Source organism: Cuculus canorus, chromosome Z (assembly GCF_017976375.1).
Source record: "Cuculus canorus isolate bCucCan1 chromosome Z, bCucCan1.pri, whole genome shotgun sequence".
Classification (NCBI taxonomy): domain Eukaryota; kingdom Metazoa; phylum Chordata; class Aves; order Cuculiformes; family Cuculidae; genus Cuculus; species Cuculus canorus.
In genome coordinates, this window is record NC_071441.1 from 36407772 (window position 1) to 36479860 (window position 72089).

Consider the following 72089-nt stretch of genomic DNA (forward strand, 5'->3'; position numbering starts at 1 on the left):
CAACCGATGGGTACATGCATTTGAAGGTTTAGTAGTACTGATACAAGATCACAATAATAATAGGCCATTAACTCATAAGCATTTCAACTCTCAAGTGGTAAGGACAAGATTTGAACATTATTTATCATCAGACACTCTGATCTCCCTCATGGTCTAGAACTTCCCCTTAAGGTACTTCATCCCTTGACAGAAACTTCAACAGAGGGTAATCCTGGAAGGAATGCTAACTTTTCTTCTCCTTTAGGCATGACTTACTGATGTTAGCCCAATAGCTCCTCGAAATTACTAATGTCTTGGTGTCTCTTGTTCTTAGCTGAGATGGAAAAGAGGCTGCTGTGCTATGTAAACCTGGCTGCACCGTGCAGCAAGATAAGATTAAGGAAAAGTCTCGAATCATAGATGTTTCAAATATTGCTAGCTACAGAAAGAAGTGCTAGCAGAGTACAGATAGAATGCTTATAATTGTAATTCACAATTTACAATGTATGGTAGACTACAATTACTAGTGCAGCTAGCACTGTTGAAGGGAAGAGTCCCTTCCTGAGGTGGTATTTTGTTGGTATTGCTTTCTGCTCTCTTTGCAATAATGGGAAATAAAGATGGCATTAATTTTAAAAATAAACCACTGAAACCCTAAAATGTAGTAAATGATCTGGTAATGGAATTCCTGGCACATGCTAACAGCAGCAAGACACCTTCCTACTCACCTACCTACCTATCCACCCACCCACATACCTATCATTTTCCAATCTCTCAGTTTGTTGGAGAATTTTTTTGGCACATATTCCTATCCATATGTTTACTTGTTTACTATGGCATTTGAAAACCCTGTAGCACACAGATGGTGCAAAATAAAGCAAGTAAGAATTAATAGATTCCTATTAGTTTATCTTCTTTAATTCTGCTTTTATTACAAAATCCATTGTTTCTGTCTAGAAATAGTTTAGACATCAGTAGGATGCTTAGCAACTATTAAATGTAGATTGCAGTCTGAGTGCTAAAGTAATTCTATATAATTTAATAGCCTTTCAATTTGATGAAAATTGGTTACCAGATTGTTTAATCAAAAATCTGTCATTGTTTGTGCAATTCGTGTTATTTTAAAATATCATAGTTTCTCCTGGTTTTATTTGTAGAAATCCTGAAGAAAAGCTTCAATAAAGAACAATCATTGCAATATCGGTACTGTATTGAAGAGAAGTGTCAGCCTATTCCATTTAATTTTGCAAGGGATGGTTTGTTACATTTCAGGTGACTCCAATGGTACATGTGGCAAAAGCATTCTGCAGGTATTAAGAATATCTGATGGAAAATACCATCGTAGTTTCTGAAAGCACAAATGTAGTTTCATGTTTATTGTGAGAATGTTAATGGCTGTGAGCTTTTTATAATGGATGATCTTTATGTTCCTCAATAATCTTAGTCATATCATTAAGATGTCCATCAAACTTCTTAAGTGGAAAGACAGTAAATATCTAAATTACAGGTATTTTGTAATCTACATTGACTTCCTATGCATCATGTGACCTGTAAAAAAAAAAAAAAACCCACAATTTGCAGCACCCACAAAACCTTTGATGACCAGGCTGGATAATGATCAGTTCTCAGAATGTCATTATTCAGCTGCACACAAAATATGATACACAAGACAACTGCGAGTGCACACTATTTAAAAAATAACGTAAATCATAAAAGCAATGCTGTGTTACGTGCTAGCCTGTTCACCTTGACAACATATATTCTGTGTGGTGGAAAAAAGACGTAAACACAAGAATGCAGCATGTCTATGAAGACTATACAGTGTAAAATGATGTTGAAAGAAATATCATATCCAGAGTTGAAATATGATGAGCAGAGAGGGAGATGCCAAAACCATCGTAATCTAAAGCAGCAGCTGTCAAAAACCTTGAGATATTTTCTTGTGCTCTTGTGTTTCACACAGACTGTGAAAGTTCTCACTGCTGGACAAGTGATGAAGTATGTACCCTTTTGCATATTAGTAACTATATAGTAACTATAGTTACTATTAGTAACTATAAACTATTAGTAACATAAACAGCATGGTCCAAAAGGAATATTATACTATGTCTTTAAGAGCTCTTAAACATTGTTGACTGAAAGCTCTTTTCTTGAACCCTCCAGAAACAGCTCTTGATAAAAAGGATCTGTTCTTCATCTAGAGCTGCTGGAGAATATGAACATGAATCATATATGGAAGATTTGTGAACAGTCATGTTTTTCAGAAATATAAAACATGCCATCATTAAAACCATTTCCAACATAGCTGCTACCAAATCTTAAATTTAGACTTAGCACATCTGTTACTGAATTTCTCAGGGTATGCATAGAGGGAAATGTAAATTGATCCAGTAAATATACCATAAACTTCATCCACAGAAGATTCCCAAGTCCCTGTCTGTACTGTATATCTTTTTAACTGGCACTGCCAGTGCGTTTTTTAGAGTGATAATCTGAAACAAGGATCAACATGAAAAGGCAAGCTACTGGCTGAAATTTAAGTCCCTATTACTCAGTTAAATAAAGGCAATTGCTTATTTGAAACTAGGATCAAAGATTAAAACCAGCTGGTTCCTGCCTTAGGTTTATCAAATTTGCAGAACATCATGCAGTGCAAAGTTATGATTTATTGGTTTTAATTTTACTGACAGTGTGAGTGTGCACACACAGGAACACATATACAAGTACACACCTATATACATACACATATAAACACATATCTCCCAAAAATCTTGCAATTAAAGCAGTAAGGTTTTTTTCGGCTTTCAACACATACTGAATAATAACTTTGAGATTAAGTTTGAAACACTGATATGAGCAGAGTTTTCATCTGTTTCTGTATGTGTTGGTGTTTACCCTCGGGATGTATCACACTTAGCATAGCACTTCAAAGCAAGGTTTTCGAGAGAGGGCAAAGACTCCCCTACTTGTAATTTCTGCTGTTAAGCTCAGTGCAATTCAGGTATGGTTCAGCCAACCAAACTTGCAGCAGTTATGTTGTTCGCTTGTGGGATGTGCCAGTTGAAGTCCAAACTTCAGGTTTTTTTGATATCTTTGCCTTTGTAATTTATTTTGGTTTGAATTAACTTCCCTGTGACAGTCTAAACTACAGATTTGTATGGGAATTGTTCAGCTGGAAAACCAAATTGATGATAACCTGTACTCCAGACCACCTATCATCTGTTGCAAGAAGTAGTCTCTCAGGAGCAGCTAGTATTTTATTTTGGGGTTTTTTTGGGTTTTGCTTTTGTTAGTGAGGTGCTCTGCTCAGGTGTTTCTGCCAAAGCTGTACAATATTCATGAAATAGTAGCTTATAAGCTGAACAAGAAACACAGAGGTCTGTGCTGTGATGTGTAGGAGGTCTGTGTTGTGTTTTATGACCTAGATAAAGGAAAAGCCTTGGACTGCCAAAGACACCAAAGCCAACAACAAATCCTTGCTAATATTTCCTTAAAATTTCACTTGCCTGATTTCTGACTGTTAAAAGTTAATGACTTGTCTTTTCAAGATTCAAGTACTGTTATGAACTGTATGAATCTGAAGTTTTTCCTTTTTCAAGGGAGGGAATGCAGAGTTCCCACTAAATTTAACATATTTGTATGATATAATGTTACATAATGCACATTTTCTCTTGGCATCATCCCCGGTTCTTCACAGTGCAACTTTTGTCCTGAGTATTTTATGTTAGAACTGAAAAATTTGGAATAGATTATAGGAAATAAAAGCTACCTTTCTCTTTTTGTAGGAGGTTAAGAATGCCTAGACGTGAAAGTCAAGCACAAACACGTGTATGTTTGTACATACATTTCTTTAACATAAAACTTTAATCACTAAATCGAGTATTATGCAAAATGTAGGGCAAAGTAGACAAAGAAATCGAACCTTCTATTCATCTCTTTAATGTTGTGTGAAGTATGAATTGGTCTTGCCAAAAAAATAATATATTTAATGATCTAATGACCTATTTAATCACTTGTATGATGATGACACATATCAAGAATTGATGAACAAGTAAATATAGAAGTATTTTTATTGGCTAACTTAGAGGTTGCAAGCAGTATGCAAAATCAAGCCTTTATTTAAAGAAGATATCTGTATTCTTAGGGTGACAATATTTCTTCCTGGTTATTTAAAATTTACGGTAGAGAAACTGTGTAAACCATCAACACATGCCCGCCCATCCCCCCCCAGTAGTCTTTACTATCCTTATCTTTAAATGCCCATGTAAAGATTAGAAGTTTTGGAAGAAGGATTTTGCTAAGCAGCACTGAAGGTAGCTTTCTGCAATTTTACAACTAAATGACCACATAGCTAAACAGAACTGAAGCTTTCTTTCGATAGTGGCAAGCCTAAGACTGCTTTGGAAGCTATTCAACTAGGATCAATCACTGTAATTACATGGATGTAAGCTGTGCTTGACATCAACGGGTCAGGAACTTCAGGCAAACTTTAAGTAGATCTAAGGCAACAAATTTCACAGTTTCACATAAAGATGAAGAGAATAAGTGCTTTTCAGGAAGATGAAATCAACTATCAGCTAAATCAACTAGAACATTTGAATAATTTATTGGTGGAATCCATTCTTGTTGAAACTTAAGGCAGCTATTATATATATGTGCAAGAGAGATTAACAAGATTAAGAATGGATAGACTGCTTGCAGTCCAGTTGGGGTGCTCGGCTTGATGTCTCATTTTCAGATGCCATAAGTAGTTTGCCTCTGCCAGGCCACTGTTTATGATTCAGCTGTCATTGATGTTGCTATGACTCTTCCCATTCACTCTGAGGAGCATTGGACTGAGTTGTTAAACCACAACATTTTTTTTGCATGAATATCAATGAAAGTGGCACGTAAATGCCAGATCTCATTTTATTCTTAATGCATCCTGCTGGATAGAGTGCATGTTTTGTTCATTCAGTGGATATGTAATACCAAGACCTGTCAGAGAGATATCAGATGCAATTATAGCACATTTAGAGTACTATGCTACGAGAAAATGGTTTCAGAATAACTAGTAATTTATTCTATGCAAATTGTTTCAACTACACACAGTGTAGAATGCATAATTGATGGCAATAGATACCATAACAACAGTAGCCAACGTTAAATCAAAGTTGAATCTGGATTTCCTTTATTAATTTGGAGTAAAATTTAATTTATATTATTTTTTTTAAATTAAAAAGACCCCCTTTACATAAAATAGGAGGACTTTGCATAAAGAGATAAATACTGTTTTGGTTAATTTTTTCATAATTTTGTTATTTTTGTCTTTGGCAGTTTTTCTGTGCAAGAGTTTGTGGTTTGTTCTTAAAGATCTAGTCTTACTGTTAATGGGAATTTTCCCAGGAAAAAGTGGTGATGGTCCAGTTTGGAGTGTACTTCCCTCCAGTAAAATATTGCAGACAAGACATTCTGTGAAATTCAGCAGACATAAACTCTTGAAATGCTGCAGTAAAGAAATAATGCATATTAAGGAGTTTCAAGAGATCACAGACATTGCATAACTGGTTTTAAACCTCTCTTTTTGTGTCCTCATAATCTGCTTGTATGAATAGAAGAGGAAGAAGTGACAAAAATATAAACAACGCCTTTTGTTGAGAACAAATTATCAAAATCAGAGTGCCATATACAGATCATATGCTCGCATTTTAAAATTCTACTTATTGAATTAGGCAAGGTGCAAAAAGAGTCACAGAATGATTCAAGGAGTAGCAGTAATGTTTATCAGGGAGATACATAAAGAGCTCACACTTTACATTTGAGGGAAAAGCCTGAGAAATGACTTGATTGCAATTTATTTGTACTTTTGCTAGAGAAAAAACACAGTTGCTTAAGTACTTTGTAATTTTCCACACAGAGAAAGACATAGCAAATCCCAGAGACAGAAACTAGAATCAAACTAACGAGTACATTTTGAACAGTGAAAGTGATTAAGTCCTGAAAACAAAAAGGATCCTTCATCCTCTAAAAGAATATTGTCTGGGTTCTGGAAGGCATTAGCTAAAAGTAAGCTACCAAATGTCATGCAGCTGTATTTGGGTGACATAAAACAAGCTGATCTAGAGGATGTTTGACTAGGCTATCTTATGGACACAGCAGAATTAGGAATGGAGAGGGAAAAGGAGGAGTTTTATGTTACAGTCCTATCAATCAGTAGGCAATAAATTTAGTCATCCCTGACAGCCTAGATAGCACTTTTTCTCTCCTCCTCTCTAACTGCCCTTACAGGTAATGGAAAAAGAGAAGGACACTCCAAATGTAGTTTAAATGAAGAGTCAGTGAGAGATGCTATGGATTAGCCTTTGCTAATTGATTCCCTTTCTGTTGACCAGAGGAGTATAGATGAATTGGTACGATACTTTCTAAATATATCCTTCCTAAATTACATTTTAGGATATAAAGCCCTGTTTCCTAGGGTGTAGACAACTCCTCTGCTTCTACGACAGTGTTTCTTTTCTACTTAAAAGGAGTGGTCTCTGATTTTTCACAGGTGAAATTGGGTCTTATATTTGAAAATACACAATATTAACTAATTAGTTTTAAGAGGAGTTTGTAGAGATCTGGTAAAAATCAGTATCCAGTGTAGAACAAATTGTTTCTGGGTTTACAGCTGCAGTTGTTAAACAAGAATTTTGGAGTGTCCTTCCTCCAAAACTGAATCTGCAAAGCTATTCAACCATGATAATGTCATATTCACTGAGGGCAAAGAATAGGTTTTAAACCAAAAGGTTTTTAAAAAAGTGATCTTGATATTACTGAGATATTATTAGATAATACTGGATGAAAAAAAGAGCATGAAAGTCTTTTGTGGGTGTTTGCTACTTATAAGCTTCAACATTGAGTTCAGGTTCATAATTCAAAAAGATTTACAGACTGAGAGTCTCTACCTATAGAAAAGTAAGGGCAGGATAATTATTATTGAGCGTTGACCCTAAATATTTTAACATCTCAATGCTGTCAATATAAATATGGCTGTTAAAATAAGAAGTGAGACATAGACCTCTGAATATGGAGTGAAACAAACATTTTGTGGAAATAACTGAACATTTGAGATTAATTTTCTAAGATTCAAAACTTTTGGTAACATTCCTTAATGAGTGTGTGCAGAGGGAATAAACATGCTTCTTACTGGCTGGCTTCAGTTTACAGAACCTCCTATTATTCTTGTGACTTTATGAAGTAGTCTGAATTCCAATTTGTGGGCCTTGAAAAGTATGAAAACTTATGAATGAACTATAAGACTGAATTTAACCAGACTCTCTTGCCTTGGGGCAGGCAGGAATTAGAACTCTTTGTGAACATGAAAATTCATCTCCCGTGTTGAGGGTCAAGGCGAGTTATAAATAAGCAATCAACAACATAAAACCCTCATGGCCAGTTAAAAACAGAATTACTTTGCTATTCAAAATACTGTAGCAGATTTTAGTTATTTACCTTATCTTGACTTTGCCACAGAAGTATGTCTCCAGTGCAAACTGGCAAAATAGTGACTCAGTGCTCAGGGTAACTATTGACTTCTGATGCTGAAATTTACTTCAAGATAATCTCCACACTAACGAAATCCTCTCAGTATAATTATTCCTCTTGAGGAATTTTTTAAGCGTTTCTACATTTATTGACTTGTTCAAATGGATAATTATTTTGCCTTTCTCTCTTCTCCAATAACAATATTGATTTTTCTAAAATAAAACAGTCAATCAGTGTCCACAGATTTTGTAAGTGAAAATACAGTTATCTCCTCAGAACAACTTCAGTTTCACTTCTAGTGATGCTGTTTTTACTGGAAATCGATCATAAATTCACAATCTGGCTCTATTCATTGCTGAACTGGAAAACAAAACTGATTACTCATTTGGACTGTATTTTCTATAAGGATTTAATAAAACAATCAACATTGTTTTTATTGAAGCATCTTGCATGGTACAGTGCAGTATTATTCCTGATTTGAAGAGCACTAAGTAACTGACTTCAAAAGTGAAAGAGCAAGCAGATTTTGAAGCAGAATGAAGAATTATGGCCAGAGATAGGGTACATTTTTCAACTCAGAAGGCACTATGTGGTGCTGTTTCATTAAATAATCACATTTTGTTAAATCATCAGATTACTTTACAATGTACAAAGAAACATTCAGTATGGAGGCCTGTATGTTTTATATTGTTTAATCACATAAAGATTTTATATACTTTATAGAAAAGCAGTTTTCTTTATTAGTAGTCACCTGAAAAGCACTTATGTGTGTAGCTTATGATGCTCACAGGAACATATGTCCATGTCCACGTGAGAAATGATGATTAGTTAAGCTCAAAATTGTCTGGTGGGGCAAATGTACCTATGTGTCCCTCAAAGAATAACTGTTAAGCAATAAGTGCAACCAACTGAATATGTAAATATATGGAGCTGTTTCCATCTGAGTAAAAGGTGGAGACATTTTCACTCAGCGTTGGTAGACAGTATGCATGGTGAGGTATTATTTTTATCTAGGCTTTTAAAAATATCTTTTTCATTGATTTTTCTTTTTATTAAAAACTCTGCAAGGATTTGCTAGATTTCCTACTTGAAATGCTTTACTCTAGTAAAACTTTTCTTACTCAATCCATTAGGAATATAGTGGAATGAAAAGAAAAAAAAACCCTGTGAAACATTTGAAAGATATGTGAATCAATATATGGTATCCGATTTTCATTGCATTTAACGTGGGAGAGAGTAGAGAATGTCAGAATAAAATGTCCATGACATTTATGTCAGTAATGAATCATGACTGAGGTTGTATATGTTATTAAATATTATAATCCATGCTTTCCTTCTTAATGGGATTACTTTCTCCTCATTTTCTAGTAAACATTTTCTTTATTTAAGCTATTGTCCCATAACTTTTCCAGGAGAACAGTCATGAAACATCTATTGCCCTTTAAACTGTTCATTTCTTAGCCCCAAAATTTATAAATATAACTGAGACTTACAAGTCTGTAAAGAAATTTCTGATGTTATGCATGAATGACACTGAGTCATTGAAGGTAAAAAGTTAAGTGTGTTTGCTGTAGATGTGTTCGCATGTGTGAAGATTTTAAACTGTTAAAATAGAAAATGCAACACATAGAGGCAGTTATTTAATGAATTTATTTGGTTTATAGTAATATAAAACTTCAAAAGATACTAAAGATATGTTAGCAAATTAAATAAAAGGTTTCTAGTCAATTACTTAAGCACATCCATGCTTACTAATAAATTTAATAATTTATCCATTTTTTGGGCTAGAGTTTAGTTCAAGTTGGTTTCAAATCATGCTGAAACTTTCAGGCTGCTTTACCTATAATGGAAACCTCAGGAAACAAAAGTCTTCAATGACAGGATTTTTAAAATGAGTTGTCATTAGGGAGAATGTTTGAACTTTGAGAAGATTAGCATTTCTATTGGAGCAACCCTCTGGCTGGATGGCAGGGCACATTCCTGTTTATTATAAGTGTATAAGCAAGCAATGAGATTAATTTTTTAACCGCTTAAGTGGTGAGCAGATTTGTATGCTCAGTTCAGTATTGAGGTTATCTGTCTGCAATTCATATTTACATTAAATTTTAGGACACCAAAGAGCAGTTTAATCTTTTCTTGCAAGGCTTGTGTTTGTTCTGTGTCATACTCATCATTATTTCTACAAAGTAATTTCTGCAGTAGAAATAGATTTGCATAGCTGCATTTTACTTAGTTTCTACCATTTCATTAGCTAGGTCAAAAGTAATTGAATTTGCATGAACATTGCTTTCTTCAAATGCCTTTTGACTGGGATTCTACTAAGTGCTGTCTTTGTCAGTTTTTCCAAAGTGAGTTTTTTTCCTTTTTTGGTCATCACACACACAAAGACACATACACACGCATACACCAGGGGTGACATTAGATTTCTGGGATACCTCTGTTGTGCACTGACAGTATGAGGCAGAGCATCTCCTGGGGCATCTAGCAGGCCACATACATGATAAGGTAACTCATACCCCCCCTTTGTAGCTCATACAGTTTATTGCGTTCAACTTCCTGAAGACAAAGAATAAAACCCCCTAGATCCACACCCCACCCCCAAATACACTATTTGAAAACTAGCAATAACTGAAATCCTTCAACTACTGTACAAAGAAAGGCAGGGACAGAGCATCCAGAGTTTTAACACAATTCATTCCTTGCCTATGCTGTTAATACAATAAAGATTTATTCCAAATAAGACAGTGTGTCCTAAAATGCCTACTTGCATAACTCCTTCTTCCTAGGCACAGGAATGTTGTGAATTTTCAGCTCAATGTTGTGAATTTTCATCTACATTTGGTAGTCAGAAAGTAGCCCATTCATGTTTGCCACTTGCAAGTCAAACTGTATTTGGAAGGCCATACATGAGGCACTTTTACTTTCCTTCTTTTATTACCCGTGCCCCAAATGTTATGCAGAGATTTTGTGGCCAGTTTAGCAAAAGGTAAATGGCATTGGTTTGGGCAACTCAAAATGTAAGCAGGTGCTTTATGCACAAGTCCCACACAGATCTGCCAATGGACTTCAATCCTGTTCTATAATATCAACTGTCTATTTATTCCTAAGCTGCTTTTGAGCCAAGATGCTTGCTAGACATGCTAAACTGTACAAAATTGAGGGCTTATGGTGCAGACAAATGAAGATTCTGCTGGGAATGCCAAACACGTCTTCATTTTTCTTAATTTGGTCTACTTTGTACAAACAGAACTTTGCTAGATACTCTACACTTATGTGTGAGAAACCGCTTTATTTCTTCATTTTTTTATTTATTATTTTACTTTATTTTTTATTTTTTCTTCTCACGTTGGGTGAAACTGTTGTGTGCTGCTGCAATACCTTTTTTTTTTTTTTCTCCTTTTCTCTTTAGCCATTCAAGGCAGCAGACATTGTTGGTGCTGGGCAGCATGCTTGTTAACAGTTTAAGATTATTCTAAACTTTATGAGAAAATCCTGAAAGAGAAATCTGTGTCAGCAGCTTTAATCTTCTTTAAATATTCCCTGTTGTTACAGTTCTTTTTCTAGAACAAGACTAATGATATATTTTAGTGATTTCCTGTAGCAGCTCTCAAGCAGGCACGATATTTAGCAGAGATATTCCTTATAAGCACTGTATATAATGATCAGAAATATCAGATGTCAAAGAAAAATGCTAATGTGGTGGAAAAGCTATTTCTACCTCCTGTAGTAGGAGGGGATTATAGAGATGTAGGGATTATATTCCATATTAAACATTAAGAATGATCAATAAGTGGAAGAGTATGGTGATCCTTAAATATTAACTTTGAGCAATGTTTTATGTCAGTCTCTCATACTGAGAAACAAGAGAAACTGAAAAAAAAAGCATAAGAGAATGCCTGAAATGTGGTACTTGCTTTCTATTTCTATCCAGCAAAAAAATTGGGACTAGCAACTTGGATAATTTGAACAACTTTTGTGACAAATCTTTCCACAGAATGGTGTTTAAAGTTAACGAAGAAAAAAAAAAAAAAGAAAAAAAATAGAATCATTTGGATGAAAAGGCCTTTGAGACCATCAAGTCCAATTGTTCCTTTCCACTATTAAACCATACCCCTGAGACATCATCTAAAATTGTTCCTTTCCACTATTAAACCATACCCTGAGATGTCATTTATCCCTCTTTTAAATACTTCTGGGGACGGTGACCCAGCTACTTCTCTGAGAAGATTTTTCCAGCTATTCACAACTCTTTCAGTGAAGAAATTTTTCTTAATGTACAGCCTAAACCTCCCCTGACGCAAATTGAGGCTGTTTCCTCTTGTACTATTGCTTGCTACTTGGGAGAAGACACCAACACCCACCTCGCTACAACCTCCTTTCAGGTAGTTGTAGCCAGTGATAAGGTCTCCCCTCAGCCTCCTTTCCTCCAGGCTAAACAACCCCACTCCCCTCAGCCAATTCTCATAAGGCTTGTTCCCCAAACCCTTCACCAGCTTTGTTGCCCTTCTCTAGAAAAAAACTCTTATAAACTGTCTTTCCAGTTAGTCTTCAATTACTGCATGTTGAATTTGAGAAAATTAAAAGTTCCTAAGAAGGAAGTGAAGAATGAAGAATTGTCACAATTATGCTATCTTTTAAGGAAAAGTTCTTCAGAACTTTCCTTATTGAAATAAAGCTGGTTTCTTCTGGAGAGAAAGAGAAATCTATAGAATTAAACCAAATAAAGGAATTTAAATGATACACACCATAATCATAATTCTAGTGGGAAGAATTTAAAAAATTAAGTGACTGAAGAGCTGTTTTATGTCTGTATCCTGGCAATATCTGAAGTCTCAGTCCACTAACCCTTTTCATCTCTTGCTTTGCAAGATGATATCTTCATGTCTCACAAAACATTCCTTGCTCCATGGAGTGTCAAGTCTGCTGCAGAGAAATAAAGAGAATTGCTACTTAAGTCTGCCAAGTTGTTTTGGTTAAATAAATGAATTGTAGTGTTGAAAACCAGTCTGCATGGCTGCAATCACAGAGCCTGAGAAACATTCTCAGAACTAGGGGCAAGGCAATGGTTAAAATCAGGATAAGGGTATAGCTTTCTTGTAACCTTCGCAAACAGGACACTGCAGAGCCAATGAATTAATGAAGCAATCTGAAAACTGTTCTTCAGACTAAATAGAATGCTAAGAATCAGAACACTAAATGTATAGGGAAATCTATTTTCTTCTATTGTCTCTAGGCAAGGGTAGAGACTTTCTTTTACTTTAGAATAACTAATTTATTTTGAAATTTGTCGTCCAGATCCTGGATACTGGAACTGCAGTACAGAGCTTCGTTTGAATCAGAAAGACAGTTGACAAAGGTGATGGTGAATTATAAATGTGATATAATAACTCTGGCAAAAATATTGGCACAGTTGTAATAACAATGTTCTCAAATGAAGCTCTGTACTGCAGTTCCAGTATCCAGTATCAGCCTGTCCTCATGTGAGAGGTGCTCCAGCCCTCTGATCATGTTTGTGGCTTTCCTCTGGACTCACTCTAACAAATCCACTTTCTTCCTGTGCTTAGGACTTCAGAACCAAACACAGTATTCCAGGTGAGTAACCAACCAAAACCAAAGGAACAGAGCAAAGGAAGAACTCTGCTTCCTTCCTGTGCTGAGACTCCAAAACTGAACACGGTACTCTAGGTAAGGAGATTTAGAAACCACTATCCAAAACCAAATGAAGAGGGCAATGGAAGCACTCATAGGTGCAGCAGCATAGCCTGTAGTTTCTAGCATTTTTTAGGCGCAATTTATGCCCAAGTCTTCATTGTGAAGCAAGAACCAAATTCCAATAATTTTTATTATTTTTCCAACTTTTAAATTTCAGACATCTCAGAGTTTATATAGAATGATCTCTAAGGACTGTGGATAAAAAGTTCCTAGAGCTTACTTTTTACACAGATTTTAGTCTTTACGTACTTGAACTCTGTTACACTTTTGGCTTGCATTTTTCTCTGGACCTATCAGATGTGAAATTTGAAAAGCTAGTATTATTTGGTTTTCTACTTTTATCCTTTTGACATCTGTTTTTATGACTATAACATATATCTTCTTATTCTATCCCACAGGACAAGAAGAAAGTAAAGATAAAAGAACTCAGGCTCGTAAAAGAGGTATTTGAGACAGTGCATAATTTTTGTGTTTTTAATGGAATCGCTGTGAAAAATCAAAGCTCTTTTTATTTTGTGGGGAAGAGTTGCAAAATAATGTGTATCAGTTTTAAAAAAGGAAATTTTTCTCCACTACGAGTTCATCTTAATCAGCTTACATTTATGTACCTGCTTCCTCTTTCTAACAACCACCCAGTTGTGACTGGTAAGGATTAAAGGAAAAGAAGAAATTGTCTCACAGTGAGCTGTCACAGAAGCCAGGATAGAACCCATTTTCCTGAGCAGTTCTTGAGTGATGCTGAGAGTGTTGCTTTATTTTTTCTTTTTTTTTTTTTTTAATTCTTTCTTATTTTTTTAAACAAAACAAAACAAAACAAGAAACCCAAACCATTAAACCCTGGGTTTCATTCATGTGTTCCTTGTTTCCTGGGTGCTAGCCTGATGACGCTCTCAGGACTAGTATGCAGTTGCAGATAAATGCAATAGAAATTCTGATTGGTGTTCTAATAAGTGGCATAGAAAGTCATGTAAGGGAATTAATAGTTTTGTCACCAGAACAGCATTTGAATGATATGTGATAGCTAAGGCCTAGGGCTATCCAATTAATGATAAAAAAAGAACAGCTTATCAAATAACTTCATTACATGAAGACAATCCATTTCGTATACTAAATGAGGAAAGGTTTTATGAAGAAGTGAAAATATGACTGTTAATTTAATAGCATACCATAACATACACTTACAATGTTTTGGAATCAAGTTTGTAAGTCCAACAGCTACTAACATGGCAGAGTCCTTATTAAGAATCCTTTGAAATTTCAAGTAGAGCACGTACATTTTTTGGTTTTAAATGTTTCTTGTAAGATTCATGGTGGCTAAAATTTTGTTGACAATATTTTGGGTGAGTGCTTTTGCGTGGTAAGCTCCAAGTTTCTCATTTACATGGCAAACACTGAGAGGGAAATGGTCAGGGAGAACATAGGAGCTCAGTATGTTTTTCATCTCACTTTCTCTTGCAGTATGTTAGCCATACTCTCTCACATTCTGTTAGAGCATATCACATTATGCCTGGCCTGATGTGACAAGACAGTAAGAAACAATGCAAGGAATACTAACCAGTATATTCAAACATTCCCACCATACCCCTTTCTGATCATTTAAAATCCCTTATAGGTATAGTCTTAGGAGACTCTTCGATCTCTTCAAGGGAGTAGTTCACACTGCTTCTTAGGAGTAGCAGTGACAGAAATCCATATTAGTGTACTGTATTATTGTGATATTTTTCTGGGAATCTAATTTCAGATTGCAGAAACACATGTATCTGGAACATGTGAATACTAGCTTATCACCAAAGCCTAGCAGAATACTAGTGATGTCATACCTGTCCAGATGTTATCTGATATCGGATGGTCAAGAATCAAGAAATGTTCTGCTAAATATTTAATCATAGAATCACTATGTTGGAAGGGACCCACTGGGTCATAGAGTCCAACCATTCCTAACACTCCCAAAAACATGCCTCTCAGCACCTCATCCACCCGTCCCTTAAGCACCCCCAGGGAAGGTGACTCAATCACCTCCCTGGGCAGCCTGTTCCAGTGCCCAATACCCTTTCCATGAAAAATTTTTTCCTGATGTCAAGCCTGAACCTCCCCCGGCAGAGCTTGAGGCCATTCCCCCTTGTCCTGTCCTCAGTCACTTGGGAGAAGAGCCCAGCTCCCTCCTCTCCACAACCTCCTTTCAGGTAGTTGTAGAGAGCAATAAGGTCTCCCCTCAGCCTCCTCTTCTCCAGGCTAAACAACCCCAGCTCTCTCAGCCGCTCCTAGTAAGACTTGTTCTCCAACCCCCTCACCAGCTTTGTTGCTCTTCTCTGGACACGCTCCAGAGCCTCAACATCCTTCTTGAGGTGAGGGGTCCAGAACTGAACACAGTACTCAAGGTGCGGTCTCACCAGTGCCAAGTACAGAGGGAGAATAACCTCCCTGGACCTGCTGGTGACCCCATTTCTGATACAAGCCAAGATGCCATTGGCCTTTTTGGCCACCTGGGCACACTGCTGGGTCATGTTCAGTTGGCTGTCAACCATTACCCGCAGGTCCTTCTCTTCCATGCAGCTTTCTAGACAGGCTTCTCCTAGTCTATAGCACTGCATAGGGTTGTTATGCCGCAATATATATCATTTTTCACATATCTGAATTAAACATAATAGCTGCTCCCATCTGGACAACAAACAAATCTTCAACGCTATAAAAGAGTGGGAGAAAAGAGATACTTACAATTCCTATTTGGGATAGGACATGTACTTGAAATGAGTTCAGTTTATCCATAACTGTATGCTCTGAATGATTTGGAATGTTTTGAATAAAGAGTACAAAGCACAGGTTTGTGTTTTGTTTTGTTTTGTTTTGTTTTGTTTTTTTATTAAAAACCTAATATTTACACTGATTTCAGAAGTTTATGAGTGTCTTTAAGGACTTCAGGGTCTAATGTTTTCTGTCTGTTGAAATCAGTGGGATTTGCAGAGGCTACTTTATGCTGTAAGAATTCATGTATCAAGCACTTTGTAAAACCCTACCAGCTCTCCTGTTCAAATAGTTTAAATAGTTAAGATGATCTAAAATCCTTAAAGGAACTGCATGTCATAGTCCAGCAACTTGAAACTACTTAGTTTAAGTCAGGCTACAGTCCTCAAATCTGGTTAATATTTTTCACCTGGTTTCATACTAGACAGTAAGATTAAATTTTATCATCTAGTTATGAATGCAATAATATGAAAAATAGTTGAAAGATCTGAATCATAGCTTGTATGTAGCTTTTAGGGAAGAATCGGCTTTTAATCCTGCATTTGCAAGTCTTCTCTTGCAAGCCTGAGTACTGTTTTTTTTAATGATCTTCCTTTTTACTGTTCTCCTTTTTCCTAAGAATTTTCTGGTTTTTATTCCTAACCTGTTGGTTTGAAAAAAAACATTTTGAGTGCAGACCCAGATCTGTAAGGGCACTAGACTTGTACTTCATTTAAAGAGTAGAGCTGGTCAACTGCTGAATTTTTGTGTAGCTCTAAAGGATAAGCTACTTACATTATTCTGTAGATATTTTTTTAAAATGTTATTTATATTTTTTGCCCCTCCTTTTTGATAGTTAGGTACCCTTTAAAACATTTTCAACAATTTGTTTCATTTCATAGTTGCTGCTGATGAGAAAAGGATTCCTTTCTCCGGATTAAAACATTTGTCTGGACGCTGTTGCCCTCTATGCCATCAAACATCTGTTGTATCTTTTTGAAACTGCCTTGTGGTGTGAAGTGTTAAATGTCACTGAAATGGCAGCCTGCAGAATGAGCACATAACAAAAAAATGCATGATCCGTTTCTTTAGGATTCTGGCAAGTACACTTGTCAAAGCACACAAATACAAGAGAAGTGTCTTTCTTCAGATATATCTCCCTTACTTAATCTTTAACCTTGTTTCCTTGATTAAGTAGTGAAAAATTAAATTACTAAAATTAAATAATCATTCTTCTACACCTTTATGTAACTGATTGCACTCCATAAATTAAAGGAAATATCTTTAGATTTTTTTTGTTGCTGTTCTGTGAGTTTTTTCCCTTTCTTACATTTCATTTACTGTATTTCGATGGTGTTTTGTGGTTATCTCTCTGGAAAACCAACACAGTTAAAATGAAGGTATGGTAAACATCTAGGCATGCCTTCAGTTTTGCTAATAAAAAAGAAAAATCATTGCTACCGGATTCAATTGTGAAATGTAAAGGCTATGCACGATCATGTAAGCTCAGTACCTTAAATTACGATATGCTATGAACCTATGTTTAATGATGATGTGTTTGACGGGCTATTCCTGAAGGTGTAACAGAAGTTTGTATTAAGTACTACATGTTAAAATGTTTTGTGTAGTATTACAAAGTACTATGACTGACATTATTGACAGAATTTGAATTCCTGGACTTTACAGAGGGGCAGCATCACTTTAGACTTTGTTAGGAATCAGCCATGCTTTTTCGATAACTATTTAAGCTTCCTGAGTTTCTCTTTATTCCTGTGAATATCCAAATTCAAATTTCTCCTCCCAAAAGATAGGAAATCAAGATAGGAACCTTTTTTTTTCTCATCAATTAGGAGTTAAAGTTGTATGGTCTAAATTATCAATAGTTATTTTAATTTTTTTTTTCAGTGGTTTCACTTCGGATTATTCATAATAGTATTTTAGCACCAGTAGTTTGTAGGTATATTCTTTTGTTCCACCTTTGTAATCTTGATGGTTAAGTTAATAAAACCTTTGAAATTAAAAAACAGATGGATTTCACTCTGCCTGATCACTAGTACAGTTTTTCTTCACTAGGAAGAAATCTAGATAGTTTGTTGAGAAGAGCTTTTACAGAAGAAAAAGCTTGAATTTCTCCGATTCTGCTCTTAAACATCATTCTTTGCAGGCCAGAAAACAGAATGCTGGTTTGAGGGTAGTAGCTGAGAGGCGGGAACATGTGCGAGTCTCTGGAACTCTCGACTAACAATCAACCAAACAAGGACTGCATGATTTGACTTCAGATGCAGAATAATGAAGTTGAGAAATATAGCTTGCACTATTGTTTTCCTTACTGAGGCATGCTGAAATTTTAACTACGGGATGATAGTTGAGGCAGAAAACTGATATTTTTTTATTTTAATGCTTTTTCAGGCATCAGTTTATTCTGTTCTTAGCAGATCACTTTTATTTAGAATTATGAGAACAACTTTGGGTACAATGCAAAAGATATGTAACGCATGTTTGTCTTGCATTGTCAATTTTGTTTTGCCCATTGTCAGTTGTATTTGAAGTTAAATTACATGTTTGATCATATTATTCATTGAAGCATGTTTGGTTTTTAATGTTTGTGGGTTAGCAATCTGTTATGATGAAAAGTGTTATTTGAATTTTTACATTACACATTGAATTATGAGCTTTGTTCAGATGAAACATAATTGTCTAAATAAACGTAAAACATATATAAAGCAAAATTGTATATTTATGAAGTCTTCTGAAGATTAGTCCAGAACTAAAGACTTAATTTAAGTTATAATACATAGTGGCAAAGGAATATATATGGAAATAAGTAACCCTAAATAGGTAAACGTGACAGAAGAAAGTACAGGCACAGGTTGTGTTTTGGGACTATATGCCATTACCCCACCCTTATTTTACATGAGAAGAATTATTACTGGATGACAAATAATTATTTCTTGCTAGCACCTACTGAAATTCTTGTTTGGTCAGACTTGTGGCCCTCTGCTCTTATGCCTTGTTTCATATCCTAGGTAAAACAGTTTTCAAGAAATTCTAGTTCTGCAAAATCATGTGCCCCACATGAAGAGTATGTGGAAGGTAGTTTAAAACATGATGTAGGAATGCTTTGTTTAATATGTCTTCCATTTTCTTTTTTTTTTTTTTTTAATTTGTCTTCCCCTACCGTCTGTCTCCAATATTTGCTTCGAAGCACTTAGGGATTTGTCAATATATGAGACAGGAAACCAAAGGATTTGGACTCATACTCTGGGGTGATATAGACAGTCTTCTTAGACACCTCACTAGCAGGTCTTTTCAGGTGTTTATGCTCAAAATTATGTTGGAATATTATGTCAAAATACTACATTCAATCCGGCTGACCTGAGAGAAAGAGTTTTCTAAGTCATTTTGTAGAACCAAATGAATATAGGAAGGTGTCTAAGCATCTGTCACTTACCTAGTTTCTGAAAATAGAAATTGTGATAGTAAGTTATCTTCCGAGGAATGGTTTCATCTTCCTAAACTTCTTGAGTCTAACATGGATGGAATGGGGTGAAATGTAATGGCTTGTGGTATACAGAAGACTAAATAAGAAATTTTACAGCCCTTTCTGAACTTGATGTTTATGAAACACAAATTTTTAATAGGCATTTTTGAACATTCCATTACTGCCACCTATGGAGAAGGCTGTCAGTGAAGAATCTTTTTTGTGCATACTTTCAAGAAGTAAAAATAAAGCTTAAGCAAGCATCTTTGTTGAGTGAAGTTAAGCAGGTTGTTAACTCTTGAAGACTATTGAGACTCTAATCAAACTTCACTTTTAAAGTATTTGAGCATTAAAGTATCACTTCAGCACTCAAGTAAATACACACAAAAGTCATTTTAGGCAGATAGAACTGAAGTTTGTCCTCATTATACAGTAGTTCTCTAAATTATTTTTAGATTTTTTTTTGTTTCTGGAACAGCTCACATTCTTCTGGAGCTTCCAATGTGACTAAAATATATGGAGACAACAAGCTGATGGTTGGCAATTCACACCTAGAGGCACTCAGAGATCTTCAGCGACATCAATAAGGCCCTCGCAGGACTACATTGGCCTTTACTGAGTGACTGAGATGCATACTGAGATGCATATTATGATGCATATTTTGAATTTTTCTGTTTTGATGGCTACAGAGAGCTCTGGCAAATTTCTGAATCTGAAAAACAATTCTCTTAACTCATCTGCCAGGTTACTATAATAACATGAGTGTTGGTAAAAATAAGATTTTAATTTGCTCTGTTGTGTTTCAGTTACTAACAACTGAAATATCATATCCTATTTCATTATCAGAAATAATCTACTAGTCTTAAATTGCTATTCATTATCTGAAACTACTCATTTCTGCTTTTGATTTTTATGCAAACATGACTTTTTTTCATTTTAAGCTGTGTTTGCCAGTTATACAATGGGTTTCCCCGATATGAGCAAGCTAAAGGTATGGCACTATAGATATTGTTTCAAAATACATTCTTAGTAAGCGGTTTTCTAAACTAATGACTTGCATAGGAAGCTATCCAACATTTAATTAGTACATCCAGTCAATAATCAGAAACAACCAAAGAGTATGTTGCAGGTTTAATATGTCATTTATCTGCTGATAGCTTCTGTTGCACCTGTCAAATGTTTAAATCATGACCTCTGCCGAGTAGTTTCTGAAATAATAAAACTAACATTTTACTTGGATGCTTTTCAGTGCATCTGTAAGCCAGACTTACAGATTTTCAAGTTTGATTGAACATTTTCTACATTTTTTAATGACTCTTTGCAGTGCTGATTCATATGAAATGTCTTATAACTTAATGAGGGAAAAAAAAAGATTTGAAAGTGTTTATACTTATTACATAGAAGAATTTATTGAATTTATTGACTGAATTTCAAGGTTTTCCTACACAGAACAAGTATTGGGGTATGTTAAATAGAAACTTCTGGTATGATAAGAGATTATTTTATTTTTAGTTCAATATTTCAAATATAATGGCTTTTCTATAGCCCTCACCTTCCCAACTTTACAGTATTAGGCCTATGGAAATAAAAGGAACAGTCATGTTCTATAAAGCTCTTCCTGGTGTCACAGAATTGTATAAATTGCCTGCCTCCCAGAAGATTTTGTTCCTGGAATTAAATTTTCTCTATATTTCTACATGACGTGTACAGCTGTTGATTTAGCCTTATCATCCTAAGAGAAAATTTTACTCTCCTATTTTTCTCTGCATATTCTCTTCTTATTTTGCTTTGAACTCCCATTGCTGCCAATGGGATTTTCTTGCATAATAGAACAAATAAAGCATGTCCAACTAGAAAGCAACATAAGCCAACAGATCTCTCGTATTTTGTGAGCTGCACTGAATTTATTTACTGTTCTGAAATACATGTCTTAGCAATATCTTATGCAAAGCAGGTTTGATAATTTGTTGAACCTTAGTGACATTACAGGAGGCACAAACTTTATCTTTTAAAAAGGGAAGAAAGAACTATTTTAAGTTGTATACTGATTTACCTGGCATTACTCGGGAAATGTTAACAGTCTAACAAAACCACAATGCAAACCAAGGTTGTTCTTCAGATTTGGACTTTTTAATATTTCAAAATATAGACACCTTTTTAGCTGAATCTTTTTAAAAAATGTTGGGGAAAAATTAGTAGCAGTAGCTATTTTTTTTTTTTAAAGGAAGTTTCAACACTAATTATTTATTTATACAGGGATTTCCTCTGCCCTAACAGACTGATTATTCTAATTCAACTGAATGATAATTGTTTTCAGTTCTGTGCTCTAGGAAGACTTTCTTTTGAAGTCAGTGCATGTGAAACAGAAGTATATTAGGGAGGATTTCTGAAGGAAGGAAATTGCTTCAAAGAACACCAAGACGAGTGAACAGAGGGTGAAATTTCATGAAGTACAAAAAGCAAGTAGAATGAAGAACTGTAAGCAGATAATAGGAGAATGCAAGAATATGAAATTCTTTAATTGTGGAAGAAATCCTGAATTGTTTTAAGAAACATATGTTGCAAAGAAGGTGGCACTGAAGTTAAATCAGATTTTCAGTCATGAAACTCCTTAATTAATTAATATTTACCTCTAGTATTGAAATTATCTAATATTTTGATCAGAATTTTATGGAACAAATAAGATATACATCACATAAAAGAAAGTTCGCTGACCTATTTAAAAAAGAAGATGTTTCTAGTAAGGCTAGTGACAAGTGTCATTTCTACTGGAGTTCCTTAAATATTATTTTTTTTGTGCAATGATATTTAATACATACAGGTGCAATTTTGGCTTTTAAACTCACGGCACATATGTGCTACAGTAAAGAATATTGAGGAAGACTGGCTGCTATCCCATGGTTGGTTGTTGCATAGTAATAGTGAACCTTCTAATTTTTTTAAATACAAAACTCATCTAGGAAGAGTGAAAGAAGGATGCCCAGAAGAATGGTAAACTATATTGCTGAACATTGTTTCCAGTCTTGGTGCTTTGTGTTCTCAAAATGAAGAGAATTAAAAAATGTCTGCAGATGTGAAATAAGTCTTAAGACACAAGGTTTAATGAGCTCTGCAAATCTAGCATCTTGTGTCAAAAGCTACAATGCAACCAGTGCAGTGGTTGTGTTTTCCGGAACAGTGAGAGATGCAACAACATAAGTCTATCTCCCCTAACAGCTGCGCGGCACGAGAACCTGAATCCAAGGTCTTAGACATATGGTAGAGGTTGCTGCAGGACTGCTGTTGTTTTTTGAGTCTCTTGCCTCTCCTCGAAGCTGCGGACAATGAAGAAGCTGGGTTGCTGTGTGCTTAGATACATCTTGCAGCCAAGCAGGACCAAGAGGTACTACAGATAGCTCTAAGTTTGTGTTATCTTTATTCTTAAGATGTTATGCGCAAATACCTTGAAAAAGTCAGAAGGTGGGAGAGAGGAGAAGAATGACAGGAAAATGTTTCTGTATCTATTCAGGTTATTAAAGAATGAGTTCTAGGGGTTTCACAAATTGCATTTTATGTTGTAAACTACTGAAGAAGATGGACTGAATGGCGGCTTACCCAATTGGAGAAGTCTTCTTAAGGAAGGACTGCGGAGAAAAGAGTCAGTGGGCAGGCTGCAGTAGTTACACACTATATGCATGCAACAGACCAATGTGCCAAAAAATAAAAAAACATGTGAGAGAAATGGAGGTGTCTCAGCTATCTTGCCTCTGCATGTTCGGGCAAGTAAGATGTGCTCTCAAGCAAATTAATTTGGTAGCAGACCCTTCTTTACCTTTGGAAGACTTTGGCTCAAGCTCTTCGATCCTTTACTCGAGAAGTGAAAAACAGCTTTGATTTGAAAGTGCTGATGAGTGAGTAAAAAAATTATTAACACTACTTTAAGCAGTACAGCTATTTGGACAATATCACCAACTGCTAAGAAACTCTACCTGTCTTAGCTTTTGTTCCTTGATTTTGGAAATATTTTACTCACTACCTGCAGTGACACTGTTAATGATTGCCATTAAGCTCAGATCTGTGTTACTACAAATACACAAAAATGTGCTTTTTAAGCATTAACAGGGCTTTTGCTTTGTTCTCCAACTTTTAGAAAATTGATTTCTCACTGCTTAAAATTTATATTTTTATTTAAATGTGTTCCTGTAGTCATGTTATTACTGTTACAAGACAACCAAATCAAAAGCAAATGATCCAGTACTGCACCAAAAAGAAAATAGATTAAACTATTGTACCAATTATCTTTCTCACTATTGCCTAATGATGAACAAATCCACTCATCTGTGAGGGAGTCCTGTTAGGTATAGAATACAGATTGAAGTGAATCCCAGCCAAGTATACTGAGGTCATTTTAATAAAAAATGTACAATGTCATATTCGTGATTTTTTTTTTTTCTTTTTAGAATATGAATGAAGTAATCATGAAAATCTCATAGGCTGAAAAACAACAATTTTAGGCCTCAGAGGAAACCGTCAATATTTCTTTTAGATATCTACATTGGAAAAAATACTTTAGTACTTAGAAGCAACTACTGCTTCAAAGTCAAAAATTAGAGAAGAATGTCCTGGGCTTGTAAAATGAAGAAAAGAAAGTGAACATTTTTATTAAGGCTGAGACAGAGATGTCAAAGTCTAATAACTTTTACCTCTAAGAAATGAGGTCTTCTATAGACATTAAAATCTCAATAAGTTTCTCTCGCACCAACATGTCTCCTTGTCATGCAATTTCTTATCAGGAACTAATCTGGTGTGCAATGGTGAGCTCTAAAATGAAGCATAACTTCTGGAATGAAGCAAAGTTTTCAGACTATCAACACAACATATTTAGCATTACTCTTACTTTTCTGATCTGCCTTTGGGTAAAATATTTTTAATATAAAAAGAGGAACTTTAGTTTATTTGAGGAACTATGAATACTTTCTTGAATTTTTTTGTGTCATTTCAGTGTTTAGTGTTAGAACCCGATTCCACAGGAGCAGAAAGTCAGACAGTGTCCTGTTTAAATGACTGTAAAAAAGGTAAATACATGAAAGATAGACATCATTATTTTTTCTATGCTTGTTATATGGAGAAGGGTTATAGAGAAGGCAATGAGATAGTAAACTTAATCTTCTGGGGAGATGATAACTGTGGAAACTAGTAAAATATTCAAGATAATACAGTGGCTTGCAATATGAACTATACTGTCTTGAGACTGAAATATTTATTCACTTCAATTGCGAAATTTCCTTTTGGCAACATCATTGTTACTGGTATACAATCCTATTTCCACATTCCTAAGGGTGCTTCTGCTCTCAAAATAAGTCCATTCCTAAGAGTTTTATCCCAATATTAAACAATGTCTTGCAAGCATTTCCACAACCTGAAACTTGCACTTATTTCTTTAAAGCAATTTTGGAAAGCAATAGCATTCTGGAAACAAAGCAACTTAGATTAGAAGATGAGGAAGTGAAATTCTTTTACTCAGTTATGCCTAAAATTACTGTAAGGTTTGACCCACACAGAACAAAACATGGCATACAAAAAACTCTACTTATTTCTGATTACACTGGTGAAGGTTTATGATTTGATGTTATTGTATAAGTAGGAAATCCCTACGGTAATTAATGAAAATCAGACTGCTTTTGAATATTACACTGTAATACAATCCTAATGAAGAATGAACATGTAAAATATTAAAAGTATAAAAATTAAGGGGGTTAACTGAAGGAACTTAACACTCCCTTGGTAAATAAGCATCGAAGTGGGAACTTTCACTTTTGGCTGCACAAGCACATGTATGTAGTGTAAAAATCTCTCTGTGATGGGTCAAAACAACTCATTAGATTGAAGGAGCCACTTAAAATATGATTAAAAATTGTGAGAAATCCCATTTCATTTACTATGAAAATAATCTAGTAGCCAAAGTCTTTGAAATTTGTGTCTGCACAGGATATTGTGTCCCACTTTGCTGTTTCTGATTTTATACCTTTGCACTTAAAGGTGTAGGAATCTGTCTCCTGCTTGAGACAGTCTCAGAATAAGGTTACTTTTATTTAAAACCTTATAGTTATGGAAGAAAAGAGAAGAAACTTCAGAAAAAATGATAATCACTTTGAAAATATTGAGCCTGACAAATTAGAAGGATTACAAATTCGGGCCAAATCATGTGAATCTGACCTTTACAAATGCTTTCTAATTTGTTTATTCCTTATCAATTATATACGTTAATTTTAAAACACATGCTATTTTTAGTAGTAGCAATACGTGATAGGTCTCTGCAAAGCTGTGAACTGCTGTGAAATGTTGCTGGGAGCTGACTGTGCACTTAGTCTGAAAATAGGCTAAGATGACTTTTCTATTTATCTGGCTGATAATTTTGATATGCATTCTAAATAGCTTTTCGAAAAATATACAACATGTTCTCTATTATCTCCTTATTAAATATTTCAAATGAAGGTTAAAAAATTCTATTAATATCTGAGGAAATAACCTTATTAAAGAGTAGTCAAGACTAAGACCAATGCTCTGTGGAGTGAAGGAACCCCCCAACAGGGAACGAGGGGTGTACAGCTCCTGACTCTTGGTCTCAGCACTTGCCATTTGGCGGCTGATGTGGAATCTGGTCCCAGAAGTGGCATCTACATCTGCCAGAAGGGATGCGTCAGCCCAGACTGAGCTCCCAGGAAAACATGCAGCCATCCAGGTCTGTGGCTGCAGGGTATGTCGCCAGCTTGCACTGGAAACAGAGGGCAGCAGGGGCAACAGTTGTGTAAGATTTGAGCAGGTGGAAGATCTCCTCAGCCTGGTGGCAGAGCTGTGAGAGAAAGTAGATGCTAAGGAGCATCAGGGAGTCTGAGCTAGAGATAGACTGGTGGAACCACACCCTGAGATGCCTGATACAGGAACAGAGACAGTCAGTAGAAAAAGCCCCTGATCAAAGGGATTTGTATCCTTGCCGCACTGGGATGTACATAGGGACTTAAAGGGAAGTAGTGAGTGGAAGCAAGTCCATCGACAGGGCAGAGAATGACTGCCCTCCTTGCCCACAACTCCCTGGGTGCCTCTGGAGAAGAGACGTGAGGGTCCAGCCATGGAAGACCGACCAAAGGAAAATGTGGGGGATTACTTGTCTACATCAGAGGAAGGGCCAAGACCAGAACACCCCCACAAATTGCTACAACTCCCACAAGGACAAAAAATTGAAAAATTCCCCTTACAGCTCTTAAATCAATGCAGATTTTTATAGTAGAAACATCACTGCCTTATCTGTGGTACCGGCCATAAACCCAGAAATAATTTGTTCTTTTGAAGGTCAGACTGGATGAATGAAAGACTCACATCACTTTTTAAACCTACCTACTATCCTAAATATGGCACACATTACCTTTTAACAATGATACCATCTTCTACAAACAGTCAGAATGAAATTGCTGTCGTGAAAATATCTACTATTGAATGATATTTTAAATAATACTAATGTAAATAGTGTGTTTGGTTCAAAACAAGTGACGCTCAATAGATCCTTTTCCCTCAGCCATGCATTTCAGAATCACTTGCTTAATGTGGAACTATCTCCATGAACTCATGATAAAAACAAAACCCTAAATACGTATCCATTACACACCTGCATATGTACTTGATACACTTCACTGAGCACCCAGACTGTTGACAATAACTGAAAATAAGCCTTTGTGCAAATCTTCATTTGGTCATGGTCAGATTTTGTAGGACTGGAATTTTTTTTTATCAGTTCTATCCAGGTGAAAATGATTTTTATTAAAATCCTTTGAATGGGAACAAACTGCCTACTGCTCGATTTGAGAAGAGCAATAGCACCAATAACTATTCTATAAATGCCTATATAGCTGTATTCTATAGTAACATGTTGGAAACAATGCAGACATATTATTGAATATTTAGTAAATAAAAACAGAAGGAAAAAATTATATAATATTTGATATGTTGTAATTCAATTATCTCTTCATTTTCACCCACTGTGGGAAAGACATTACACTTTGATCTGAATCTCTAAGATAAACTAGAACAATACGTGTGTGACAGCTCCAATTACAGCTATTTAGTAGTATATTTAGTACATTTAGTACATTTTAGTAGTCACTAAACACATTGACAAGCCGTAAATATGTACTTAAACATCTTTTCAGACGTAAATAGTTCGCTTAACCTAAAGGTGTTGTCATGTAAGTCCTTAAGTAGGGAAATTGCATAGTACCAAGCCAATTAGTTGGCAACAAAAAATCCAGAGTGTTGAGTTCTTCTTCAAGTACTTTGGAATCACTTCCTTTAATTCTGCTGTAATAACCAGGTATTGTTCATAAGTGTAGAAGTATTAGGATTTTTTATGATAATTATGTTTTTTTTTTTTTATTCCATGGTCAAAAGTAGGCATTATACAATGTTCAGGTAGAATCTGTTTTGTATGAAGTCATGGCTGCGTATCAATTCATAGTGATCTGAAGCAGAACCTCGCCAACAACAGGGAAGTACAAGAACTGCTATGTTAATGAGAAGTCATATGATGACCCTGGTAAAACCAAACAGAAAAGTGTTTTGTAGGACTCCAGCACTGGAGCTGAACATGAACAAAGTGGTACAGACCATTAGGGAAAGACTGCAAAAACACTTTTAAATTGTCCACATTCTTCAAATGATAGCAAGTCTTTCCAGCAGCATTGTGAAGCCCACTGACTGCTATATTGTAAATTTAATTGAGTAACATTTGCTGAATATAGAAGTCTGTGAATATTACTAGTTTTTCATTTTTTAAATTTCAATTAATATGGAAGCTCTTTGTATTCAAGGATCTCTGTAGCTGACCATCTATTTGTCACATAAATTATTCAGTGGATACCAGCAAAATTTATCAAGTCATTTATTTATGGAAGTGCTTCTTTGGTATTCCGCCAACCCTCCATCTCTTGCTTGTTTGTAAAGTCTAAATTGGAAAGTGTTCAATACCTAGGAAACAAACTGCTGCCTTATTTTATACCATGTTTTATTCAGTTTTTCTCACGAGTACAGTCCTCATTGACTCAAATTTCAACAGAAGCATAAGAAGTTTTCTGTAACAGTATGGCAGAAGTCACCTCTTTTTTTGAAGTGCATAATTCTAAAACAATAGAACTCCTCCAGAATGTTCCTTTCATAAGTGTTATTAAACATTGTGCCAAAAAAGTTACATAAAAAACTTAATTATCTTCTGGAGATATAGTGTGCCAAATTTGAGTATCAAATTTAATCATTAAAAAGCAGAAAAAACAGAGCAATTTTAGCCCTGTATTCAGTGTTACTTCCCTGTGTTCCCATAGAATTTACAAACACATGTTAATTAAGTAGCTCCAATAAGAGCTCAGGGAAGAAAGCAATTTAATTTGTGATTTCCCCGGTGTGCAAGGGGTTAATTAAAGTGCTAAAAAATGTTTTTATGATGCCATTTATCTAAGTTCTGATCATTTGCTGATTTTTCAATTAGTTCTATTAACATGGGCTTTGATTGTATGAATGGAAGAAATATATTGCCACAGAAGGTAAAGGTTGCTACAACAGAGATTTTTATTGCAGTGCAGCTTTCGTGCTTAGCTGTATTTTCACAGTACTTGAATTCTTAAAAGCTCTGGACCTTGTAAAAAGTAGAATGTCAAACCAATGAGAGGCAAAATGATGACAATTTGTTCTGTACATTATTAAAAAAGATTATTGATTAACTAGTTCAGTGTTGGTGCAGTTTTTGAAAAAGCTTTGTAAGTACACTATAATAGCTGGAAGGAAACTGGTCCATTTTTTTTTTTGCTAAATTTTCTTTTCAGATCTTTGGTGAGTTCTGATTCTATCATAATTATACAGAAGTGCTTCTTTCCAGGATTGTTTTTCCTCCAGTTCAAGTTAGGCATACCAGTGCATGAACGAGCAGGGAGAAGTGAAAATATATCTTTCTTGAGACACAAAGAAACAAATTACAAATCTATAATCAAATATTTATTATTTAACAAGAGTGTTGTTTACTGGACATGAATAAAAATGAAGTGCATAGTTTGAACATTGTATTCCTGAGAACTATGTGTTTACTCTTCAAATTTTAAGCTACAGAGAAGTTTTGCTGGATAAAGCAAGCGCTACAGGGAGGAAAAACAAAACAAAATAAACAAAACCCCCCAAACCCTCAAATTACTACCATTAAAAAAAAAAAAAGGCAAAACAAAACAAAAAGTGTATGATACCAGGTCTGTCATTTTCCACTGCATTGTAAGACAAAATCACAAAAATCCATATGAAATAGGACACTTATTTAGCTGCAAAATATAATTAATTCCATTTCCTCCTTATCCTACCAGTCACACAGGAGCAAAAAGCCAGGAACATAAAAGCACTGAATGCCCTTGCTATTAGATCTCTGATATTGCACAAAACATATGCAGCAAAGCCTGCTACTGGTAAATAGAATATGTAGAAGGAGAAGAGGTTTACAGATCCCTTTCACTTACAACTAGATTGCCAAATTTTGCATAACTGTGCCATTTCATATCAACTATGAAACTAACCTAACAAAGTCTTTATTCTAGAGTCTCTATCCCACCAGGCATAATCCAAATTGAAACCAAAATTATGAAAGCTTTTCACATTTTCTTCCCCTGAAGCTCTGCCACAGGAGGTTCAGGCTGGATATCAGAAAAAAAAATCACAGAAATGGTCATCGGGCAGTGGCAGAGGCTGCTGAGGGAGGTGGTTGAGTTGCCACCCCTGGAGATATTTAAAAGAAGGATAGATGAGGTGCTCAGGGACATGGTTTAGTGGTTGATAGAAATGGTTGGACTCTACGACCCTCGTGGTCTTTTCCAACCTAGTGATTCTATGATTCTATGATTTAGAAAATATTGACTCCCATTCTTCCCAGCATAGTTGATTATGCCCAAGACCTACAGTTGTTTATGATGTGGATCTTCTATATTTTTGGGCAATTCTGTTGCCAACCCAGCAGAAATTAAGCCAGAAAATCCCTTATAAAATTGCTCTGGAGAACAAGAAGAGAAGGTAATGAGGAAAGCTTCTAAGTGGGGGAAGAAGGACAAGGACTACCTGTGTCTTAAATCTCTGCAGGAAATCAACGCTGTAGAAAGCTTTTGAAATAGTGCAGAATGTTCAAGTGGGTATAGAAAACCTGCAAGTGAAAACAAGGAAAAACTACTGAGAGAAGTTTCATAAAATTGTGATGGTAAATTCTCATGAAAAAAGAGGTGATTAAGACTATTCAGTGACAAGGTGACAGTTGTAGTACAATAGTTCAGACAGGTTTCATCATCCATATTTACTCCAGGCACATACTTTGATATTTTAAATACAAAGCTGTATTCTAATTATGCTGTAGAAAAGAACAAATGTAATTCTGTGAGAGTACTGTCCAGTTTCTGAGCTGAGGTGAGCAGCATAATCTTCATACAGTCACCAGGACATAGGCTAATTTACAGTGAATAAGTTCTGGAATGCAAATTCCGTGATATGCATTGAGCTATGAGAGAACAGCAAGACTTAAATGAAAGACAATTTTGTTTCTCAAAAGTCAATCATTGGGAAGGTGAGAAGTCAGTCAGTACTTGCTAATATGTGTTAAGTAGAAACTTCATCCTCAAATGAGTTATTAATGACTGCTCAAATCAACTTTTAAAACTTTCTGATACTAACTTTAAGACAACAGCTAATACAACTTAGAGGGCCTGTAGGGTGGGAAGGCAGCAACAATCTAATGATCTTAAGGAAAAAATTTAAAAAAAAATCTTAAAATCACAGATTCATAGAATGGTTTGAGTTGGAAGGGACCTTAAAGATCATCTAATTTCAAGTCCCTTGTCATAGGCAGGGACCCCCTCCCACTAGATCAGGCTGCTCCAGGCCCTATCCAACCTGGCCTCAAACATTTCTAGGGAGTAGACATCCACAGCTTCCCTGGGCAACATCTTCCAGTGCCTCACCACCCTCATTGTGAAGAATTTCCTCCTTATATCTACTCTGAATCTTCCCTTCTCCAATTTATAGCCATTCCCCCTACCCCTATCACTACATGCCTTTTTAAAAAGTCCCTCCCCAGGTTTCTTGTACCCTGCCTTCAGGTATTGGAAGGTCCCTGTCCTCAGAGCCTTCTCTTCTCCAGGCTGAACAGCAACAAATCCTACTCTTTCAGCTTGTCCTCGTATGAGAGGTGTTCCAGCCCTTTGATCATCTTTCCAACAGTTCTATAGCCTTATGTTGAAGACTCCAAAACTGGACACAATACTCCAGGTGGGCTCCCACATGAGAGGAGTAGAGGGGCAGAACCACCTCCATTTATCTGCTGGCCATTTATCTGCTTCTTTTGATGCAGCCCAGGATATGGTTAGCCTTCTGGGCCTCGAGTGCATGTTGCCAGCTCATGTCAAGCTTCTCGTCAATCAGAGCCCACAAGTCCTTGTCAGCAGGGCTGCTCTCAGTCACATCACCCCCATTGCATACTGAAACTAAGAACTGCCCCAACTCAAGTGTAGGACCTTGCACTTGGCCTTGTTGATCCTTATGATTTCCACACAGGGCCAATTCTGCAGCTTGCCCAGCTCCCTCTGGCTGACATCCTGTCCTTCTGGTGTGACAACTGTACCACTCAGCTTGGTGTCATCTGCAGACTTGCTGAAGGTGCATTCAATCTAACTGTCTATATCATTGATGAAGATATTAAACAGCACTTGTACCTGTATGGACCCCTGAGGGGCACCACTTGTCACCAATTCCCATGTAGACATTGAGCTGCTAGTGAAGCCGTGGTGGCTGCCTCAAACCACCTCCCTGCATTCCATGTGCTTTAGCATGGCTTCTAGGAGGATCCACTCCATTATCTTCCCAGGCACAGAGGTGAGGCTGACAGGTCGGCATTTCCCAGGGTCATTGTTTCTACCCTTTTTAAAAATGGGCAAAATGTTACCCTCCTTCCAGTCACCAGGGACTTCTTCTGACTGTCATGACTTTTCAAATATTGTAGAGAATATCTTGCTAACCACATTGGCCAATTCCATTAGAACTCTTTGGATGCATCTTATCAGGTCCCATAGACTTATATGTGTTCAAGTTCCTCAGGTGGTCATGAACCTGATCTTCCCCTACAGTGGGAGGAGCTATACCCCCGATCCTTGTTGTCCATAGACCTAGGAGGGGTAAGGAGAACAGTTGTCAGTGAAGACTGAGGCAAAAATGTTGTTGAGTACCTCAGCCTTCTTGTCAAGCCAGAGACGAAAACAACACAGAAAGGCTTGCTACAGGGACTCAGTAATTGCCTGATGAGTTTGTTTAAAGCTTGTCTTTAAGACATTCTGAAAAAGTGCAGCAAATGCAATCCACCATTTTGCAAATTTTCTGAAAGTGTTTTTCTTTTTAGCTTAGGTATATCTAAGAGATGTTTTTTTTCTTGCTGAAAACTATGAAGCTCAAGATGCTGCATGTAAATACCATACATTTTATCAGTCATATTGAATCTGCACTTCTGCAGATTTCAGGGTGCTTCTGGAATGCTATGCTTCCTCCATCAGTCCTGGACTACCTATAAAGTGTTCCACTCATAAGTGATTCTTTTCAGAGAAATATTATAATCAAACTTTTAATCTTAAAAAATGTATACCTCTGACAGTTGCACATTTGTCCAGCTTCAACTTTTCATCTGTTGGAGGATGTTAAAATTTTTTTGTTTATTCTGAGATCTTATATTGAATTAACATTATTCATTGGGATATTTTTTTGCTTGTGCTTGCACATCTTTTGTACTTGCTTGTTAAACTACACGAAGTGAGCTAGGTGGCTCTGTTGGCAAGCCTTTTTTCCCAGACCACTAATCATTCTTGTGATTCTTCTTGGGATTCTTTACCATTTTTCATCTGTCTGCTTCAACTGTATCTGCTTCAAGAACATTTTTCCAATTCTAGTGAGTGTGCAGGTCATTACTTTGGCAGGGTGTATTTGCCATATATATCATGTTGTACAATTAATGTTTTCATTTGTCTCATAATTATGCACCAAATATCATGTAAATCTTTTTGGATAAAGATTTCCATTGTTGACTTGATCATGTTCAATACCACGGTTCAGTGAGATCCTTGTCTTACACAGGGTAGCTTATTGTCTACTAGTCATGGTTGTGTTAAGGTGTTATTAATCTGTTTACTAAATCACGTAGATTTGCTAAATCATGTAGATCCTCGCTACCAACCGGTCTTTCTACCACCCTTCATTTTGCTTATAACTTTTCTTCCTGATCACCAGTCTCTGTAGCATCACCTTGTAACACACATTTTCTATGAGACTTCCTAGTTTTCAAGTCATTTTTAAGCTCTATCACTTATGTAAATTTCAGCCAAATTTATTGCTGTAACCTTGTGTCATTCTTATTCATCAACTTAAATATTATATGGTAAAGTCATAAATTCCTGGTTGAAATTTACATATATTGCATCTACTACATTCATATGTCAAGTGAAGTTAAATGTGAATGGTTGACTCAAGAATTAATAATTTCAGTTAAGAGGAAAGTTTTTCCTGAGCTTCCTGAAAATGTAGCTTCCTGAGGCCTATGAAAGGAATTATTAAGGAAATTAAGGAAAATCCTTGATTATTAAAATCTGCTGAGAGACCTCAACAAGTAAAAGCATATGAAGAATCATTATTTAAAGGACATGTTTCTAGTGAGATTCCAAAATGGCCTAGTGCTATTGAAATATCTCATTTTGCTTTGGTATTTTTACCTATTAGATGGATCGAAAATGACACCTGCTTTTAAGCAAAAGTGTAAATTATTCCAAACATGATAAAGTACTTAGAGATGAATACAAGTAAATTGTACACAATGTTTGGTGTTGAACAGCTGTGTCTATCTGGGACCAAAAATTGAATGTTGCACTAATAATACAGAAGATATTTTGAAAACAGATATTCAAGAGGGATCTGATGTAGAAAGGTCTGGTTTGAAAACTAATTCAGTATAACCTGAAAAAGCAAAGTGATGACTGAGGATACCATGAGCTAGAACAAAATGTTTAAATAGGTAAACCTCAAGTGCAAGAGAGGAAGAATAATTTCACAAATTGAAAGGTGGATACTGAACTGCATCCTGTACAATGTCATATCATATGTCATCCCTCTTATCCCACATCTCTTTACTGTTTCCCTGCTTTCTCTGATTTATCTGCAATTGACTGTTCATGGCCATAACAAAACTGAAACAATACACCCAGCATAAGATGATTCTAAGTCTAAGAATGATGAGTATGTAGAGAGAACTGAAAAAGGAAGACTGAGTAAACCCCTCTAACATGAAAAGGTCAGTCTCATCGTGAGCCACTCTAAGAATTTAATCTGAGGGAAGACTGCATGGCCTGATCATGATTTCAGAGTACCTAACCATGGAGAAGATTTCTGATAGTAGACTTCTTTTAATCTTGCAGTTAGAAGCATGATAAGATGCAATGACTAACAAAATTGGAAAAATTTATGTTGCAAATAAGAAACTTTTCGGTGCTGGTAACTAACCAACAGTAACATTCAGGGGTGTTTGGGAGTCTTTTAGACTCTCTATAATTTAAAGGCTTAAAAAAAGTTGCTACATCATGGAGCTATTAGTACTGCTAAATATACAAATTAAGTAACGGATCTAAAGCTTAATGAAATTACTGGACTCTAATGAGTTTTGAATATAAGCTTCATTTTTTCACTTCGTTTCAAAATATGCTTCTCAATGTCAGTCAAACAGTGATGTTGGGAAGATATTGATCTCTCAAACTCTTCCAAATATTTTTTAGCTTGTACACAACTCTAACAAATATTGATATTCAAACATTCCCTTAGGACTTAAAATTTAGGCCCCACTCTCTGACCTTCAATGTTTTTACCTCATACACTTTTCATCCTTCTCCTTAGCCAAACAACCCTATTAGGTTACAAATTTTCAACCAGCAGGACACTGGAAGAGACTGAAGGGAATTGCAGTAATGCTGATCCTCCACTAGTAAGCTGTCTGCTGTTTTGGCTGACCTCAGGAGAACTGTGCCTATACCCTCTGGCAAAGGAGGTTGCACTAAGGTAAAACCTAATTTTCTTATTTCTTAAGATCTACCTACTTAAAATTTGATACAGTTTTATTAGGCTGCATTCTGTGTAATTTCAAAGTTTCTCTTCATAATTTCTCAACAGTCTTTCTTTCTGAAAGGATATAATAGAATCAGAGAATAGTTTAGGTTGAAAGGGGGTTTCCAAGTTCATGTAGTCCAACCCTCCTGCAATAGGCAGGGACTTCTTCACCTAGATCAGGCTACTCAAAGCCTCATATATTCTGACCTGGAATATTTCAAGAGACGAGGCATGTACCACCTCTCTGGGCAACCTATTTTGGTGTTTCAGCACCTTCATTGCAAAAAATTTCTTCCTTATATCTAGTATATCTTTTCATTTAAAAACATTACCCTTCGTCCTATTTCAACAAGCACTGGCAAAAATCTTGTTCCCATCTTATATATATAAGACCCCTTTACATACCGAAAGGCCACAATAAAGTCTCTCCAGAGACTTCTCCAGGATGAACAACCCTGGCTTTCTCAGGCTTTCTTCAGAGGAGAAATTCTTCATCTCTCTGATGGTTTTTGTGGCCCTCATCTGAACACACTGCAACAGGTTCATGCCTTTCTTGTGCTGAGGGCTCCAAGTCTGGATGCAATATTCTAGGTGGGTTCTTGGCAGAGCAGAGGAACAGAACCACCACCCTTTACCTGCTGGCCATGCTGCTGGTGATACAGTCCAGGATACAGTTGACCTTCTGGGCTGCAAGCACTCATTGCCGGCTCATGTCCAGCTTTTCATTCACTGATACACCAAGTCCTTCTCCACAGGTCTGCTCTCAATCCCTCCATCCCTTCAGCCTGCATTGATAACTGGACTTGCCCCTGCCCAAGTGCAGGACCTTGTACTTGGTGGTGTTGAACCTTCTGAGATTCAAACAGGCCCACATCTTGAGCCTGCCCAGGTTCCTCCGGATGGCATCCAGTCCCTTAGGCATGCCAAATGCACCAATCAGCTTGTTGATGTCTGCAAGATATGACAAGTAACTCTTTTGTAATATAATTAACAAATAAGTGAGCAGTAAAATTTGCAAGAGTTTAATTTTAGTTACCCAGAGCATTTCCTTAGCTTTGCAAGTTAGCTTTTTAATGTGGTTCAGTTTTTATGCTCTTTAAAATAAGATCTTAGTAATGGGTAGCAACATTCCAGTTACCATAAAGGAAGACAACAAAATGACTTCATAAAAATGCCAACAAATGCAAGCTAAGAGCATTTTCAATTTATCTGTCAAGGTTAGAAGCAATCATCCAAAATAACTTTGTGATTTTACTTTCAAAGCTATTATCCTGAACCTAAATAAGTATCTGTCAATAACAATCAGCTAGTATGCTGATCTTTTTCTGTCTGAGGCAAAATCACAGGAGGTCTGTTGAAAGCTATATCTTGCTTCCAGTAAAACAGTGCCTGTTAGCTGTTACTCAGCTACTCAGTGTTCTTCTCATTGCCTTTACGGCAGTGCTGCAACATTCTAATGGCAATATGCTCAATTTCTAATTGCTGAGAATATTATATCTCTGAAAAAGGTTATTACTGCTGGTATTCCAGCAGGTATATAGAGTCACATTAGGTTATGCCACTCATATCACATTGTCATGTTTCATTATGTAATGCAAAAAGGCTCATATCACATTGTTCAACTTTCATGTACTGGGAAATAAGATTGATGCTGTTTGAGTAGGCTGGAATTCTCAGGAGAAAAAAAAATGTTCATTTCAAAACAGCAAACACTACTTTGTTTACTAGATAAGCACCAATTAGTTACAGTAAAAGTTCAATAAGCTTCACAGTGACTTACATTCTATCTCCTGCCTTTATGGATTTTAGGAAATACTTAAAATGACGTTTCTGAAGTAAGCTGCTTCTCTTTTAACTGTCTACAACGTAGTTCAAATGCATAAAAACCCATCCAATCAACCAACCAACCAACACCAAGCAAATCTCCCTCCCCCCAAACCAACAAAATACAACCAACCAACCAAAGAAATTGCTCAATTTAATCTCAGAATCTAAAATTACTACTACATCAATTAAGATGTATATGTTAATTCTGGGTTACAGATCCTTTTCAATTATGTACTTATGTTTTGAAGTTAGCCTGGGAATTGTCAGGTTGTTGGAAGATGTGCAAATAAAGGACAGGTCTCACAAAAACGATGTTTTCATGCTGGAGATCCTATGACATTTGAGAATAACTTCATGTTCTCTTTATTTCCATGTTCAGTTCCTACTTTCTCATATACTTGGCATCTGTGTTCTTTGTGCTATTTTCAGCAACAAGGCAGACCCTTGAAGCTTTCAGTCATTTTGAACTACTACCAGGTGCGGCAGCAAACCAACTTTCCAACTCTCTTCAGGATTTCTGTAAAAACTTTCCTTCTTAGCTCTGTTACCCACAATTCAGGATGTATTTAACTAGGAGTAAAAGTATTCTCCATAATTTTCTCTCGCTGTCTTCTAAACTTTGCACCTTACCAAATGATGACTTGTTTGAAATTATACAGATTAAGTCCGAGTAAATAGCTACAAAGAAGGCAGGATTGTAGGACCACTCTTTTTACCACTTGGGAACTGGAATGAAGGACTTAATTGGTGCTAAATATTGTTTATCTGTAACTATATAGATACATTGTAATGGTACCTGGGACCTTCTGTTCCTTAATAGAATCATAGAATTAATTACAGAATCACAGAATGGTTTGGGTTGCAAGGGATGTTAAAGGCCATCTTGTTCCAACACTTCTGCCATGGGCAGGGACACTTCTCACTAGGCCAGTCTGCTTAAAGGTCCATGCAACCTTGCCCTAAACACTTCCAGGGAGGGGGCATCCACAACTTCCCAGGACAATCTGTTCCTGTGCCTCACTGGCCTCAATGTGAAGAATTTCTTTCTAATGTCTAATCTAAATCTTCCCCCCTTCCAATTTAAAGCCATTCCCCCTCGTCCTATCACTACATGCCTTTGTAAAAGAAGTTGAGTGCTTATTCTCCTTGTAATATTTGAAGAGTTTTGTGAAACAAATTTTCAGATTGAAAAAAGAATCTCACTGCTCAGTGGCAATACAAAAAAAACCCCAGAAGTACACAGAAAAATGTAACACTTTTATATCACAAGTGACATAAGTGACCTGTTGGCACTCTTCAGTTTTTCAGTCTTGCTTTAGCTGTAAATACCAAGTCAGATAGTTATTAGTTTTACTTCGTCAGGACTAACCACGTAAGATGCATTTCTTTTCCTTGCCTTTCCTTCTTCCTGCGCTTGCCCTTCCCCTTGCTCTTTTCCCAGTGAAAATAAATTCTTCAAGTAAATTACACAATTGCATACAAGCAACCTGTGTGGGGGCATAAATTTTAAATAAATTTATACTGATAGTGAATAAAATCTGTACCATGTTGTTCTCCCTAGGCTTTAGAGAAAACTGCAAGATCATGGATGTTTGCAGTGTTTTAGTGAAAGTGCAAAAAAAGCAAAAGTTAATGTAAATAATTAGTTTGTTTTTTCATTTTGTTACTATATGCTTGGGATTTGTACAGGAGTCTGCCTTTGTTTTGGGGAGCTATAATGAATTAATGCTCCAGCTTTCTAATAAAAGCTGTTATTCAACATCTACTTTGATTATCAGAAAAATGTTTTGTCTTCCTATAAAGATACAAGAAGTTAAGATTTTTACTTAAATGCAGGAGGGTCAAGAAGCTTGCAAAGATTTTAAGGACATGATAAATTTCAATGCATCACTTACAATTTAGCTTTGATGGCAAATCCTTTGACATTGTCAGCACATCATCCTGCTCATGAACTTTTCTGATATCATGAAAAATTCAGATTTTGTGTAGACAGAAGTAGTCCTAATATTTTTTGTTGTGATATTGTTTTTCTCCTGAGCATTTTCTGTGGAAGCTATTAGTGCCAAAACTTAATGATGTGAATTATTAATCTGAAACATCTTGAATATTCTTATAAAACACGTGTTTTGGAAATGTCAAGAGATAAGTGTCTTGGACATAGGTGAACAAGTAAAGAATGTAAGGCAAAATAAACAACTAACTTAAATTTCCATGCTTTATTTGATTTTAAGTCAGCCAGCATTTACTTGAAAAATATAATTAGCACAGGGAACCGATGATTCTTTTGATTTTTTGGCAAATATTTCTTTGTTATCAACAGGAGGTTACAGTAGTAGTTTGGTGAAAAACTAATGTGAATTTCAACCTTATTCACAGTAGACAGAATGATGCAACATATTTAATAGGCTAAAGGCTTTTATGTTGTGGCATCGGAAAAGTATGTTGGTGGTCTGTGGTAAGCTAGCTGATAATGTCTTCTGTATTGCTTTAGTTTGACCAGAGAGAGCTGCATTTTAAAAAGGCAGAAAACATCCATTAAATACTTCCCTTATTATTTTCTCGTTGTAAGTAATTTCTGTAATGAGCACAGGGACTATTAGTACAATATATTAATGTCATGGATGGCAGAGGAAGTGGTCTAGGAAGCAATCTTGCCTCAGACTCTGGTCTACAGTATTAAAAAATTTTGCAAAACCCTATGCTAACTAGTTAATTACAATAATAGGAGCTCTGAAACACATCACATACTATTGGGAGCTGAAAAAATAAATAATAGTAGTCATCATTAGTAACATAGAAGTGAGTTAATAAGGTGATTTGAAACATTCTATCAACGCTCTCTTCTGTCTGACAACAACTTTAGGACCGAGTTACTAATTCACAGAAGATTCCACTTGCAATGGAACATCTGTTTTCTTAGCAAATTTCTCTGAGTAGTCATGTTCAAGGCATATGCTACTGCGAAGACAGTACTATCTGATGGAGAGGCAGTAAGCTGACTTCTCTTTTTCTAGTTTTACAGAACATTTTTACCACAGTTTCTGCCAGTATGTAATACAAGGCAGTGAGATAGTTATTGCAAAGGTTTGTTAATGAAACCCCTAACTGTGACCTGTGCATTCCAACCAAAAGACAGAAGAAAAGACAAGATTTACGTAAGTATATATGCGTCTGGTTATGATCTGAAAGGTGATAAAACCTAGCCAGATGGTCCAAAAGTTCTTCTGCCATTTGAAATTACACTTTCCCCCATATTTCATTATTTTATTTTGTGTAATGCTATACAAGGCACTGTATGATAACTGTGACAGTTTCCCACGTGTACTATAGAAATCCTGAGAGATTTGGGAGTCAGAAAAATATACCCAGTACAGGTAGTTATCATATTTATGTTGTTCACAGTGCACCCATAGGCCTTCTTTATTACGGCATATAAATCAATGAAATAAAAAATCTGCACCACATACCATATTTAAGTAGTAACAATTTTTAGATGTTTTGCTAATGGCTTAGCTACTGACTTTCCATTACTATATTTTATGGTTATTAAGCTGTTCTGTATATCTTTTTGCATTCTCATCTTCTCTGCTAAATAGTACAAGGAACTGATCTTTGAAAGGGCACAAATAATCAATAAACATTATCAAGAGATTCATGCTATCCTTCTTCCATAAAGCAGGGAAAGTGACAGAAAACATAGACCGTAGATTAAAATCTGTCATCTTGATCACTGACATCCTACATCTTTACTGTGTTTACTACATTTGCCTTTTTAACACCAAGAGTGCTATCTTATGCTGGAATTCTTGATACCCTTTTTCGCCTCTAAATTTTATCCCATAGGGAACAGTTTTATCTGAAATCTTGTAGGAGTAGGATATTTTCTCCTCTCTGAAATGCAGCTGTTGAGTTAAACATTAACACATAGAGGGAAGTCATCTGGTTTTATATTAAAGGACGACATTATTTTTCATGAGATGTTGAACTAGTCTCCCTCGTCTCTTTTGTATTAAACTATGTTTAATCAGAAAAATCTTAGATCATAGTTGGTCTCATCCTACTGTCAATCTAAAACAGGTCTGGTTTCCTTTCTTCCTATATCAAATCAAGATGAATATGATGAAATGACCTGATTTCCCACTCTACAAGATAGATGATCAAGGTAATTGTACCACATTCAGCAGCAAATCTATAGGCTCAAATTTATCACAGGTAGGTAAAAAAATCTCCGTAGAGGGACAAATTTGGTCCCAGTCAAGGAAGTATAAATTCAAATCATGTGTATTATTGTCATTAAGCAAAACTTAGTGATTTGAGCACTGCTTATGTCTGAAATTCTTCTGCAAGAAGTTAGAATTTTAGTGAGAAGAAAGTGCTTATATGAAGGGGACTTTAATCTGTATCAGTAAAATAAAGCCAAAATAAATACAAGTCATTCTGTGGAAACCCAAGTGAATGAACACTTTTTCTTACAGAACTAAGTTTCACACTTTCTTTCTTTAAGTGTCTGGCCTTATTTATTTGGTAACTGAAAAAAATTATTGTAACTGTGACAATTATAAGAATGTGCTGACTCCAACAAGGATATTCTCACATCCAATGCATTTTCTTAGGTTACAGGCTTTCTTTTAGATGTAGCCTTCCTTCTCTGTTTAATTACTTGCTTTCACAGCCATTTTATAAATTTTGTGGGCCAAGCCTCTCTTCCATACAAAGTTTGTGGATACTGGCCAACAAGCTCAACATTTATTAGAACTGCATAAATATAGGTATGTGATCACATGAGACTTGCTTATGGGGAAACTAGACTATGAATATTAAAGGAAATTTACCTTGGTTACTACTTATATTGGTTTTTTATGTATTTGTTTTCATAACTGGAAAAGATACTACTGTCAGTCTTTTACCTGTCTATTAGCTTGAGCATGAGTAAAACACTCATTTGGTAACCTTCACAGTATCATGGAATTTCTAAAGATTGTTTGTTGATTTTAACAGTATTGCAGATAATGAAAGACTTTGGCATTTGTTCCCATGACCATACACATGTGCATATACCAGCATAAGCTTGTATAATTTTCTCAGTAGCACTTTTCCGTGAAAAGAGGTATAAAATAAGTAATTTTCCTGGTCAACAATTCCCAGTATTTACAAAATATATAGTTCTGGAAAATGCCTTACATTCTTGTATTTTTATCTTGTTTGTTTCTTTTATGAAATAGCTTAACTGGGACAGGGGGAGGGGGAATAATTCTTCTTGTATTTAATTTTATGAGATGGTATTTAGGGCTTTTCTAAGATTTCTAGTTATGACCATGCTTTTTTCTTTAGAGAAAACAAACAAAAAAAAAAGAACAAAACCTTACTCCATTTTTTATGGTTAATGCAAATTGCAAACATAAATCAGTACACACACTCATTCATGGTGCATACATGCATAAAACAATATGCACTGGGGAAATGATGGATATATAAATGTCTTGCTCATATTTTTAAATTATTTCTAGTCAATATTCTTTACACTGGGAAAAAAAGTAACCAGAATTTGGTGGAAATAGTAAACGTAAATAAGTAATAAGCATAGGCAGGAAGCCCATATGGGTTTCTCAAGTCAAGTTGCTACAGCTATTGATGTCCATACAACGATCAGTATAATGCCAACTACCAACTCTCTGCCCTCACTGAGCTGAAGGCAGCGAAGGTTCTAACTACTGCATAGTGATATGTGAAGTGGTAGGGTTTTTCTGTTCTTATATACCTCTGGACCACACTGACCAGCTTAAACCTTCGTCATTTCAGACTGCTGGAATGTTGATCTGAAGTGCTCAAGAAGAAAAAGATAAAAAGGAGATGAAGCCTTGGATTTGCTAGACCTTTATTAATGCCTAAAGCTGGAGTGTGTTTGTACCAACAGAGAAAAAATACATGATTTAGGATAGATCTTCTTACTTTTTCTGTCAGAATGAAGCAACAGCTGGTAGTTTTAATGTAAATTTGTATTTAAAGCAAAATGACCAAATGTGTGACCTACAGATCAGCTCTGGCTTGTATGACATTTCCATCCCACTTCTTTGCGCTTACAGACATGGTCCATCTCCACAACAAGAAAACAGAGTTCAAGCAGTTCGGTGGCATTGTCATTGACCACAACATAAGATTGAACTGTGGCCACTGGGGACATAGTTGCTGCCAGTTTCTCTGTATGGGTGAAGGTTGTTTCCAGATTCACAAACTGTGCCAACAGCACAGCAGTTTGGGCCAGGCAAACAGGCTGTCTCTTCTCTCAGATCCTGGCAGGACAACAACCTGCTTTTTGTGGGCAGCGGCATCCAAGGGCATCAGGGTCTGGAAATGAAGCATGCGTTCAGCAGCTGGCTGAACCTTGAGAGAACAGACAAGAAATTCAGAAGGCTTTAAGAGCACCTGTAAAAGATGTCTAGCACTCTTTGGAGGATCATCTCTTCCTCCACTGAATTTAAGCAGTTCCTAGAGAGTGCAGTGTCCTGATGCACCATCAAAATGAAACAGGAAATCACCTTTCTCCTCTTCTTATTCTATTTAAAATTTTCCTATGTGTTGAGTTTAAATGTCCTGTGAGCAGAAATCCTTTTGCTAATCAATTTTATGCTGGGTGATAAATAGTTCCAGTGTTCTCCTTACTTCAGGAAGAAGTAAGGAATGCTTGGGCTATTAACTGAACTGATTATTTCAGGTAACCCATACACACCACATATTCTGTGATGCCTTGATAGCTGTAACAGAAAACAGTTAACATATATACTACTTATGAGTACCAGCGATACATTTCTGCTTTCTCCATTCTGCAAAATCCATATACAGAACCTGTCAGTACTTAATAGTTCGCTTCCATGGGGGAATTATTGTAAATTTAGACAACATATTTACCTAAAATTGGCTTTTTTTCCTTTCTGTATTTTATAACAACAGTAACTCCCCACTGGCTTTCCACTTTTATTGAACTTCAGAAATGTTTGCATAATGTAGCTGCCTACTGTGGAAGAGAACCACAGTGTTCTGACATGTTGACCTGACGCTACATCTAGTTATGTTCTCTGTGCCTCAGAAAGGCTAAGTGCTGGCTTTTGATGCTCTTCCTTTCATTTTTTGTCTGTCGCTTGTTTACTAATTAACTGAAAACTACCATAAAATAATAATCTCCAGAGAAAAAGCAGCATGTGTTTTCCTTGCAAATGAGGCAATTGCTCTCAGGTCTTCATGATGGAGTACGTGATAAAAAGAGTTTTAGTGCTAAAAGGCTCCACAATTCCTGTCTCCCATAGTTCCCCACTTTTTTTCCTGGATGCTCTCTGGCATTCTGTAATCTTGCAGAAGTCAACATTTATTCATTTAAGTGTTGACCAACCTCTTGACATTGCCTTTGGATAGGCATATTTTCTTATCAGTGACAACAGTAGCTCTGTGCTGAAGAGCTCTGTACATTTAAAAGAAAGCTGTAGTGTGGATGTTAGCTACAAAGATATACTTTGAACTACAAATGCAGTAAAGAAACCTAACCATTCATTTTGTTATTTTTCTTCATATTTTAGTGATTATTTTCTCTTTTTTTCTTTGCCTTTAGGATAACCTGTATAGTGATACAACAACTTAAGACCTAAATGGAGAGAAAATCTAAGGCCAAACAAACTTGTCTTGTAGCATCTCTTGCTGGTAAGGCACTACATTACATTTCTAGGCAATGTATTCTCTCTGGCCCAGTGGCAGATGCCAGCAAGGCGTAATTTCTTAAGCAATTAAATCTTTCTTCCCTGGTAACTTTTCACATAGACCTTATTGCTTATTTTCTGTCTCTGTACTAATTAGCACAGGGATTTGTCTACAATGAAAGTGATGGCAGTCCCTTCTGAAATGTCCATCCATGCTCACGGAATTGCATTAATATCCCATGGATTATCAGTTCGCTTAGTACCTCTTGAAGTGTTATCAAATGAGTCTATAACTTCCCAGCTGTCTCTAACACCTTCTTTCCTCCAGGGCTGCCAGCCCTTTCTTTCCCCATAATCCTATTTCTATGCATAGTAATAACACGTATTCTATTTGTCATCTTGGAATTAGCAGAGTTTGTTTTTAATATTTTTTTTATAAATTTAGCTCACTGTAACTCCACTTGATACCATATGTGAGCCATACACATGGTTAGTTGCATCATACGTTGTTCTTCAGATATATATGTTGGTTGTACAGCCTGTGGATGGCATTAACCCATCATTGTTTTACAAATGCAAAACCAGCAGCTTATCATTGAGTTTCTGGGTTACTAGGCACTTCCTGTACCTGTTTCCAGTTATTCAGCAATATCACACCATCATCAAGAGATGCAGCTGCATAAGAGAAGGTCTGGCAGCAGTTGCCACACCAGGAACTATTCAACAGCTTCTTTTTCATTTTTTTCTAGAAGTAATATAATACCAGTATGAAGAGTCAACAGCCATAAGTAATACAATGTATGTATAAAACACATGTTATAATGAGATGTCAAATTTCAGGTGCCAAGACTAGGCTAAAGACATATTTGGAATATCATAATTTCAGAAAGCAGCATTAACAATTTTTCCTGACACCTTTCTGAAGAAGAAAATCCTTAGACCACCCACACTGAGAATTTTTGTATTCTGAAATCTAATCTACAATGAAATTAGAAGAGATACCCCCTTCCCCTCCGACCCCCTCCCACCCCGTGTCTAAGGGGCAGGAAATTTCAGATTAGATTGTTGACAAAAATGCTACTATGTTAACTGTAAAAATGTACGTTTTGTATTTTTTTTGTTAATTAGCTCTTGAGATTGCATGTCTGATGTAGTCATTAAGCTGTTTCCTAGATTTATAGAATAATTATTTATTTTCATATCATGCACTCCTTCATTTTCCTTTGCAGAATCATATTTAGATACAAGCAGAAGGTAAAAAAACTGATTATTTTTATCAGCAAATTATGTGTGTATTCCAGAAAGAAAGGATCTTTCAAAATGAAAACTTTTGTGACTGTTTTTTTTAAATACATCAAGTATATCATCTACCTCACTCAAAATTAAACTCGTTTCTTTCTATATACAAATATGAATCTGAAGTTTGATGAATAATTAATTTAATTCTTTAATGCATTCATTACTTATGAAAAACAGTTCATAGTTCACTTTGAATATGTAATATTCCAGTGCTTTGTCAAACTGGAAATGTACAACAGAAACTTTAAATATACAAAATAAATGCAAAGGAGAATTAAAACTGTTGATCCCAAAAGTTCTCGTAGTTTTTCTAAGAATCATTAAAATTACTACCAGTAGAAATAATTGTTCTACTCCACACTAACATAGCATATTAGACACATGTAGAAGTAGATGCTTAGGATATAAAGAATTAAGCAGTAATGTAAACATTTTTCCCATGAAATGATGAATGATTTTTTCAGATGTATGCAATTGTATATTACTAGTGGAATATCAAGAATTAGTATCACTTAAAAAAACGCAAATCAACAGATGTATTTTGTTTTGCAGGTGTAAAAATCCATTACTATAAGCAAATACTTAGCTTGATCGTTTTAGATGTGCATATAAGATTATTTAATTTTATTCAGAAGTGAAGGGTAATTAATTACTGCATATGTCTTTATATTCTATAAAAAAATACATTCTCAAATGCACTTATTGAGCTAGGATGGGTTAGGATTCAGTATAAAATCTATGAGCATTCTTGCTGGTGATGAAGTACTTGATATTGTTTATCTGTGGAATGTCCCCATTCAAATTCGTGGAGTTACAAGTAGTCCGACACAAAGAAAAAAAAAAAAAAAGCCTGTAACTTTCCTTATTTTACAAATTAAGAATATCAGCCATGGTCACATCCAAAATAGTTCCCTTCTGAGCAAAGCAGATTGGCAGATGATTCTCTGAAAGCCTCTTGAGTACCTCCATCATTTTTACTTTTGCATATTCCACTGAAAAAAATAGGTTCTTTTGAGCACCAGCTTTATCTTTGGGAAGAGGTAGAAATCACAGGGAGCCAGGTCTGGCAAACGGTGTGGATGTTCAAGCACAATGATGTTATTAGCTAAAAACTGCTTCATACACGAAACATTATGAGCTGGCACATCATGATACTTTCCAACTGAGGGTAACAAAATGTCTATATTTGACAGGCATCCACTTGAACTGAGTGAAGCAATTGAGTTGAGCCTTTTCTCACTGCGACAGGCTACGACATGTCTTTGTCTCTCACTCTTCCCAAGCTATAGGGGTTTCATATTTTTGTGTCAGACATTGTGTGTTAACACAATAAAATAAAAAAAATAAATTAAATACCGCTCTATTTAACATAATAAAACACAGCTATGATCATCTGTGGTCATGATTTTTTATATGTCTTAGAATTGCCAGACTTCCACATTCCACTCTTACTCCTTTTCCTGGCTCCAATGTTAACAGTCATAGGAATAGCAAGCATTTTTTCTGTGCATCCCTTTAGTGTTGAAAATTCCAACCTGGTGTACTTCTATTAACAAAACCACTTAAATGAAACCTAGGTTTCATTTTTGATTTATAAATAGTCCTCTCAAACTAAGAAATGTAGCCAAATCAGTTGTGCCTGTGGAATGTGACAAGACATAAAAACTGAAACATTCCTTCAAAATTATTAGGCAAAAGAAATGTTGTCATTTTGAAAAAGTAAATTACTTAATCTCTGATAATTTATGAATATAAAGATCCGGGATAATTGTGAAGGCACAATGAGGCCTGGGGGTATATGCACCCATTCCCTGTCTTTCTTTCCTCAAACATATCCAGGGCACAAAGTGTAGTTGATTAACTGATGTATTTTCTTTGTTTGAAACACTACTGGACATTCTGTTTTTTTCAATTGTTTCCATGTCCTGTGCTTGAAGGAAAAAATAATAATTCCATGATATATAGTAATCCAAATGCATTGCCATGATCTACTTTTTTATCCTATTGGTCCATCTTGTATGCAAGCAGTGAAGAAAAATCTGGCAGCATTCAACATTACTTGCCCAGTACTATTTTAAGTTGATTATGTGCTACTTTCTTGTGCATCACAGACGGTCTATATTGCATTAATTATATCTCTCTCATAATAACAAACAAAACATTTTCTTTTCATAGAGCAAGGTGGAATATAGTATCAGAGTGTGTTCTGCATATTCACAGGTGAAAATGTTCCTTCTTAAAGGCAGATTGTGTCTACGTGTAAGAGAGAAAATGTCTTGTATCACCAAAGCACCATCTTGGTGTATGAGTGTTACCAAGGAAGGGAAGCTGGATACAGAAAGGAAGACAGGACATGTTGCGGAACAAAGTAGAAGCTGGGAAACGACTTCATCATGGGGTGGAGTTTGAAGAAAATGCTTCAGAAAAGTTTGTGTGAAATGTAAAAGTCGTGGTGAAACTCTATTTTAAGTCTACTCTTAAAAGGACACGGTGGAACTAATTTCTCTGAATTTTTTAGTGGACTTTTCTATGAACTTGACTTTGAAACCTGGTTTAGCAAATCATTTAGGTATACACTTAAGTTCTAACCTTATATTACTAAGACACTTTACTGAACTGACAGTTCAACCAAATCTGAAAGAGAGGACCAAAGTGTGCATTTTGATGATACAAAGAATTCTCTAAACAAAACCAAAGTGTGAGCAGATTTATTAGGGAAAAATCTTCTGATAAGTTTGATTATGCTACTTATATTCACTTGTCTGGTGTGAATGAGGAATGGAGAGGGAAAATCCTGAATAATATACTATATACCCAGTTTCTACAATTGTAATATGCTGAGTTCCTGTTGTTGTTAAATCAACATTGAAATCAACATTGATGAAAACAAATACAAGAACTGTTATTCAGTTAAGGAAAATAATGGCCTTAATGTTGGTGGCCATTATGAAAACAGCATACACTTGTTCACGTCAGTAGTTATCATGCATAGTTAACAGTCTTGCCAATAGGTCATAGATTCATCAGGCAATGAGCTTCAATGATTTCTGTTCCAGGAATAATTCTGCTACTTCAGATGGATATTTAAGTTTATTGGTAGAACGTGAACAATGAACATTTCTTTGTGTATTATAAATCACAAGTGTCTCCTTCCCCTGCTCTCCCCTTCCCCCAACATTTCACAAGAAATCTGCCTAATGATGCATAACGTAAAACAGACATTAGTACTATGAACTTGGTTGGGAAGAGTATTTCAATTATATTCTTCTTGCTGACATCTACTATTAAAAGCAACGAGCATCTTCTGGGAATAATCAGTTTGACGAATTGGGATTTCAGGAAAGTATTAACACAGTTGAAAATGAATCTGTAGAATATAAATTTCAGTAAGTAAAATGATAACTTTTATGTCCAGATCTCTTATTTTTATAATACAAATACATACGAAATCCTGTATTAACAAGGAAGGATTTGTTTTGAAAAGTATCTTTTATGCACACAGCTGTGGATTTCATTACATGTTGTTTATCTTCGTTTATTGTAAATCCCCAGGAAAGTGACAGTGTTTCAGATAATGTAATCAGTTGCACTTAATAGCCCAAAAACTGTTGTGTTGGATTGGACTAGTTCAGAGGCTCTAGAAGATTCTATGGGCAGTTAATACAAAGTTAGGATGAGAAAAAAAGTGCATGGTTCCTTCTCTCTAACGTACAATAAGACTCTTATCTTGGTGCCTCATAAACAGCATGAAGTACAGTCTCAGTATACACTTGACTTTATGCAAATTGAAAAAAATCACATTATGTTCCAGAAGTACAACAGAACCTCCTTATTGGGGAAGACTAAAACTCTGCTTCATTCAGGATGTCTTTTTGACCTCAATTAATAATGAATGTTTAACGAGGATTTGAAATTCTCTGCTTCCTAGTCCCCTTCACATTTGTGTATATGTTTCTATACAAACAATTAAAATCTTTTTTATTTTAAAAATAAAACTCTCTTTACTCTACTAAATGTAGCATTTTATAATCTGTTTAGCCATGAGAGACAGCAAAACAGACAAAAAACTAAAATGAGGATGAAGCCTAGGAGGTTCCTGAAAGAAAAATATTTTGCTGCTTATAAGTGTGAGGGAAAGATGCTGTTCCTGAGAAGCAGGAAGAGCCTTCAGAGAGTTTGTTTAGGTAAGGAAACCTTAAAACTCAGAGAACATAAGGCAAAACTTGAGGCAAAGGGCCATTTTTTGGCTATAACATGGACAGAGGAAGATATTTTTAAGTCGTTATCTTGTGCCCAATTCATATGGTTTTGTGTTTTAATGAAATACACTTGTAGAAATTGGAAGCATATTGGTATTCTTTAGAGAGCTCTCTTCCAAGAAATGGCACAGTTTTGCTGAAAAATTCTGCCTGTTCTGCAGTCCCTTGACACGATCTTCATCCACAGTCTGTTCCATTAATAAAAGTGCAATTTTTAATTTAACTACTAAGAGAAAGCAGCATCTGTTACAAAAGGGCCAGTTACGAAAGGGCTAGTTACGAAACTAAATTTCCCAAAAGACAAAAAATCTACGGTTAAGCCCCAGCTTACATCTGTCTTTTAAAGTGAGAATAGCAGAACCCAAAGTAAAATCCTGAGGTAGGAGATTTTCCTGTGCCTCACAGAAACCTTTTCTATAAATCGGTTTACCAACAAAAAAAATCACCTTTCAAACTATTTATCAAAATTCGGTTCCACAAATTAATTATAATTGGTATTGACAGTTAGATAGTCAATGCTACATTATACATAACTTGAAATACTTCAAGTAATTGAATTTACTTGATGGTTAGGACCTGAGCTTGCACAAACATGTATCATTTGAAACTAAATTTCAATATATCATTCACTATCCATCTAGCATATTCTTCTAGATAAGTGGAAATACTTCTCAAGATAAGTGGAAATGCTCTGGCCAGATGAATGATGATTCTTGTCAAACTTTTTCCTTAGTCAGTGCAATCACTGGTTAAAGTATAGAAATAATTTATCGTGCAGGAGCTGAAGCCCTCATTACCACTTTCAAGACCTCACTAACCAGGAAGATCAGACCTGTGCTCTGCTTGCTCTCCCTGTAAATCTCCTGTTTTTTCCCATAGAGTGGTGCAGTTTTAACAGCAAGGGTGAATGCTGAGAGAAGAGAGCTGCCATTTGGCCTATGTTATAGCCTGGTATTTCACTTGGTGGCGAAAGACATGGCCTTGAATGTCTTAATGCAAGGAAGGGTACTGAGTCCAAGACTTCCGACTGACTCACTCCTTTAGCTGCTGTACATGTATTGTGCTTTTCTTCATTTCTAATTTAAAATGAAGCAACTACCACTGAATTTAATAAATAGCTACTAACAAATGTCTGTTCAAGAGGATGGCTATTCAGTGTATCAGGAGAGTTTTGGCAATGAAGCTGTCGGTTTTGTCTTGGAGATGCACAGGAGCTATCTGCTGATCTAGTGTGCAATGAGTGTCCTGAGAAGCACGAAAATAGATGCAGAGGGTTTTAAAGTGAAACAAGGTGCTGTATTACATATATTTATTGAATACTGTATTAAATACTTCTGCGTGCACTAAATGTTGGCACCTCCAATATTTCACAAGTCTATAGTCCATTTTGGGAGTGATTTACATTTATATGCAAGTACCTCAGTAAGTAATGGTTTGTACACAAAACCACTATGAACAAACGTTTATTTGCTCTACACACATAATGCTCTACTGATATCTTCTCTTCATTTTCAGGGAACAACAACTCTCAGAATTCTGTATTGGTTTTGATACTTGAATTTCTAGAGCATTAATTAGTCTTTCCAAGGTACAGATATTTGTATGATTGGAACAAAGGCTTTGTGTAATCTCTATAGGTCATTTTCATGATGTTTTGGTCTGATCACCGCATTGGTTTTCCTTCTTTTTTTTCTCAAAATTACTCATAGAAAATGGAGTTTAACTTGATAACCGAACTACGTTTTGGTCAGAAGAATGTGGATAGAGAATTAATAGGGCAGAAACATGAGGCAACATTTTAAACAGATTTTTCTGTAACTGCAATTCTGGTACTGAATTTTAAACTGAACCATAGCAAATTTCTCAGAAAATCAGAAATTTTTACAGAATGTCTTTTAAGAGTACATTTCTTTCTTCTTGGATGGTATCAGGTCATTGTTATTTTGATATTACTTTTGCAACTCCCTCAAGGTGGCAAAACCTGCAGATTATTCATATATTCTCTTGTATTCCTAAAACCCACAGCTAAATCTGGCTACTGTCATCAGTGTTATATTTCTTACCTTTTGCAAACCACTACATTCCAGGATTTTATACAGATTCAAGTGCAGACTCTACCAGTCCCTTCTATCCCTTACGTGACTGTGGTGATTAAAGAAGAGATTTGAAGAGTGAGAATTTGGTGAACTGTTACACATTATTAAATAGCCTTGAAGTTAAATAACTTGAAAGTTTTCTAGAGATTTTCAAACCGCTTCATTGAATTACTGCCGATAAATGTGTGCAATGAGCTCACTAAACAGAATTATCAAAATACTAACAATGTTATTAGGAAGGAAACATTTGACTAAAAGGTAATGTAATTGCCAATTTCTTTAATGTGCATTCTTAATGAATTCTATCAGAAGACTGATTCCCATAGAACATGCACAATTAGCTGTGCCCACATTTAATACACCACAACTGCCATATTAGCCTTGGTTTCATTATTTCTCAGAAGTGCTTTCCTTCTAAAGTGTATTGTGCAATAAGGTAATACCCTACACATTATATACAGCTGAAAAGTCACTTATTAATTGTTGTTGTGGTGGTGCACATACAAAAGGGCATATGTGTACAATACAAAAATTTGCTTAATCAGTTGATAAAGAGAGAATCCAGTCTCTTTCATATATTTGGTTGAAGTAAGAATCATAAAGAAGTGATCTGTGCTCTTTGGTCCATGACTGATGACTAAAATACAGAAGATTTTACAGTTAAAAATCTGTTGTACTAACATACTAACTCAAATTTATGCCAGGTTAAGGTTGTGACAGCACACTATACAATTACAACTGCATTATTGCATCTTCTTGAGTGCGTTCACCCTGTCTTGCATAGGACTACTCTGAAATTCTCAGCAGGAAGCTCTTCTAGTCAAACTAATAGTGTAGGTTTTTAGAAAGTATTCATACAAGTTCCTTTCATTTTCTCTGCCTTTTTAATCTGTTTCTATCTTTCACCTTCTGTTTTGACTTTTCTTGATAATTTAATTCTGCAGTCAGCATGAACATTGTAGTTTTCCTTATTGAGGCAAAGAGACCTATGGGTTTATCTCATGTTAGCACTTGAGCAATAGCTGAACAAGAGCTCTGATGTCTCCTACCTACTGACTTTGGTGTTCCTCCACCCCTGACTCCCTTGGGGGGAGGGCAGATATCGGACATAAGCGACAAGGTAAAGGCTGAAGTGTATTAGCTCACAGGAAATGCCAGATTTGATCCAACACAATTATTACAGTTCTATATGCCATGGATGCAGCTCTGGCATAGATCCTAAATTATCAGGATTTCATAGCACCTACAACCCTGTTGAAAATGCTGCTAGTGTACCTTGCCAGTTTCTCTGCATTGGGCACTGTAAGCTGCGATGCAGAGTCACATATGTATCCCACAATCTCCCTAGTCCTGAACAGGCTGCAACATTGCAAGCGTTGAACAATGCCACTGTAGTTGTTTGTGGGAACATTTTTGTTGACCTGTGATTGCATGTAGGTAGCTTGTCAATTTCCAATGATGGGAAGGTTTCAATATGATTCCCCAGAACAAGATCAAGACACAAGCGAGGTAGATGCTGTACATCAAAAATCTGCTTTCTTATCAAAGGCACAAAGACAAGGGAGCTAGAGATAGGATAGAATAGAATTAAGATGGACGTCAAGCAAGTACATGGGATGGAATTGCAAGAATAGTCAGCATCATGGATCTACGGCATCCCAAGCGTACAAGTCTCATGGCGGTGGGTGATCGCATTAGGGGTTGCCTGATATTTCCTTTTATAATTTTTCTTTTTTTGGTTAAGGTAGTCATGACAATGACACATGCTGCACATCTCCACACACCTGTACATGCACAAATGCTACATATGCCTCTGGTTCACCCTACACACGGCTATCATGTGGTTCAACAACACTCCGGCAGAGCATTTTCTTGTGATTTGGAAGTTCCCAATTGACAGTAACTATCAATATTTAAGGCAAAAACGTCACAGTTCAGCCCCTCGCATACCTTTGCCTCTGTCACACAGGCTGCAACGTATGATTTTAATTAGTTATTTTGAGATAGTTAATTGAGTTACAAAAGGTTATTTTTCTAGATATAATGACTATGAAAACTATTTGAAAGTCTAAGACTATGTGTTCCATTATTGTAGTTATCTCAGTCTTATGAGTTGATTGATTAGTGCAGACAGGGATACTGTTTTGCCTATTTCAAGTAGCAGGTGACACGAACTTATGTTAAAATGCCAATAGACAGATCCTGCAGAGACTTAAAACAGAAATTACTGAAAATTATCAAGTCATTAAAATCAAAACTCCTTTTTCTGGGAAATAATAAATATTTCAATTAGATTTTTTTCCAAAAGTTTATTATCCTAGTACTTTTTTGTATTTTCAGAAAGTTCCTTCTCCTTGAGTAGAATTGAAAAAAACAAACCCAAAGTACCTGGGAGAAACACTTGATAATAGAACTAGTGTTAATAACATTATCCTGATGTAACAATTTTGAATTTTTATTAAGTACTTCATATAGAGGGAGGAAAATTGTTCTTTAGTATTTTTATCCTGTGGCAGGCTATTTAAAATTTTAATGAATGTATGTTTATTTATTTAGGATTTTATAGATTATGTGTACAGACAATGCTTCATAGGTATAGTGTATAGTCACTGGTATGAATGAAATACCACAGGATGTATCAGAGTAACTGAGGCTGGAAAGGACCTCTGGAAGTCAGCTGGTCCAATTCCCCAGCTCAAGCAGGGCCAACTAGCGCCTATTGCCCAGGACCATGTCCAGATGGCTTTCAAAGATCTCAAGGAATGGAGAATCCATCGGAGGGAGACTCATACCAGTGTTTGGTCATAGGAGAAAAGCGTTTCCTGATATCTGGGAGGAAACTTTTATGTTTTAGCTTGTGCCAGTTCTTCTTGTCCTGTCATTGGGCAACACTAGAAGGAGCCTGGCTCTGCTTTCTTTGCACCTTAACTTCAGGTATTTACATACCTTGATGAACATCCTGCCCTGAGTTGTATCTTCTCTATGCTTCACCCTTTCATCTCAGCATTGATAAGACTACATCTATAAAAACTCAGAAATTCTGCAAAAGTAGAGCCCCTCCCCAACTTGCACTCTAAATAGAAGACCAGAATAAGACTACGAGTACATATATAGACAGGGGCACAAAGAGATAATAATAACTTTTATGTAGGCATAATATCAAAAAGAGCTTGAATAGATGAACTAAATAGAATAAAAAAGCTGATTTGAGGGAAAGGGAGAAGAAAGCAGTTGAAATTTTTCAAGTAAGTTGTCATTGTACAGGTATCATTACAGTCTGAGTGAATTACAGGACTGTGACCAAAAAATTACATGTAAGAATATGTTTTTCAAACAAAAGATTTGGAAAGAACATGGATATACCAAAGATGATGTGGCAGATTGTCCTGAAAGCCAGTCTTGAAACTGTAGGTGTTCCTCTGGCCTCTGATAAAAGTCAAGCTGCTTGAGACATTGGAAGAGAAAAAAAGTAACAAAACAAAACCACTTTGTCCTGTCTCCCTGCCCCAAACAAACAAACAAACAAACAAAAATAGCCTGAAAAGAGACAAAGACTTAATTATGACTTATTGTGTAATTTAGTGTCTTTCTGTCCACACTTATATGAATAGTCAGAATTTGCCAAGTAAAAAAATTAATATAACTCAAGATTTAAGTTTTTAACTAATTAGGAGCATGTCGACATATTGTACAATATTCATGAACTGCATAGGGTAAAAAAAATTCCATGTGAAATGAAAGTTTCTTAAATGTTATTTATATTAAAAGCAAATAATTTTAATGTTCTTCCTTATGGAATGATGTTGACATCAGAAGCTGCTTGCAAAATATCAACAATACTAACATAGCTATTTTCTGCTGCTCTGAGACCTGTAAAGCCTGAGACCTGCAGCTGCATTTTCTAGAAAATTTTACAGCAATGCAGCTAAGGTTGTAAGCAGGTCTGATCTGACATACCTATAAACATATAAGACTGTAAAGAAAGTAACTAAAAATTATAGTAAAGCAAGTTATTAAAGAAACCATTTATGTCTGAAAGGGCACAAAAATCTGAAAAATCTTTAAAAGAGTTTTACAGTGGCCCGTATAAAGCACAACAACAAGTATGCTTTTATAGATGTGCATACCACATACACAATAATGCAAGTCAAAGGCAAAACCCATGATGAAGGCACCACAAAAGACCTCCCAGAAGCATTATACCTGCTATCCCAAGATGACCTTACTAAAAAATACTACATTGCAACAGGCAGTTGTGGATTCTCATCTGGTTTTTCTATGTGTGATGACTGTCCTAGTAACAGCAGGCACTGACCTGCAGTCTAGTGGATGTTAATTTTAATGTTTTACAGTAAAGTAGAGGTTCAATGTGTGAAGGATGTCATTTCCATTTATGCTTAATTTAATAAGCCTCAAAATAATGTAACACCAATGGAAAGGGCAACAAAGTGAAACTTTAATCTATATTTTGCGTAGGGAAATTACAGTATGATGCTTGTAAAGCATGTGCTTCAGCTTACTGATAGGTTCTTCAAGAGTGAAAGCACTCTCAGTGCTTTAACTATTAGAAGCTTATGTCAGTGTAGATTTACTGTGAAGCTGTGAATGTAAAATGACAAAGGCAAAGCCATGTAAAAAACTTACTGAGTTGGAGGCTTAAAGCTACCACTTGACAAAAATGACAATGCACACCATTGAGGTGGTAAGAAATGTCTGCCAACAATAGTGTACGCACACGAGTTGCATCCAGTGCCATGTCCTTAGACAGTCATGTCCTATGAGAAAATATCTCTTTTATATCTTTGAAACTCAAAAAATGAAAAGAGAAAAACAATTCTTACCAGTTTTCCTTAGGTGTTCTTGGACAGATAGTAAATTGAAACACTACTAGTGTATTGAGCATTTAAAAACAGTCTTTTGTACCTTGGTGTATGACAAAGGGGATCAGCACAATCCATTGAGCATTTTTACACATATTATTATCTAATCTACTACTAACTCTGAAACATGCACTTATCATTTTACTTGATCTTATATATATAATTTTTTTCCCTTGGTTGAACAATTCTGGTGTGCTGAATAGCCTAGCATAATGTTTGCACTCCATGAGTAAATGACCTGAGATTCTTTCCACTTACTTCATAATCACTACAAACTAGTGACTATAATCATAATTGTGTTTTCCTAGAACACCTATGGCACAGTCTTCACAGTCCTTGAACATCTTCCCATCCCAAGATTGTCTTTGCTTAGAAGTTTTTACAGTTGTACATGAAATAGTTTTCTGTCACTGAATTAATACACGTCTCTCAAATTTATATATGCAGAATTATTATTATTTAAGTGATCAAAATCTTGCACTTCTTGGAACTTCAGTGAAGACCGTTGGATGTGGTCTGTGTGGTGCTTTTAGCAATGACATAAAAATGATGTAAAATAAAGAAAGTGTTGCCAAAAATGAAAAAGACTTTACCTCTTTTTATTTTTCCAGGAAATAGTGTAATTCAAAGAGAAGAGTAGAGGGTGATGAAATAAGCTGAAAGGCAATTTTTTTTGTAGCTTCTTTGAGGGAGATGTTATTTGTCTGTCAGCTGGCTTCACTGGTGAATGGCACTCTTTTCTGGAACACGTGATAGTGAAGAGACTAATTTTTATTCTCATTATGTGAGGATGCAGACCCACAAAGGATGCACAAGGTCTTAACAGCAAAAGTTTTGCAGGAAACCTTGTCTGCTTTACTGAACTGCATGTGTACTGTGGTATATCCAAAGTTATTGGAACGTTGTCTTTAAAACACTTTCCAAGAAAAGTGCATGTTCAATATGTAGTATTTTTGTGTGTGTACAGAAGAGGGCAATGAAGCTGGTGAAGGGTCTAGAGAATCAATGATATAAGGAAAGACTGAGGAAGCTGGGATTGTTTAGTCTGGAGAAAAGGAGGCTAAGAGACTTTATTGCTTTCTACAGCTAGTTGAAAGGAGGTGTAGAGAGGTGGGTGTTGATCACTTTTCCCAAGAAACCAGTGATAAAACAACAGGAAATGCCCTCAAATTGTCCTAAGGGAGGTGTAAACTATTAGGAAATATTACTTCATGGAAAGGATTGTCAAGCATTGGAACAGACTGCCTGGGGAAGTGGTTGAGCCACAAACCCTAGAGGTATTTAAAAGATTTTTAGATGTGGCACTTAGGGATGTCGTTTAGAAGTCGCCTTTGTTTAGGCGGTGTTAGGTTTATGTCTGGATTGGATAATCTTAGAAGTATTTTCCAACCTAAACAATTCTGTGATTCTGTGATATCTGAACCATATCTGTCTCTGATTATACTTCGTTTACTGTATGAAATGAAGTGAGAAACATGAATCATGCATGGCCATGGAAAGGGAACACAGATGAAATACAAGCACAGAGGAAATGAGAGTTATGTTTAAATTTCAGAGAATACTCTTAGAAAACTTAAATTGATATCCGTTATCCCTTAACATTTCACAGCACCAAGGAAATAAGAATGCATGAATCTGCTATGGGAAATAGTATTATGAAAACCATATTTGATTTTATTTAAAATATGAAATGAAGAATCACCATGTAATAGAAATTGCAGATCCTTTTTTTCATTGAATTTATCCAGCACATTATCCAGAATGGCAGTCTGAATACAAGCTGAACAATATTTTTTCATTACAGTAATTTACAGCTAGCACTTCATTTGGAAAACTTGAAAAAAACTAAATGCGCAGCTTGCTATTTCTGCCATAAATGCATACATTTATAGCACCATAGCTGAATAGAAATAATGAAGCCTTTGGTTCAATCACTGTTGATTTTTCCATGTTTCCTAGTTTGAAATATAGATCTTTTTTAAAAAACGTAGGGGTGGGGATCGTTATCTGTGTACTGCAGTTAGTTCTGTTTATGGAAAACTTTGCCAGTTGTCTATGAAACCATTCTCAGATGATGTAATATACAGTTTTCTTAGAGGTAGACTTTCAATTTATGTTTCATTATTTGGTTTCTTGTGTCTTATCAGCTTCCAGAATACTTTCTGTTCTGTACTACACTTCAAAATTTTCAATGTATTACAGAAATTCAGAAAACCTCAAAGCTGAGAGGTTCTTTGATAATTACAATAAGCAATGCTAAAATGAAGTCCTTTTGATACACTGATAGAAATTGTTTTCCCCTGTTGATAATGAAAAATGAGTCTATTAACACTGATTATTTCTGTGATGCCAATTCATTACTTTTCTTGGATAATCAAATAAAAATCCGTCATATAAAATGACTATTCTTTTTCGTGTGGCAATGATCCATTTTTCTTTCTAATTAGTGTCTTAATTTTCTCCAAGCTGTGCATGAAACCATTTAAAAATCCTTTTCACCCCCTTTTGATAAAAGTTGTTAGAACAAAAAAAATATCTCATGAGGAGATATTTGTATGAAACCGTGGTAGAGAAATTATCTCATTTCACATGGAGAGGAATTTTATCAGGTCCTAATAGGTAGAAAATCTATAAACATTTTATTACCACTCAAAGGTAAATGATATACACATTAAACCAAGACATAATAAGTAATTTAAAATAAATAATGAATATCTGAAGAATTAGAAAATTCATATTTCATGAGACTCAAATGACAGTTCAAAAAGCAGGTTTGAATATATCTTTTTCACAAGATCATTATTTTCATTCCTTTTATAGTCAATTGCCACAAAGGAAAACCTGACCATAGTTTAGGAAAAACATTACAAAGAAGAGCTCTGCTTACTCGTCCTTACTTTAGAAATTAAAGATCTCTCTTTAGAATCAGATTCTTCAAGGGAAAAGGTTCCATCTTTTCATACAGTGAATAATTTAAACTAGATTTGTTATGCCAATAAAAATATAAACAAATAAATAAACAAGCAAACCCCAAACAAATAGATGAACAAATATCACCATTGTGAGAATTAGCTCCCTTTCCATTTGCTGAAGCTAGGTTGCCATTAGGTACTTAGCATAAATGCTAAGGCATCCTTGTATTTCTATCTGTCACCAAACCGTGTTTCTTTAGAAATTCTGAAGTTGTATCTGAGTAACCCTCATAGCTTGCTCTTATCCTGGTGGTCTAGTTGCTGACTTCTATTGGGATGGACATTGTTCAAACAGAAAGATTGGAAACAAAACATTCAAAGAGTTTTTCCTTTTCTTATGAAAATCAGTGGTGAGAAAGCCTCTGCCTCCTTCATGAGTACATCAGTTTTTGTTTAAGGCTAATTTGGTTCTCTCTAAGTTTTCTTGATTTTTAAGCTTGCCTATGAATATTTAGAAAGCTTAGAGAGGATTAAAAAATCATTTTCTCCTGGAGCAATAATATAAATAGACTTTATCTTGGTGATTTCTAAAATAAGTCAATGGGCAGGACATGGTGGACATGGTGGGCAGCGATGGCCACGATGGAAGATAATGTGATTGAAAGCAGACCTGCAGAGAAGGACTTGAGGGTGTTGGTCAATGAGAAACTTGACGCAAGCTAGCAATGTGCGCTCACAGCCCAGAAGGCTAACCGTGTCCTGGGCTGCATCAAAAGAAGCGTGGCCAGCAGGGCAAGGGAAGTGATTCTGCCCCTCTATTCCTCTTTTGTGAGACCTCATCTGGAATACTGTGTCCAGTTCTGGAATCTTTAACATAAGAAGGATATGGAGCTGTTGGAACAGGTCCAGAGGAGGTATACAAAGATGAACAGAGGGCTAGAGCACCTTCCCTATGAGGACAAGCTGAGAGAGTTGGGCCTGTTCCACTTGGAGAAGAGAAGGCTTAGAGGAGATCTTATAACGACCTTCCAGCTCCAGAAGGGAACCCACAGGAAAGCTGGGGAGGGGCTATTCATAGAGGCTTGTGGGAATAGGACAAGGGGGAACAGGTATCAGCTGGAGAGGGGCAGATTTAGACTGGACATTAGGAAGAATTTCTTTATCATGAGAGTGGTGAGACACTGGAAAAGGTTGACAAGGGAAGTTGTGGAATCCCAGTCCCTGGAGGTGTTCAAGGTCAGGTTGAATGGGGCCTTGGGCAGCCTGATTTAATGGGATGTTCCTGCCCATGGCAGGGGGGGTGGAACTATATGATCTTTAAGATCCCTTCCAACCCTAATTATTCTATGATTCTAAGTCATTCCTTGCCTTGAAAACCTGTTAAGCACTACATGGCTTCTCTCTCTATAGCATATAAAGCTAGCATCTGCAGCTCCAGTTGCCTTTTAGAATAGGAAAATGCAAGACTAATTTAACAGCTTTGGAGCACAACCACTTTTATCGTTTAATTTTCATGACAGGAAGTGCTTTCCTAACTGTGTTCTGGGATGGCTCAATTTTTCTGAAATAACCCTGCTAGAGGGCAGTTAAAGATAATATTCCTACTTGTAGGGGAGGAAAATTAAAATAAAACAAAGATTGGTGGGGTTTTTTTTAGTATATTTACATTCAATGGAACAAATGCACATACATGCTTCCATATATTTTTCATTTTCTTTCCTACGCATTAGCAGTTATTAATGTCTTAAATTTTAAGGACAGTTTTGGCGGTGTCAGTCTATACAGCAACTCTTGCATTTTGCAACAGAAGACATATAGAATAGAAACTGCTAGAGGTAATTCACATGAATCAGGTCCCCACAAGAGAGTCAAAGATTAAAACACTTTTTAGTTAGCAGAAAAAAAAATTAACATTGAGAAAGGTCAAAAATCAGGAGGGAGGGAGGAGGAGGAGAGGAGACAATGTGCAGAAGAGAAGAGATGAAAGGAAGTAGAAATGAGACAGTAGAATTCGTTTATGAAAATTTACAGTTGCTGTGAATAAAGGGCCAGTCTGTATGCGGCAAAAAGTACCCAGAGATGGTACCAATGAGTACAATGAGGGGATACCAATGGCTAGAGTTACTCAATTAAATGTCAGTTCAGCTTCTTTTCTAATTTTACCTTTACTTCTTGTATATGAAAACCATTAAAAAAAATTCCTGAGTACAAGGTAAATTTAAAGAAAGTGATTTGAAAGCGTTGGAGTAAACTTGTCACCAAGAAAATGCTTTATTATTTATGGAGTATGAAAGTCTGGGTTATCATTCCATTGCTGAAGGCAGCACCACAAACATAAGCTGTTACTTGTCATTCCTCAGAATAAAAATTATTTGTCTATTCATAATTTGAATGTGACTAAAGAAATCTAGAAATATGCTGATGTGTTGTTGTACACAATGGAAACATTCATGCTTTTTTAAGACATTTTACCCTTCAGATAATGGGAAATAGCCTTGTGTATGTTTCCAAAATCAATTGTAAAAAGGAAGAATAAATTTAGGTGCTACGATATCTAAATTGTCAAAACTGATTTCTGCGAAGACATTTAGTGAACAACTGTCTTACACCATGTTGAAAAATTCCAAATTTATTGATTTTTAACATGTTTCACCAGTTCACTGGACATGCTAATCTTGACTCAGATTTTAGCATAACATAAAACTGAAAGTTCTGTCAGTTATGATACTGGCATGTTATTTTCCTGGTAGTCTTTTTAAAGTCATTGGAAATTTCTGTGTTAGTCTCAAATAACCAGTATCCTCCGAAGGAAAATCAATACTATAATAATAATAATAATATAGGATGCAATTAAAGCAATGGTCAGCAAGCAGCACATGTTCAAAATGTTCTTTAGTGTTGTTTCTGCAACTGATTCCTTTGTTCTCTTTTGGTTACTTCCTCTCTTTTCTTTCTAACTTATCCATAGAATCTCCCCAGATATCTGTTTTATCTGATGCTCTGATGACACTGAGCTCCTCAATAAATCTTTTTGCTCTCATCTAATGCATCTCCCAGGGTCAATAGAGACCTGAACAGCAATTCAGAATTTCTACATACAAAGACACTTCTAAAATAAGAACCAGATTTTGAGGTAGCTTTTTTCTCTTTCAGGCTGCATTGAATACTATAAAAATTACAGTCCACATCACATGGGTAGGTCATTAGAAGAAAAGAAAAATATGATCCCAAAGTGCACATTCCACACATTCAGTAGTTTAGGTGAGGATAGTCTTAAAATTTCATTTGATTGTCCAATTTACTCAAGCATTGGATCTTACTAACTTGCTTAATCTACCCAAGGAATGATAATTTTTGTCTTAAAAAACATTTAAGATGGTTCTGTAATGTCTGCCATGTATACTTAACTATTTCACATGAATTTAAAAATACACTGTGTACAGCAGAATCCAGAGACGTTACTACTTTCCTCTCTTTGAAATATATTTTTATTGCTCTTTCCAAAGTATCATTTGATTGGAAGTTTGGTTTATATTGAAAATTAGGCTGGCTTTGACACAAATCCAGAAAATCTGACTCTTCTTATGATGATGTTTATTTTAGGATTAAGATTAGATGAGAAACCTGTATTTACTGCATGGTCTAAAGAGTGGTTTAAAGCCCAAAAGAAATTAAAGAAGGATTTTGGTACGACTTCACACTTGCATGGACTTCTTCGCTATCTTAATGGCTAGCCTATATAAGTAGCAGATTATTCTAGCCTAACAGGTAGTTGTCTTCTGTATGATGTTCTGTCATTCTGAGATTTTGTTTCAATTTCAGCTCAAACTTTTGTTATATTATTTTTTCCTAGTTTCATATTTATTTTCTTGTAAACTTTTGGATCTCTTTGATGGCTGATCATCCTGTATTATAGCTGTATACCTAAAAAATAAAAAAAAATGCACAAAATTTTCATTTTTTTCAGAGTGTAAAAAAATGTATAAAGTTACAGTGTGTGTGTATTTGTGGAAATATTTGAACTAGAAATGGAAAATAATTGCAAGATTAGGCAGTATAAAACTTTAACTTCTTAAGTTTTAATATGAAGTAGGAAAATCCAGCTGTTGACTTTCTAGTAAACATGGAGTACCAATGTAACAAAAAGGGCAAGGGAAGACTTATACTACAGATTTTGTGTGCAACTTTATACTCATGCTCCAAAGATACAAAAAACTTGAAAAAAATATATAGAAATGTTAGGATGTTAGGCCAATTAAGAAAGTGGAAAAGCCTTTAAGACAATACTTGAAAAATTTGAAAATGTGTGGTTTTTTTGTCATGAGATTACGCTAGGAAATCAGAAACCCACCACAATTTTTTTTCTATAAACATGGGGATAGATGCTGAAATGTGGAAATTTCAGCTTGAAACAGAATTTGGCATGCTGAAACCATGTAAAATGTAATGAATAAAGTTTAATAACAGAAACTAAAAGTTCTATAATCTCTAGAACAATCATATTCTGGAACAACTTTTGTACAGAAACATCAGAGGCAAAACATTGTTTGAATTTTAAGCTGGAATTTCTTTGCATTATGGAAAAAGAAGTTGTAATGTTCATAAGAGAGATTCAGCTTGGTGTTCTCTGAAGTCCTATGTTTTCTCCGTGTTAGCAGTACTAGCATGCTGTTTCAGTATGGGCTGATAGCATTAGTTCAAAGTAGTGACCTTGCGTTAATCGCTTTTTGATTTGGAATCATTTGGAATTGAAGTGTGATTTGATCTTGAATATATCAGTAGTGCCCTGCTTCTTGATATTGTCAAAGCTATCCTGATAAAAAAGATTAATCCAAAAGTAGGTTTTTGTGCTGATACCATGGGCACGAAAATAACATACTCATGCCATGCCAATACCACGTCACTATCATCTGGATCACCTCCCACAGAGGCCTTAATTTTAACACTTGTGGAAAAGAGAATAGCTCACGTAAACCTGTAGACAAGTAAAGTGCCTGCAATAAGCATATCTGCATTTTAAATTATTAATATAAAAAAAACGCACAAGTGAAAATTTAGAAATTAATTAATTATAAGATATGAGTATTTTGAGAGAATATGGTTTAAAACACCTTGAAATCTAACGTCTGCATGCAAGTGTTTGCCCTGGCCTTCAGGGAGAGCAAGCTTTTCAGCTTGTCAGATACTGTTATCTCTTTTACTTTTGAGCCACTAAAACCACCCACAGGCCGATACACGGACAGGCACTACACGGACAGGCACTAGAGTTTATTGTAAGTTCCTCAGGAAAAGAGGTAGATAAATAAATAAGACAATCAGCACAAACCTATAAAAACATCAGCTTCCTTTGTCCCCTTTTGATGATCAATCAAATGAGTGGTATATATCTAAAATAGTCATTCAAGTAAGCTTGAGTATAATTTCATCAAAGCACTCTTTGGAAATACGTGCTTTTGTGTGCTTACATCTCAATTGGGGCATCTAACTGAAAAATCAAAGCCAAAGCATAAGTAAGTAGCCCGACCACTTCAGACAATGCCTTGAGGAAAACATTGTTTCTAGCTGAAATGTTCAGCAGAGCTTTTTCAAGGCTGACAAGTCTGATGTCCTCCATTGTAAAACAGATATCTAGTTCACAGAAAACATACAGTAACAGTCTGTTAGGTGCTAGCTGAAGCACTGGTATCGAGGTTGTTGCAGATGTTTCAAGAACACGTCTCTCCTCCCATTGCTGTCTCTTAACACAAAGCTGTAGCTGGAGTAAGGGAGCGTACTCTTTCTGTGAAAAAGGCATTAAAAACTTTTTTTGCCCAGCAGAAAAGCTTTTTCAGTGCTTTTGTCTCCTTGATAGGTTTATGACTTTTAGAAAGCAATTTGCATGCGTAAACCTAGACAGGACATGTATGAAAATCAAGTAATAGAAGTACAACTATTAACAAGGAAAAAAATATAAACAGACACATGTAGATCATGTGCAGAGAGCATAAATTTTGGTTGAGGCTTTCTCACTACTGAGGGGGCTATAATATGCTCAGAAAAAAACTCTAGGACAGCTGTATACTGGGGATGTATCTGTTAACCCGTGGCCTGTGTTTATATGAATACGTCCTGTCATGTACATTCGTATTTGTTCACTACTGTTATTTGATAAGAAATTCATGAACACCCTAGCCTGAATGGACTTGTGAGATGCCTACAGATTGCATTCCTTACATGTTCCCCATTGCACTGGGGCCTAATTTACAACTCTTCTACTACTTTTCACTATTATTCACTGACATGATAGAAGCAACAAAGGGAAAAAGGAGCTTTCAGCTGGAAAAAGTTCCAATGTGTTTTATAATATTCTGTGTTTGAAAGCCTGGTGATGTTGGCTAAAATCCTTCAGTACTGTTAAAGGGACTCTTGGGATAGAGTATCTTTTCAAATAAAACACTTGTGTTTGGAAGATGAGGAGCTCTCTTGAGAGTGATTTAGTTCATGGAATCCTTTAGATTCTAACATGATAATTTCTAATCAGGTATGCCTTAAAAGAGCGCACAAGTTTTTGAGTTACTGAATGTTTAAATAACCACATGCTAAATAGATTATGTCATTTTAAAAGATAAAGAAAAAGCAAGGATATATATTGTGTAAATTCTGGAAACATGGGTGTGTATTTTGGTTGGTTAATATGATGAGTTGCATGAACTTCATTAACACAACAAAACTCTCCTCTTCCACCCCTCACCACCAATTTGGAAAATGGGTGACAGATAAAAGACTGCCTAGCAGGCAATGGGCTCAAAATCTCAATCAGAAGAGTTGTAAAACTACAACAGAAAGTGTTGTAGTACAGGCGACTAATTTTTTACTCTTTTTGTATAAGGAGACGTGGAGAAGCAACTGTTATATAAACCAGCTTCTCAAATGGTGTAAATCAGCCCAGTTAAGCTGATGTTCTCAGGGCTATGCAAGTTTACACCAGCTGTAGAGCTGTTGTGATGTGCATACATGACATTTATACACTCTTCCCATGTGTTTGATTAATTTCTGGTCTCAGGTGTAAATTTACCTTTTTTGTTACTACTCTCTGTTCAAGACTTTCAACCAAACAATGCTATCTTTGTGAGGTTTTTTTTGCTTCATTAACTGCACTGTTCAACATACTCAAAATCCTAAAAAAAAAAAAAAGGAAAAAAATATTATAAAAGTTGAGAGAAGCCATGAAGTTCTTCACAAAAACAATAAATAGGTAGCTGGATAAAGTGGGTTGTAAAATTGTGCAGAATACCAGTGTGTGGCAACCATGTGCACGACACTTCCACAGGCTTGCCTGCAAGAGTGTGAACTCCATGTGTGGAAAGCTGGTGTTTGTCTCACCGAGGTTCTTCTGCAAGGTGTAGCACCAGGAGGCTGCCACTGATTGTTCGAGCAGTGACAATTACATGAATGTGGGTTCTGGGTTCAGATATATTTAGGAATTGTTGTGGCTAGTTCTGTGCTCACTGATTTTATGAAATCCAACATCAGCCCTCATAAAAAAAGGCAATATTTAATTTGTGAGCTGTATGCCACACGGATTTCCAGGTAAAACTCATGACAGCATCCCTGGTCAGACTGTCCAGCCTGCCCCCATCACCCCAGATCTAGATGACCGTGCTGGTTCAGAGCATTCAGCCATTGGTGCCCTTGACAAGTGTTAAAGAGAAATAGCTAAGCCTGCTTTCTTTGACTTGAAAACTAAAATCAAAAGCAAAATGTGAACTGCTGTAAAGATAAGTTTGGCTAAAATAAGAAAATCACAGACACTGTTTCTCACAGAAGTAATTTTGCTATGGAAATCCTCTCTGCAAGTGTGTGAGAAGACTGTTGTGGGAAGCAAGGGAAAGCAGGGTGCAAGTAAGTGCAAACCAGTGATGATTGAATAGCAATTATTATCTACTGTAATCTCCAGAAACAAACAAAGAATCTGAAATGTTGGCTTAAGGGAAGTAGAAATTCTTTGTGTCCAAAAGAAAAGATTGTAAATAATTGAAATAAAACTTTCACAGGTGTTTGTAAATGTTTTCAGCTGATTATGGCTCAAGATAGAACTAAGAAGTTAAAATGATTTAGAAGAAACAATAAAAATTGGAAAGATCTGAAGAACGAACACAGTAACAGGAATGTGAGCATTAAAAGCCAGAACTTTAGATTAAATATTGAGTACACGGAGTAACATCAAGCACGCATTGCAACCATAATGTGGATGAGAGTGGAAGCAGAATAATCACAAATAAAATTACGGCAAGGAAGATCTAAATGAAACAGGGAATTAGAAAAGAAGCTTTTCAAAAAGACAGTGTTTGGTAATCATTACCACAGCCATACCTACAAAAGAAGATGTGTTATGGATGAGTGCGCAGTACTGGGCAGGAATTTCTCCCAATCTTCTTATAATCTCTAAACTGACAGCAATGTTTGAACTGTGATGATGTTTCCTAAGTGGAAGAACACCACATTTTCCCAGTAAGAGCAGTGAAAACTGGAATCCAAGAATAAAGCTGGGAAGTTTTAGACATTGTTTACAAAGTATATAAGGAATGAAATATCAAAAGTAGAAACTGTGGGTTTTTAAAGATAACAGGCTGAGTCATTGGCCAATAAAGCTAAAAAAAAAAAAAAAAAGAGGAATCTTTCTTTGGACTGCATTCACAGCGACTGGGATTACAAAAATTGAGATACTTTTGTTGAAAACCAAACAGTAGTACTGAAAGAAACTGGGACACAAGTTTTGACAAAATATCAGTCAAACCACAGATACACTGATTATTTGTGATTGTCTCATGATGGGGTTAAATGGTTATTTGTGTTTTATGCTATTAGGAGTTTTATCCATAAGTCCCCATCAGATTCAGTCCTTTCTGATTTTCTAAATTAGGTTGGGTAGTTATTTGGATTCTAGCTATTTAGAAATCTAAGGAGGTTTAATTAAATTAAATACTGCAGTGTGTGTATTTTTGAACTATTTTTTCTTGCTATTATCTTGTTCAAAACTCTCGGTGTGTTTTTTTGGTATTCTGGAAATAATAGATGACCTCTCTTATGGCTAATTTAACACTGCATGGAATTCTATTGACAGTAACAAAGTTTGTCCCATGCAACCCTGTTCCAAACTCCCTTGAGGCTTAAAAATTCCAGTGCTTAACTCGTTCTAGAAAGCCAATCAAGCAACTGTTATTGCTATAATGTGAGTGAGCCAGGACAATAGCTAGAAGTGAGTAGCAGTAAAAAAAATCCTGGCTTATGCTGTTTCCCACTGTTTTGCAAGTCCTTGCCAATGCGACACTCATAGTTCTGTTGAAAATCAGGTCCACTGTCAGTGAGCTTAGGAGTTGTTCGTTATTGGAGCTGTAACAGCCTGGCCTTGATTAATTTTCTACACCTACTCAGGGAAGAGGGGGGAAGAATCTGTTGGACCGGGTTTGTATCATCAAAGGAGAAATGTTTACGCAAGCACAAGTTTATGAGGACAGGAAATGCTTTTTGCTGATTGAACAATGTGGACAGCTCAGAGTATTGACACATTAGAGTGATATTGCCTGAGAATAAGGTACAAGGAAAATAAAGGACATTCTGTATGTTTAAATTACTGTTACACAGAAGACCAAAGTAGCCACCAGAAAGGAAGTAGCAACTTCAACATGCTTTTTACTTTGTTTTATTCGAGTTTCAACTAAAGAAGAAAACTGCAGCTGAATGACTCCAGCATAGCTGTCCAGAAGCTCCATTAAGAAAACGCCTTGCTGTGATAGAGCATAGTTTTGAGAGAGGATAATCCTAATCAACCAATTTGTTTTATAGAAAAGTAAAATCATGTTAGAAAGTGGGACCTTCCTTTGCACAGACTTTGACCTACGTTTTCGGTAAGCTTTCCTTCTTTTTTTATCCAGCTGCCTCACAGGTATGACAGTTTCTTGTAAGCTGCCTGCAGTGCTTCCTTCATTGTCTGTGAATTACTACAGGAAGTAAAATGTCAGTTCATTGAGGACAATAGAAGAAATGGAGACAGATCTGAGACCAGTAAAATACAAAATGATTGAATGTACGACAACCTGCAAAGGGACTGACAACAGAGGTACAAAGAGCTGATTAAAAATAGAAATAAAGGAACACACTTTGAAGTTGCAAGAAGGAATTTAGTGGTAGTAGTGAAATCAGAAAAATAATTTCTCAGTTATAATATAGAGCAGTGGGTGTGCAAAACCTGTCCTTGGAAAAGTAGAGTATAAAATGTTTCTTTTTCTTTTTACTTTTTCTCTTTCTATGATGAAAAGAGAAAATAAAAACACAATCCAGACAAAGAAAAATAAGGAAGATGACAGTAAAGTGGGAGACAATTCTGCAAGATTTTCTGACCTGTCTTGCCCATCGATAGCCGATTAATGAATCAGTAAAAGGATTCTGCTGTATTTTTCTTGAAAGCAGATATCATGCTAACTGGTAATGAAAAAATGAGAAGATTAAAGGAAAAGACATCACAGTGCAAGATGGAAAAAGTATAATTAACTGGAACTTCAGGACATATTTTTTGTCCTGGCCCCTATGTTTTAACATGTTCCTTGAAAAAATAGGAAGTCATAGCCAGGCTTGGCTTTGCCAAGTTACTTGTTTTTAATTTACTGAATGAGTTGTATCCACTGATGAAGAGTGAATTTAATATCTTGTATTCAATGTGCTTTAGTTAAAATGTTGGTAAGTCACAAGTTCTTTTTCTTCAGTGCATATGACATATATTTAGGCTAATATTGCTCTACTATAAAGGGATCTTCTGCAAACAAAGTAATTTAGACCGATAGAAAGACTTAGGTGCAGGGTGAGCCCAGAGTTTGTATTAATAAGGCTACTTTGATATTTTAATTGTAAATTCTGATATTAAAATGTATGACAAATAACTTTATGCACATACACATTTATTTCTGTGTTTAATATTAACTTTGAAATAGGATTATTTTTACTGGGAAATTATGTAAATAATAAGGAACAGAACATACTGCCAGTGAAAGAAGTGTACCAAATTAATGATGAGGTTCAAGGACAGTATAACATAATATTCTTATCATCAGTAAATCCATAACAAAACTTAACATCTATGAAGGTTCCTTAAATATGGAGCAGAAACAACTGTAAAGGATTGAAAAATTTTTAAGAAAGGACTTCACTTGCCACCTCTTTTCTATATATACTGCTTGTGTTTCAAGTAATAGTTTCCAATGCAGCTGTTCTTTCAACTTCAATAAGCATTCTCTTAAATACAGATTTTACAGTGGATTGTATTAATTCTTTTTAACAAGAAACCAAATATTAAATGTTGTATTAACACTTTAAAAAAGACAAAGTTAAGAAGGCCTTTTTTCTTATACTTGTATATTTTATTCTCTGCTTTATGTAAAGGCTTTTGAAGAACCTGAGTGATGAAGACCAACTTATCTAATCAGAGCTGGCAATAAAAGAGACTGACAGTGTATTATCTGCATGTCATCCTATTGCCAAAGAAGAAAATTACAGAAAATACCCGAGTCAGAAATGAAAGGCAGAGTT